Raw genomic sequence first — 72089 nt, 5'->3', positions numbered from 1 at the left:
ATGTTACTGCCATTTGATGAATTTGACGTGATATTGGGTATGGATTGGTTAACCCAGCATGATGCGGTAGTAAATTGTAAACAAAAATATATTGTGCTAAAACGTCAGAATAGTGAGTTGCTCCAGGTTAAATCTGATCAGACAGAGGGGTTATCTGATATGATTTCATTAATGGCAGCACAGAGGTATGTCAAAAAGGGGTATGATGCTTACTTGGCTTATGTACTCGACACCAAGGTATCTGAGTCAAAGATACAGGCAGTTCCAGTGGTATGTGAATTTTTCGATGTGTTTCCAGAGAAATTACCAGGATTGCCACCAGAAAGAGAAGTGGAATTTTCTATAGATTTGATTCCGAGAACTACTCCGATCTCCATAGCTCCGTACCGGATGGCTCCTATAGAATTAAAAGAGTTAAAGACACAGTTGCAAGAACTTGTTGACAGGGGTTTTGTCCGACTGAGTCATTCACCTTGGGGTGCTCTGGTTCTGTTTGTGAAAAAGAAAGATGGGTCTTTGAGATTGTGTATCGACTACCGGCAGCTTAATAAAGTAACCATAAAAAATAAGTACTCGTTACCCCGGATTGATGATTTATTTGATCAGCTGAAAGGTGCTACTATGTTTTCAAAGATTGATCTTCGATCAGGTTATTATCAGTTACGGGTAAAGGAGTCAGATGTGCCAAAAACAACCTTTAAAACCAGGTACAGGCATTATGAGTTTCTAGTTATGCCGTTTAGGCTAACTAATGCACCTGCAGTATTCATGGATTTGATGAACCGGATATTCAGACCGTACTTAGACAGATTTGTAGTAGTATTCATTGATGATATTTTGGTTTATTCTCGGAATGAAGAAGAACATGCAGAACATTTGGGAATTGTGTTGCAAATTCTACGAGAGAAGCAGTTATATGCGAAATTCAGTAAATGTGAATTTTGGCTTCGAGAAATGGGTTTTTTTGGACACATTGTATCTGCCGAAGGCATCAGGGTAGATCCAAGTAAAATCTCAGCTATTGTCAATTAGAGTCCACCGAAGAATGTATCTGAAGTTAGAAGTTTCTTGGGTTTAGCTGGTTATTATCGGAGATTTGTACAGGGATTCTCTATGATAGCTTCTCCAATGACTCGATTATTGCAGAAAGATGTAAAGTTCGAGTGGACTGATGAATGTCAACAAAGTTTCAACCGATTGAAAGACCTATTAACGAAAGCACCTGTATTAGTGCAGCCTGAACCGGATAAGGAATTTGTTATTTACAGTGATGCCTCATTAAATGGTTTAGGTTGTGTTTTGATGCAAGAAGGTAAAGTAATAGCCTATGCTTCAAGACAACTTAAACCACATGAAAGAAATTACACAGTACATGATCTTGAATTAGCTGCTATTGTATTTGCACTGAAGATATGGCGGCATTACTTGTACGGTGAGAAATGTCATATTTATACTGATCATAAAAGCTTGAAATATTTGATGACACAGAAAGATTTGAATTTGAGACAGCGCAGGTGGCTTGAACTGATAAATGACTATGATTTGATTATTGATTACCATCCGGGTAAGGCTAATGTTGTAGCTGATGCTTTGAACCAAAAATATTTGTTTGCTTTACGAGCTATGAATACCCGGTTATCATTGACTGATGATGGTTCAATCCTAGCTGAATTGAGAGCTAAACCGACATTTTTACAGTAAATATGTGAAGCTCAGAAGAATGATGAGAAGTTACAGGTTAAACGGGCACAGTGTGAGTCAGGTAATGATTCTGAATTTCAGATTGGTTCTGATGATTGTTTATTATTCAGAGGTAGGGTATGTGTACCTCAGAATTCAGAGCTCATACAGAAGATTCTACGCGAGGCCCACGGTAGTACTATGTCTATACATCCGGGGAGTAATAAAATGTATAATGATCTGAAAAAGATGTACTGGTGGTCGGGAATGAAACGTGATATCTCTGAGTTTGTATCAAGGTGTTTAATATGTCAACAAGTTAAAGCTGAACATCAGGTACCTTCGGGGTTACTTCAGCCAATTACTATATCGGAATAGAAATGGGAAAGAATCACTATAGATTTTGTATCGGGGCTACCTTTGTCTCCAAGGAAAAAAAGATGCTATTTGGGTGATTGTTGATCGATTAACAAAGTCAGCTCACTTTATTCCGGTACGTATGGATTATTCTTTAGATAAACTAGCTGAACTGTACATATCTGAGATTGTCAGGTTACATGGAGTGCCTGTCTCCATTATATCAGATAGAGATCCCCGATTTACGTCTCGTTTCTGGGACAAATTGTAAGAAGCCTTGGGTACTCAGTTGTATTTCAGCACTGCATTTCATCCTCAGACAGATGGTCAATCTCAGCGTGTAATTCAAGTATTGGAAGATATGCTCCGATGTTGTATACTAGAGTTTGAAGGTAATTGGGAGAGGTATCTACCTTTGATTGAATTTGCTTACAATAACAGTTATCAGTCTAGTATTAAAATGGCTCCGTATGAAGCTTTGTATGGTAGAAAATGTAGAACACCGTTATATTGGACAGAGCTCAGTGAAAGGAAGATACATGGGGTTGATTTGATCCGGGAAACAAAATAAAAAGTAAAGGTTATTCGAGATAGTCTAAAAGTAACTTCCGATCGTCAAAAATCATATACCGACCTTAAGCGAAATGAGATTGAATTTCAAGTCGGTGACAAGGTATTTTTGAAAGTGTCTCCTTGGAAGAAAGTTCTTCGATTCGGTCGAAAGGGTAAATTGAGTCCAAGATTTATCGGGCCCTATGAAATCATAGAAAGAATTGGACCGGTCGTTTATCGATTGGCATTACCACCAGAACTTGATAGAATCCATAATGTTTTTCATGTATCTATGTTACGACGATATCAATCAGATCCTTCACATGTTATTTCTCCGATAGAAGTAGAGATTGAACCGGATATGACTTACAGTGAAGAACCGGTCAAGATATTGGCATGGGAGACAAAAGAGCTTAGAAATAAAAAGATAAATTTGGTGAAAGTATTGTGGCAAAAGCATGGGATTGAGGAAGCAGCATGGGAACCGGAGGAGGCAATGAGGAAACAATACCCAAACCTCTTTACTGGTAAGATTTTCGAGGACGAAAATCCTTAAAAGGGGGGGGAGAGTTGTAATGGCCTAAATTCAAGGTTATCGGAACAATGGTTTCGTAACTATAGATCCGATTTAAAGAGAAATTTATTTCAATATTTTTTCTTGAAATTGATATGATAGGAAAATTGTATGAAAATATTGATAGGAAAATTTTATCGATTTAGTGATTAGTTAGAAAAAGAAATTATTGAAGAAATTGTTGAAGAAATTGGGTAAAATAAGGTATCGGGACCTCTATCTCATAAAACCAAGTCGAAAATAATTTTATAAATATTTATGAAATGTTATTAATGTGGTATTAAAATTTCGTTAGGAAATTTTAATGTTTGGGTAGTCAATTAAATGAAAAGGACTAAATTGTAATAGGTGTAAAAGTTGCTAGAGTGATTAAATAGCTTAAGAGTCTAATGAGAAAGGATTTAAAAGGAAATTAGACCCAAAATTTATTTGGGCTGGACGGCAAGGGTATGAAATCAGCAGAAAAATTGATAAATTAAGGGTAAAATTGGAATATTGCAAAATTAACTAAATAAAACTAGGACTAAATAGGAAATATCTAGATTTCTCTTCATTTCTCTTCAATTCCAGCAGCTAAAAACGCCATAGGAGGGTTCTCTAAGCTGTTATTTCATAATTTTTGCATTAAGTGAGTTAATCCTTGCCTTTTTCTTGTAATTTGTGTGTTTCTAAGACTTTTACAACTAGGTCCTACTATTAAATTCATTAGTTTTTGATTTCATGGATGAAATTGAAAGTCACCATGGTTGAGTGCTGTAAGTTTATGATGAAATAGAATGAAATTAAATCTCTAATTTGTTTATGAGATGATTTTATTAGGCAATTTCAATGGAAATTGATTTTTAGGACCTAATTGTGAAAATGTTTGGAATTAAAGTCTATTGCTGAAATTATGATTCCTAAAGGTTGTAAACTAGTTTAAGGTGATAGAATAAAATGTTAATTGAGAAAAATCAGCTCAATTGAGAGGCTAATTGAGTAGGGACGAAATTATCATTTATTAAAAGCTTAGGGGAAAATGGTAATAAACAGCTTGCACTAAAACAGTTTGGACAGCAGCAGTAGACTAACTTTGAAAAATCACCAAAAATTTTAAGAATCGAATTAGAAGATGAACAAAATATGAAATTAAATCTTATTGAGTCTAGTTTCTCATAGAAGAAATATTGTAAGCAATGGATTTGTAAATTTTGAGATATAATGAATTTTGTGAGACAAGGTCAGAATGAATTTGGGTTCCCCTATTCTTACTTTGAAAAATCATAAAAAATTTAATAAAAACAATTATGGGCCTAAATTTATATGTATAGAATTTTGAATGAGTCTATTTTTAATAGAAACAAACGATAACATCATTTGAATTCTGTATAAAGAGATAATTTATTTTTAGTGAAGAAGGGTCAGAACTGTTAGACAACAGAACAGGGGTGACTTTGAAGAATAAACTGTACTGATTGGCTAAACCAAAAATTCTAAAATTTTATGGTAAAAATATATATGAGTCTAGTTTCGGGGAAAATTAACGAATCTTAATTTGGAGTTCCTTAGCTCAAGTTATAAATAATTTAGTGACTATGACTCAAGTAGACAGCTTTGAATGAACTATAAATAATAGTTGAATTATAGAGAATGTTGCATATGAACATGAAATATATTAAATTAATAATTAAGTTTATTTATTTAGATCCGGAAGATTCAAATACGAAGCTAGATCGAGGAAAGGAAAAAGTTCGGGATTAGTATATTTTCACTGTTTACAAACAAGTATCAAGGTAAGTTCGTGTAACTTGAATTATATTCTGAAATGCTTGAGATTGTATGTTATTGATGTGAATATGATTTGAATGTTCATTATATAGAAATTTATGAAACATTGATATATTTGATAAAATGGGAAGAAATCCCGTTTGAATGAAAGGAAAATTCGATGGATCTCTGAAAAGGAATTGACGGTAAAAAGGATCTAGCCCGGACGGGTGATCCTATCCTGATATAGCCCTCCCGAAGAATATGCATAAAATGGATTTAGCCCGGACGGGTAATCCGAATTAGGGTCTGAATTTAGCCTGGACTGGTAATTCAGATCCAAGCTCATTAGAGTAATTGTCATTGCAGGGGATTTAGCCTGGACTGGTAATCCCGCTGCAAGGTTGAGGTTCGCGGGAGTGTGCTCTCTGAAATGGATATGTGCGCACATGAATATGAATTGACGGACCCGGAATTGTACAATAAATGTGTACCTCTGAAAATCCATCGAAATTTCGATAAATTCAACGGGATAAATATGGAAAAATAGCAAGGAAATGGAAATCATGGTATTGACGAGCTCATCAATCATGGTATATATATTATTGATACATGGAAATTATTGTACTAACTTGAATGTTGAGTTTGTGCATGTTAGGGTAATAATGCATTGAATGGATATATGAATGTTTATTATATTGTATTGAAAATATTAGGTAAGTATAATTCTTGTTACATGAGCTTACTAAGCACAAAGTGCTTACCCCGTTTCCTTTTTCCCTGTTTTGTAGTGTTAAGAGCTCGGAGGTCGGATTTGGTCGGAGACACATCACACTGTCAACCTCAGGATTTCGGTATATAAAGAAACTTTATTTTAGAAATCAATGGCATGTATAAGCTAACAAAGTAAATGTTAACGTGAAATGAATGTAAAGTTAGCCATTAGTATGGTTAACAAACCTGGTTATAGATATGTGATAACGTTATCTTATATAAATGCATGAATCTATCATGAAAATATGTTGAATTGATTTGGTTGATGTGGATTGGTCTCGATTTAATATTACAGGGAAGGTTAGATATTTATAAAAGGGCTATATTGAATATAAAAAAAATTAATTCGTAAACTCCGATAATGCCTCGTACCCTATTCCGGCAATGAATACGGGTAGGGGTATTACACTACATGTCGTCTTTCACACTGTGGACATTTGGGTTTTTCTGGCCGATTGTTGCCAACACTAGCAACCGAAGTAGCTCGAGAGTCCGTTGATGGTCGCTCCTTAATAGAAATTCCTGCAGTCGTCTTTGATCTATTAGTATCGTCTCTGAACTTCTTTGCAGCCGAGAAAGAAGTTTTACCCATCGATCTTTTGCAAAAATCTATAGCTTCAGTTTCAGCTTTCTTTTTCTCCTTTCCAAGCTCTTCAGCCTTGCAAGCTCGTTCAACCAGTGTTACAAATTTTTTTAGTTCTAAAATACCCACCAGTAGCTTTAAATCTTCATTCAATCCCTCTTCAAATCTTTTACACATGGTAACTTCATCAGCTACACACTCCTGAGCATATCAACTGAGCCTTACAAACTCACGTTCATATTCGGATACCGTCAAACGGCCTTGTTTAAGCTCCAAAAATTCTTTGCGCTTTTGATCAATGAATCGTTGACTGATATACTTTTTACGAAACTCCATCTGGAAGAAGTCCCAAGTAACTCGTTCCTTTGGAACAATCGAAATCAAGGTTCTTCACCAATAGTAGGCCGAATCGCGTAATAAGGATATGACACACTTTAGACACTCATCGGGTGTGCAAGATAGCTCATCAAAAACACGGATGGTATTATCAAGCCAAAACTCAGCCCTTTCAGCGTCATCAGTAGCGGTGGCTCGAAATTCCTCGGCCCCGCGCTTTCTAATCAAATCAACAGGAGGTTTACTCAGCCTCATAGGGTCAGTAATTACTGGTATTATAGGCACCGGAGAAGGATTATTCAAATTCGGGAATTGTTGAGCAGCCAGGTTTGTTCGGGCATACTGTGCAACCCACTCATTCATCATGGTAAAGAAGGCTTGTTTAGCCCCATCATCTTGATTACTCGCAGATGGTTGAGGTTCAACAGGCGCTGTCCATTGCGTGGGAGCAGGCGCTACACTCTCAACGTCATCCGTTAAGGCTCTCTCTAGAGTGGATTCCATTTACTAATCAAACAACAATTTCAACCGTCTAAGTCATCACACTATCATATCCTAGCATTATGGCATGTATAGCTAGACTCATACGCGCTACAGTAGTCCTAGAATCGACTAAACTGTGACTCTGATACCAATAAAATGTAACATCCAAATATCCGTGTCGATTACTAGAGTAGGTTCATAAAACATAACATGCTCAACTTTTCAATAGAACACTTGAGATACAAAATAAAATTTAAAAGTGAAATCTTAAAATTTACGAATAACATTACCCGATTAAAACCCTTCTATTCATTTTATGATTTATCCCCTATTGACCGAGTGCACATACATAATATATATAATTCAATCATATCACAAATATGAAGTTCTAAATCAAGATTTATAACCAAAACATTTTCAAATTCATACATAGAACTTTAGCCATATTCGTATGGCTTTATATACAATTATATCAAAATAGCTAACCTCCCAAAATTACTATCCTATACATGCCATAATGTCTACTAAAGTTTCAAACAAAAGTACCAAAAAGGTTGACAAAAGTTGCGATGACTTCGTGATGGTTCCCAAGCTTTCCTCGAATAAAATGATCTATACCAAAGCGAAAAACACACCGAGTGAGTTATTAACTCAGTAAGTCCTAAGAAAATTTCAATACTATAATAATTCAATTATCTACAAACTAAATAATTCACTCAATACTATTCGAACTTAGCCATGATATCACAAGGAAATATATTATGTCACAAACGTACCTTATGCATTTGGTACATACTTACCCGAATACACCATATACTCCTACTCTAAATATTCACAATTAAAATACCATGGCAATGTCATATACAACCATTGACGTATATATATATATGTATATATATAATATACAAAGCCTAAAATTTAAAGCATAAACCAAGCCACTCCATTTATCAATCAAATATCCAATTTAATGTTTAGTTGCATTGTTAATTGCCACAAATAATACTCCATAATCAACATTTCACACTTAGTGCTCGATTTGAAAGTCCGCACACACAGTGCTTTTACTTATTCGCACACATAGTGTAATGTTTTCTTGCACACATAGTGCCACATAGCTTCGCACACATAGTGCTATATTTTCTTATCTTTAATCATCATATTATCATAGATTGATCAATAATTTCACATTCGATTCCCAAGAACATATATATACTATGATATCTTATCTAACTTAATTTGTCTCATCTATGCTCAAAGTTAACTATAACTTGATTACCTAAGGACTTACCTTTTTAATTGGATGACAACTCCGCTCGGCTACTCCATCACTCTTGCTTTCCCTTTTTCCGAACTTGGCTCCCTTTGATCTTGAGCTCCAACTCCAGCTAAGCAAATAAAAAAAATAAATCATCGTAACCCCAATTTATACTTATTCCTCATAGACACACACACACAAAGATTCGGTATTTGCTCATACATAATTTAAAATTTAAATATTTAAACTTAATGTATATCCAACATACTTCTCATATATTCCTATAATTCAATACATCATAAGATCAATTTCGGCAATTCACATTTCCAAATTTTATTAGCTAAGTTCATTTTCGGTTAGTGCTCTTTTAAAATCTATCAAGCTCGTATTCCTCTAATTTCATGAGTTCAACATCTTAGTGCCCATAGTAACTACTCAAATAAATTTCGAATACATAAATTAAGTCACCCCAAACTATCTTGATTTAAAATCGACAAACATACATATGTCAAACTATTTTAACCAAATTTTACTTATCACTTATACTAAAATATGCACTTAAACTTACTATGTTTACATCATGCCTTACACTCCCAAAACATAAGACATCAATCTATTTCCTTATTCCATGTCTCAGTCAACTACTCATTTTACCTCATAATCTTGAATTTTGCATTTTAACGTATCTATCATGACTTATTCGGCTTACATTGAACCATTACTCATACAAGAAAATAGCAAACAAAATGAATATTCCATTCAAATCCTCATATGGCCGAATACACAATGTACTACCCAACTAATAATTCAACAAGTTCAACCTCATTCTCTCATCTACATATTCAAAACAACATGAAAACAACCTCCAATTCTACTACATTGATATACGGCTTAGTGCCCAAACTACCATAGAACTTTGATTTCTTTTCTTTTTTTTTGACATGGCTAAGAGATGCATTTACAATTAGCTTAAACATTTAAAGGAAAAATTCCAAAAATAACTTCAAATCTTACCTCAACTAGCCAAGAAGGTGCTGAATTGCCCTAATGAAATTTCTCTTTTTTTTTTCTTTTGTTTCGGTTTGTAACCAGGAAGAAGATGAACACTTTTCTTTTCTTTTATTCATCTTTTTATTTTTTTATTCATTAAGATTTGAATATTTTATTCCTTTGTCAATTTAATATACAAATTAATTTAAATTAGTGGAAGGGCATCATTACTTGGCTGGCCACTTAGTGCAAAAATGGGCATTTTGACATGCAAATCCATGCTTTTTCACCTTATTGTTATTTAATCCTTACAATTTACCTATCATCTTTTCTAAATTTCTCAACTAAGTCCTTTCAAGAAAATTCACATTCCTAAGGCTAATTTTAAGCATTTAATTTTTTTTCACACATACACTATCACACAATAAATATATACAATTAAAACAAAAATAAATTTTTGTGACTCGGTTTTGTGGTCCCGAAACCACATTCCGACTAGGGTCTAATTAGGGCCGTCACATAAATAATTTGGTGGAATGTCTTCATGCTTGAATTGTGTTAGTTTGGCATGGTAAAGTAGTTTTTATTTGGTGAATGATTGTGTGATAGTATTTAAGGTTGGTTTGAAAGTAATTGACTTGATATCAAATATGCATTTTGTCAAAATAAAGGTAATGTCGTGACTAGGAGATTTCGACATCGCAACCTTGTCTGACAGTGAGTGGGGTCGTGACGTGGAGAGGTTTAACATCACGATGTAACTCATTGACTTGCGATGTGAAAAACATGGTGTCGTCATGTTGGCTCGAGATTTTTCAAACTTCACAATTTAGTCATATTTCATGCTCAGGTTAACAAAAGAGTTTTCGTAAGATTGAGTAGGGCCCAAAAATGATTGTGTATTACTTTATGTACATGAATGATATTTAGTTATGTATTTAAATGTTGATATGTTACATGATGTTTTAAATTTTATGAAATCGATAATCATAACATCTTGAAACTCAGACTCGACGATCAGATCAGATATAGAATGTTACAACCTCCATTCTAGAGTTTGGACTTTAATATTCACCTATTCGATTCTGATTATAAGTGACACTATAATACTTAATCTTTTTATTTATCTGATAACTATATCCAAGCACTGTCAATAGATGGCTAAGTCTGCGGAATGACATAGCTTTTAGCTTGGGTTGATGATCCTAGCCTAATCATGAAAAACTTTTATAATCATTCTACCTTTAGGAGGTTGTTGTTGCTGGTTAAGAGAGAGCACTACTTTGATTTTATACATAGTTTCTTTCCTCCGTAGGCCTTGGATTGACTTCAATCTTATATGGTTTTTTTTTCTCGTGTTGCTGAATTGATCGTTTATAATAAAATGAATTTTTAATGTTATAAAAAATTAGAGGAAGTAGGCTTTGACCTGATTATGGGTTGAGCATGTTTTCTAAACGGACTGGACCTCGAGTTGTTTGTTTAAATTTGTTCAAATTTTTTTCACTATTATTTATTAATGTTTCATTATTATTCTGCTATTGTTTGTTACCATTTTGATGTAATTTTGCTATTATATTGTTATTATTTTGTTATTATTATTTAAATATTATATAATTTTTATTTTATTAATAATTTTACTACTATTTTAGAGGCATTTGCTTGTTAAGTTATAACTATTTTAATTTTATTTAAATATAAAATTTTTTTATAATATATTTTTAATTTGTTAAAAAATATTTATTTTAATATTTTTAGTGTATTTGATATATTATATTTTTTAAATTCTTTTTCAAATAAAAATAGTATAAAATTTTTAATGTGGATAGCCCAAATTGGGGTTTAGCATAAAATTTTATATCCAATTTTCAAACTCAAAACATATTAAACGAGAAACCAATTTGGCCATGATTAAATCTAAGTAGGCCTTATGAGTGACACGTGTTGGGTATGCGATGCGACTCACCGCACAAAAAGAAAGAAGAGGGCAAGGCAAATAATCTATCGTCTCTTAGACGGACGGGCTTTATATATTCCAACATCACACATTTTTTAATTTTACTGAACCCTAAATATTTCTTTTTTTTTTCTTGTTCTCTGTCCCCTAAAACGAACGACACAAACAAAACAAAAAAGCCCTAGATACATCGTTAAAGGATGTACGGTCAAGACGGAGGCGAAGCTGCTCCGCCTTCATATGGTGGTGGTTATGGCGGTTCTGGAGGCTATGGAGGCGGCGGCGGGGGTTATGGTGGAGGCGGACGAGGTGGAAGTGGAGGTCATGGGGGTCGAGGTGGAGGCGGCAGAGGAGGTGGTGGAGGATATGGCGGTGGTTATCAAAATCGAGGTAATTTTGTTTGTTCTTAATATTTTTTGTTAGATTTGTGGGGTAGCGTTGTTGAGTGTTCGTTTTCTCGCAAATTTGATATTGGTTTTTTGGAGATCAATCCGCTTTTAAGGTCTTGTTATGTTCTTAGTTTAATTAATGAGATCTTGATGCTGCAGGAGGCGGTGGAGGCTATCAAGGAGGAGAGCGTGCTGGAAGAGGTGGCGGAGGAAGAGGTGGTGGTCGTGGTGGAAGCGGCCGTGATGGTGATTGGCTTTGCCCTAACCCCAGGTAAACGATCTTCCACTGCTTTTGATTTCCTTATGGGGGGAGGTTTTCCTCTCCGTTGTGGATTTTGCATTGTTAATTAGTCAAATATTCAGGTTTTGGTTTGCTGCTGATATTATGATACTACTGTTAGTTGTTAGATTTGTGTTTATTTGAACTGGCATATGTTTATGTAGCTGTGGGAACTTGAACTTTGCAAGAAGAGTTGAATGTAACAAATGCGGTGCACCATCTCCTGCGGGTGCTGGTGGTGATCGTGGTAGTGGTAGTACTGGTGGTGGTTATAGCAGAGGTGGTGGTGGGGGATATGGCGGTAATCGCGGAGGTAGAGATGGGGGTAGAGGTGGTTATGATAGTGGGAGGAATAACAACTATGATGGAGGCAGAGGTGGAAACAATGATAATAGAAGCAGTGGTAGTAGAGGTGGTTCTTATGGAAGTAGTCAAGGGGGAGAAGATAGTGGGTACGGTCAAGTTCCTCCTCCAGCACCCAATTCTTATGGTGGGAATTATCCACCTGCTCCTAATGCATATGGTGGGAATGCAAATTATGGAATGGACTCAGTCCCTCCACCTACAAGCTATACTGGTGGACCTACATCATACCCTCCATCTTATGGTGGCCCTGCAGGTGGCTATGCTGGTGAGGGTTTGAGTGATGCACGGACTGGTGGTCGCGGTGGACCTCCTGGTGGATATGACGGTGGGTATGGTTCTGGTGGTCCTCGAAATCAGGGAGGTGGTTATGGTGGTCCTCCTGTTGAAGCACCAGCTAAGATCAAGCAGTGTGACGGCAACTGTGGGGATTCTTGCGACAACTCAAGAATATACATAACAAATTTGCCACCAGATGTTACTATTGAAGAAATAAGAGACCTTTTTGGCGGCATTGGACAAGTAATGGCCAAATCTTATACTTTAAATCCATGTGCTGTCTAATGGGGATTATGTCGTCTACTTCATACTGGTGTTTCTGTTTTCTTTTCAGAGATGGTATTTATGGTTTATGATAATTATTCTTTGAAACTTATTTTGTTCTCTAGTTCGATGTTTTCATGGAGTTAAGGGTGTTTTTATGTACGGGGTTCTATTGACAATTTCCTTTTTAATTTTGCATGAAAATTTTGTATCCTCACTAGTGTTTCTAACAATTCATGTCTTATTTAGGTTGGAAGAATTAAGCAGAAGCGTGGCTATAAAGATCAATGGCCATGGAATATTAAAATATACACAGATGAGAAAGGAAACCAGAAAGGCGATGCAGTTTTGTCTTATGAAGATCCTCAGGCTGCCCACTCTGCTGGCAGTTTCTTTCACAGTAAGTACCTACAAACTTTAGTTTGTTGCCTTAAACATTTCACCTCATCCTTGTGGAATCTTCTCTCAGATCATGTCATGAGAGGCTATTCGATCGGTGTGGCTATGGCAGAGAAGACTGCGCCCAAAGTATATGATCATGGGTATCATTTTAACCTTTTCCTACCTAACTATAACCTTTTCATTTAGATGCCTTTTCCTGTCTCGAAGTGATTGAGATGTCTCATTGGGGTTTTCTTTGGATTGAGTTCATCTATATTGCAATTAGATGCTTTGCTTGACCATGTTATTTATGAATATACGATGCCGATAGAGCATTTTTTTCTGTCTATATTTTATATTGCCCTGTAGGATTCCTGCTTTTAAGGTTTTTTTTGCTTTCATTTCCTTTGAAACCAAATATTCAAATGACCACCTTTGGTTATCGTTAACAGCCTATGTTTTACTTCTCTTATCTTGAAAATCTGTGTATGGTTTGCATGTGGCAATATTTGATTGCCCCTTGTGTTTTTCACTTTGGAAGTGAACAGAAAAAATGATTGCATAAAAGCTCTCACTTGTGTTTATACCAAGTAAACTTGTTCTTTTCCTAAATAAATTCTGTTTTTTTTTTTTTAATTTGACAGAGGTGGTAAAGGTGGCTATGGAGGTGGTGGTGACAGGCGCAGGGATAGTTACAGAGATGGTGGTTCTGGGCCAGATAGGCATTACCATGGCGGAAATCGTTCGCGCCCATACTGAGAGGCTCTCAGCTTCAAGTATTTTATGCACTAAGAATGTGGTCTAAGGGTTCTAGTTGTGTTGTATTGACGGGATTGTTCTTGAACAGGAGACTAAGAGGTAGGTTGTTCACTTGTCTGGGCAATACCCCTTTTTTCTCCTTTTCCTCCTTTGTCTAGTGTTAGCTGGGGGTTCTTTCTTTCTAGTTGTCGCATTGATTGAATTTGTCTCAATGTTTTATAGAGGCAAGTGGATTAACTCCAAATTGCTTGCTGCTAAGGTAGGTTGATAATTTCAGGTGAGTGCGGCTCTTTCAAATCACACATTTACCCTTTTTATTTGGTAGTTAACTCTTAGTGGTGGACTTGATTTTGTTTCCTGTCTGCTGATCATGTTGGAACAAGCTTGTTATTTATATGCATGCATGGGTATCTTTTATATCGAAAACGTGCTTGATTTAAAAGATGATGGGACATAGTATCCCATGCTGGAAACTAGGTGTTATTAGTGACAATCTCAAGCTCATTAATCTACTGGACATAATGTGACCTAAACTATGTCAATATATTAAGTCTCTATGCCATAATGTTGGCGAATTAGCTTGGTTCGGGCTTTAATTTTGTCATGTTGCCAGTGTCGTCAAGGCGTGCGCCTTAGAATTTTTCAACAAAAAACGCCTTTGACACCTCCAGGCAAGGTCGATTTGATCAGGTGCACGCCTGATGCTCCTAGACATGCCTTCTTGTAAGGCCATAGGCATAATTTTCTCATTTTATATACCTGTAATGGTAAGAAATGGATCATCTCAAACTCCTCAATATTTGAGCATTCAACATCATGGACCATAAAGAAATAATGCATATTTTCTTATAAGGAAATTGCATGTTTCATGGATAAACTAGACCGCACTTTAGAAACTGTAGATCTAAGCTTTATTATACACACACACGACTTCCAAAAACTCGTACACATACATGACGGTTGTGCTTTGTGCCAAAGATGCTTCTTTGGCCCTAATTAAAAACTAGTTAATAGCTTGTACATAGTTGATTTGCTAAATAAGAAGTTGGGAATGATGAGTGGTTGAAATGGCATCGGATGATTGAATACACGCTTGGTGGTGGCAGCTGTGTTATTGGTGAAGTATTTGAAATGCAGAACAATGGCTGAAGGGTTGTGACATTCCTTCATGATCTGGTTTCGTTGTAGCTTCGAGCTTAGGATATGCGAGCAACTTGTGATGCTGCATGATGTTATTTGATAGTTTTAGTACCGATGGTGGTCGTCATGGATATCCGTAAGTGTTCTGTCTAGAATAATGTCTTAAATCTTTATGCATTTAGCTCCACTGTTTATTTTGTGAATGTTATCAATGGGATTTCTTCTGCTTTTTAAATAATGGAGACACATGTATTTCAAATGCATTAATTAAATAATTCACTGATTTGGTATTTCTTTGTTTAAATTAAAAACTTAAATATGAAGGTTGTGGATTTAATTTTGTACTCTACTTAGGGTTTTTTAGTTGTATTTATCAATTTTTAAAAAAAATTGTTCTGATAAATTTATGAAATATTTTCAAAATTTTTTGCAGTAAAATTATTATTATGTGTTATTATTCACCAAATTTGTGAAATGACTAAAACTTTAAAATTTAAAAAGTATTGAGATTTACTATGATTTAATTGGTGAATTAAATTCACAATTTAAGATTACTGATTGGATTATTGATTGAATAAAGGATAGGATTACATGTTAAATTTTTATTTATAAAGTAGTTGGATATTAATATAATATTAAAGTACAAAGATTAAGTTTATAATTTTTGCAAATTAATAGTAGGATTTAACCTAAATTAAATTGATATATTTGTGAATGCTTAAAGTATGTGTTAAGGAATACGTAATTGTACGTTTTCATAAATAATGAAGAATTCATTACAAATAATAATTATAATTAAAAATGGAATAAAATAAAAATATAGAAAACGTATATGATTGGTGTACATTATATGTCTTCTTAGTGTTTATCTTTTATATTTATTTTATAATTGACGGTTTTAGCTTCTCTTTTTAATGATGTCCTCAAAATTTCGTGATTAATTAGTATTATAAAGAATTTATAAAGATAAAAATCAATTTCTTTATTGGAATAAAATAATTTAACATGTTTGTTAGGTTCAAGTTATAGGATATCATATTTATTGTTAAAGTAATTACGATAATTTATTTTCAATTTATATTATCATACATTTAATTCTCGAGCAATATATAATATAATATGTTATATAATTATTTTCGAGTCTTATATAAACTTATGAAAACTCTATTGTTAACCTGAAGTTCAATTATGACTAATTTATAATATTTTTAAAGTTCAAGTTAACGTTACGACTTCTGGGGTTTCTTATCGCATTTTTTATAGAGGAAGGTAAGGTAAAAAGATTATTGCCAGTTCTTGTACATCAAATTTAGCTAAACAGTCACCCATGTTTACTTATGTTCTTATTTTGATTGTTCATTTAAAAAATTTGTTCTTTTACTCGTTTTTATTAGATAAGTTGTTAATTTTAGTCATTCTATGGATAAATATCTTTGGTCAAAATTTGTTAAATATTACTCATTTAATATTAATTACTTAAAAATATTCAAAATTTGTATTTTATGTATCAAAATATTAATAATGAATTAAAAAAAGTATTTTTTGTATTTCATTGATATCATAATATAACAAATTTAAATAATATTTAAATGTTTTTTTTAATTTAGTATATCATGTCTAAAAATGATAATTTTTTTTTCAAATTTTTTTTTGACAGCAGTGTTAAATACTTAATTTTAAACTAAACTTTTTAAAAGTAATGCTAAACTAACCGTTAGAATTTCAGATTTTTTTTTTTGGGTTTCCATTTTTATATTTATTATCATATAAAATTATATGAAAAATTATTTGATACACTACCAGTAGTATAGAGGTTGATAAATGTCCTATAAATCCATTGTAAAACATAATATATATATTAAAAAAAGAGACATGATAATTTTTTAAGTCTGCTTGTGGATAAAAAAATATACTGTCAATAAATCAAATATTAACCTAAATTATATTTGTTATTTATTACCGAATTGTTTATTTAACTAAGTATTTTAATAAAAATTTCATTTATAAATTAGATATTTTTATATTTAGTATCAAATTAATTTATTTAATAAGGTATTTTAATAAAGACTGTATTTTTATATGTTTTTTAATTTAAATATTATGTATTTTTATAATACTTTTTATTTTTTTAAGTTTTGATGTTATATATATATAAATATATTTAGAACTAGTATCAAATTTATAAAATATGCAAATGTTGTGGGTAAAATTTGTTATTATACCAATCAAAAGGCTGCCATGTAAGTATTCCATCTGGTGACCATATGTGTTTAATAGTAAAGTGACTAAAGTTGACAACTTTTCTAATGAGAGTGACTAAAATAATAAATTTTTGAAATGAGTGACCAAAATAAGAATACAAGTAAACTCGAGTGGCTATCTAAGTAATTTACCGAAAGAAAGGTGAATTTAATAAAGGGCAAACAATACCACAAGTTACTTAACTATGAGCCATTCTTATGTGGTCATCAAATTATGAAAATTTTTAATTTGATCACTGAATTATGGATTTGTTTCTTTTTTGGTCGCCCAACTAATCAAGATTGTTTTTTATTTTGTCCATTTCTGTTAATTGCACTAATGAGAGAGTGATGTGACCATTAAAAAATCAGTATAATAACAAATTTAACTATCAATTTTTACACATTATATCGATTTAGTCTTAATTTTTAAAAATTAACCCTCAAAATTTACTACCTCTTTCGCTTCCTCCATTGCCACTACCATTGTGGCACGATTTCGCTACAATTTTGCCGCAAATATAGTTGTTCCTTATAAAATTGCCATTAAGTGAATAGACTTAAGGTGGTTATGCCAAGATTGATAGTTAGCTTTGTTTTAGGAGAAACATCACTGATAATATCATTTTTGTCCCAGAAGTGATCTACTTGATGAGAAACCATGAAGGTAATTAGTGTTGGATGACTATTAAAATTGGCTTGAAGAAAGCCTATGACAGACTTAGATGGAATTTTCTGAAAGATTCTCTCTTTGATGCTGGTATTCCAGTTGATATGGTGCAAACTATTATGCCCTGTGTCTCTACTGTCAATATGCAAATCTTGTGAGATGGGTGTTTAATTAATGAATTTACTTCGTCGTGTGGCATTCAATAAAGGGGCCCCATCTCACCGTATCTCTTTGTTATCGGTATGGAATGATTAGGCCAAAACATTTATAACTCAGTGGAATGTAATTAATTGTATCCGATTAAACTTGTAAGGAATAATCCCTCATTTTCTCATCTCTTTTTTGTTAATGATCTTTTTTTTTTTGTAAAGCAGATTTAGACCAAGCTTATGTGGTGAAGAATATTATGGAACAATATTGCCAGACTTCAGGTTATAAAGTGAGTTGTTTTAAAACAAAGACATATTCCTCAACTATTGTGAAGGAGGACAAAGTTAACACTATTTGTAGTATCCTTAATTGCAATCGAGTTGATGACCTAGACATGCATTTAGGGGTTACTTTATTCCATAAAAGTTAAGAAAAGCACTTTTCAATTTATTATTGAAAAGGTCTGCAATTAGTTGAGTGATTGGAATGTGAACTTAATTTCAATGGCGGAAAGAGTGCACATTACTAAATCTATCCTCTTAGCAAGCCCTAACTATTTTAAGCAAAACTGTTGGGATTCCCTTACGGGTTTGCAATGAAACTGAAAAGATTGTTAGGGATTTATTTGGGGTTCTAGCATTAATAAGAAGAAAACCACGCTTGTCAATTGGACTTCTTGTTGCCAGTCACTTGCTAGTGGAGGCATTGAGATACGTAAACTTGAAGAACATAATAAGTCCTTCCTTCTTAAATTTGGTTTTAATTTATTGACTAATTTTGATGCTTTATGGGTGCAGGTCTTGCGTACTAAATATTAAATTACAAATGTTTGTCCCCACACTATCCAGAGGAGCTCAGCTTCTTATGTTTGGAAATCTCTAACTCATGTTTGGAGCTTCCTTTAACAAAATGTCTATTGGTCTATTGGTGATGGTAGAGACACTCGTTTTGGGGAGGATGTTTAGGTCCCAGATGTTGGCCCTTTGTGCAATTATTGCAGGGACCCTAAAAAGATTTCGAAAGATACTTGAGCAAGTGATTTGGACAGTGAGGAGGTTATTGGATATGGAAATTATTTGCAGATCAGTTGGACCATTCTACCATATTAAAAGTTGGGGCTATTAGACCTCCTAATAAGGTTGCCGGGAGGGATATTTGTATTTGGCTTTGGGCGAAGAATGGAGAATTCTCTGTGGCTGAATCTTATAAACCAATTATGAAAGATAGTTGGTCAGCATCTGATGATTTATGGTAGAAAATCTGGAAGCTTAAATGCCCACAAAGAATCAAACACTTCTTGTGGCTGGTTATGAAAGATAAGACTTCTTGCTTACTTTGCGGACACTAGAATGAGACTATCATCTATATTATTAGAGACTGTCGCTTTGCTCGAGTTATTTGACAAGACTGTTCAAAGGTGGCAACTACAGCAGCAACATGCATGCTACCATGCAATCATGTACAAGCATACAAGTGACCAAGCAGTCCAGCTGAGGTATTGAAATGTCCATGGTGTAATTCGGTTGAAGAACCATTTTTGTAATAATTGACTTTTATTAGTTTGTTTGTTATCCTTTTATGTAATGTTCAGCTAAGATTAATCATATTCTTAGCTGATTTAGTAGTCATTTTAGGTTGTCATCATGCTGATTTTACAGCTTAGCTACTTGCAAAAGCAAGCCTTGTTTTCTTTCAATGTAATCCATCTACTTATGTATCATGTAACTTTACTTTTCAAGTAACAAGTATAGCCAACTTGTTCTCTCATTTTGTTCATCCGATTTTGCTTCTGTTTTGAGCTTTCAAACACAAAATTTCTTTGCTTTGTTTCATCGAACGTTTGATTGAAACTTAACACATACTTTATCCGGGTTTGTTACTCTGTTGCTCCAAATTCAACAAGAGGTTCATATTTTATTCGGGTAAATTAGATCTGTTTCTCTTCTTGTGTGAAAAAACTCAACAAATGGTATCAATAGCCTGTTGTCTTTGAGGGCCTTAGTTGTGCACAGTTTGTGGCTGACTCGTGTTTGAAAGAAAGAAGCATGAGCTGTTGTTGTTGGCCTGTTTTTAAGTTGCTGCAAGTATGAGCTTCTCACCACCACCATCACCACCTGTTTTTGCTGGTGAAAATTACAACATCTGGGCTGTGAAAATAAGGACATACCTGCAGGCACATGACCTGTGGAATGTGGTCCAAAATGACACTGAGCCACCTCCCCTAAGAGCAAACCCAACCATTGCTCAGATCAGGCAGTATAATAAAGACTGTGCAAAGAAGTACAAGGCAATGTCATGCCTTCAAAGTGGAGTTTCAGATGTAATCTTCACAAGGATAATGGCCTGTGACAGTCCAAAGCAGGCATGGGACAAACTCAAGGAGGAGTTTCAAGGATTTAAAAGACTAGGCAACAACAACTAATAAACTTGAGAAGGGATTTTGAGAATTTGAGGATGAAGGAGTCAGAGACTGTCAAGCAGTATGCTGACAGGATAATGGCCACTGTCAACAACATAAGATTGCTTGGGGATGATTTTAGTGACCAAAGGGTAGTTGAAAAAGTCATAACAACCCTGCCAAAGAAGTATGAATCAAAGATCTCTTCCTTGGAGGACTTGAGGGACCTATCAACTATTCCATTGACAGATTTGATAAATGCTCTCTATGCACAAGAGAAAAGAAGAGCAAACAGAATGGAGGAGTATTCTGAAGGAGCCTTTCAGGCCAGAGGCAAAGAAGGCTCAAACTCGAGCTCCAACTTCAAAGGCAAGAAGCCTTGGACAGAAAAGAAGGACAAAGGCAAGAAAGAAGTCACCAAAAGAAAGTTTCCACCTTGTACTCATTGCAAGAAGACCAATCACCTTGAAAAATACTGCCGGTACAAGCCTGACATTCAGTGTAGAGGGTGCAAACAGCTTGGACACATTGAAAAGGTGTGTAAAAACAAACCAAAACCACAACTACACCATCAGAATCAAGCTCAGACTACTGAAGATGTTGAAGCACAGGAAGAGCATGTCTTCACAGCTTTTTGTTTTGCAAGCACGAGCAAGGTTAGCAAAATGTGGTTGATTGATAGTGGGTGTGCTCATCACATGGCTTCAAACAGAAGCATGTTCAAGGAGCTAGACACCACATTTGTGACCAAAGTCAGAATAGGGAATGGTGAGCTCATAGAAGCCAAAGGCAAAGGCAAGGCAGTGATTGGCACAAAGTCAGGAAACAAAACTATCTCTGAGGTTCTCTATATACCTGACATTGACCAAAATCTGCTAAGTGTTGGTCAGTTACTAGAAAAGGGCTACTCTCTCATTTTTGAAGGCAAGGTGTGTGTGATCAAAGATGCTGTTGACCAAGTGTTAGCAACAGTAGCCATGAGTGATCGAAGTTTCACTTTGGATGTAAATCAGCTAAAGCTAAAGACACATGTGGCTCAGGCTGATGAGTCAAGTTTGTGGCATAGGAGGCTAGGCCATGTGAACTACAAGTCACTTGGCCTACTGCACAAAATGAGCCTGGTTGAAGACATGTCCTGCATTGAGCCAAAAAAGGATGTGTGTGAAGTCTGTCAGCTTGGCAAGCAGACCAGACTGCCCTTTCCAGCCAACAAAGCATGGAGAGCTCAAGGGAGGCTCCAGTTGGTTCATACAGACATCTGTGGACCTATGAAGATCACTTCCCCAAATGGGAACAGGTACTTTGCACTCTTTATTGATGATTGCACTAGGTTTTGTTGGGTAACTTTTTTGAAGCAAAAGTCAGATGTTGCTGACTTTTTTTGCAAATTCAAGGCTTTGGCCGAAAACCAAGCCAACTGTAAGCTGAAATGCTTAAGGTCAGATAATGGGACTGAGTATGTATCTCAAAGGTTCCAAAAGATATGTGATGATGCTAGAATTCTTTATCAGCTAACAACCATCTACACACCACAGCAAAATGGTGTCTGTGAGAGGAAGAACAGAACAGTTCTTGATATGGCCAGGTGCCTTTTGTTTGAGGCTAAAATGCCAACAATTTTTGGGCTGAGGCAGTAAACACTTCAGTTTACTTGCTGAACAGACTTCCAACTAATGCAGTGAAAGAAAAAACACCCTTTGAAGCTTGGTTTGGATAAAAACCAACAGTTTCACACTTGAAGGTATTTGGTTGTTTGTGCTATGCACTGGTTCCAGTAGAGAAAATGACTAAGCTTGAAAAAAGGTCCATGCCAGGGGTGTTTGTAGGCTACAGCAGTGTGAAGAAAGGTTATAGGATCTTTGATCCATTGACCAAGAAGATCATTGTGAGCAGAGATGTAAAGTTTAATGAAGAAGGGTATTGGAAATGGGATGGAACTAATGCAAGCCTACTTGAGGAAGATCAAAATAGTCCTGACCTGCAGCCTACTGAAATTGAAGCTCAAGCTGAAGCTGGAGATGACTATGATGATGCACCTATTCGAGACACTAGAACTCTGGCAGATATCTATGAAAGGTGTGCCATGACCATAGTTGAGCCATCCTGCTATGCTGAAGCTGTAAAAGAGAAATGCTGGCAAGAGGCTATGGAGGCTGAACTGAAGATGATTCAAAAGAATGACACTTGGAAGCTGGTCAATAGGCCAGAAAATAGAAAAGTCATTGGTGTTAAATGGGTGTTCAGGACCAAGACAAATTCAGATGGGTCTCTGAACAAACACAAGGCCAGGTTGGTTGTGAAGGGTTACAGTCAGCAGCAAGGGGTCGATTTCTTTGAAACCTTTGCACTTGTTGTAAGGTTGGATACCATAATGCTGCTATTTGCCTTAGTAGCTCAGAAACAGTGGAAAGTGCACCAATAGATGTGAAATCAACATTTCTAAATGGACTTCTCAAAGAAGAAATCTTCATTGAGCAACCTGAAGGATTTGAGGTCCTAGGTGAAGAACACAAGGTCTTCAAGCTCAAAAAGGCCCTGTATGGCCTGAAACAGGCTCCAAGAGCCTGGTATGATAGAATTGATGCCTACTTGTCAAAGCTCGGGTTCACAAAAGGTATAAGTGAGCCCACTCTTTATGTCAAGAAGGATGAAGATGAGACCCTGCTGATTGTGTCATTGTATGTTGATGACCTGTTAGCCACTGGCAGCAAAGATGAACTGATTGAAAACTTTAAAAAGCAAATGCAAGACATTTTTGAGATGACTGATCTTGGTTTGATGACATACTTCCTTGGTATGGAGGTAAATCAGGAAGAACAAAGGATTTTTATAAGCCAGCAAGCCTTTGCACTAAAAGTTCTAAGCAAATTCTGCATGTCAAAGTGCAAACCTGCTAGCACACCAGTTGCACTAGGAGAGAAGCTGTCAAGCACAAGTGAGCACGATCGAGTTGATGAAAGGGGGTACAGAAGTTTGGTTGGTTGCTTGCTCTACCTAACAGCAACAAGGCCAGACATCCTATATACTGTCGGCTTACTCTCAAGGTTCATGCACTACTGCAATGTAGCATATTTTAAAGCAGCAAAGAGGGTCCTAAGATATGTTAAAGGGACTTTAAATTTTGGTGTGAAGTTTGGAAGGTCAAAGGAGTTGAAACTTGTTGGTTATTCAGATAGTGACTGGGCTGGTTCAGTTGATGACATGAAGAGCACATTATGCTACTTCTTTAATCTAGGTTCAAGTGTTTTCAGTTGGAGTTCAAAGAAGCAACAAACAGTAGCTCAATCCACTGCAGAAGCTGAGTATATTGCAGCTGCTACTGCTGTTAACCAAGCCATCTGGCTTAGAAAGTTATTGGATGACTTAAATGCTAGACAAATAGAAGCAATTAAAATTAAGGTTGACAACCAGTCTCTGTTGCCATTACCAAGAACCCTGTGTTCCATGGCAAAACAAAACATTTCAAGATCAGGTATCACTTTGTGAGAGAAGCTGAACTTGATAAGGAAATCTGCTTGGTACATTGTTGTTCGAGGGATCAGCTTGCTGATGTTCTGACCAAGCCATTGGCTGCTGGAAGGTTCGAATGTTTAAGGAAAGAGATTGGAGTTTGCTACCTTGTAGCCAAGGAGAAGTGTTCAAAGGTGGCAACTACAGCAGCAACATGCATGCTACCATGCAATCATGCACGAGCATACAAGTGACCAAGTAGTCCAGTTGAGGCATTGAAATGTCCATGGTGTAATTCGGTTGAAGAACCATTTTTGTAATAATTGACTTTTATTAGTTTGTTTGTTATCCTTTTATGTAATGTTCAGCTAAGATTAATCATATTCTTAGCTGATTTAGTAGTCATTTTAGGTTGTCATTATGCTGATTTTACAGCTTAGCTACTTGCACAAGCAAGCCTTGTTTTCTTTCAATGTAATCCATCTACTTATGTATCATGTAACTTTACTTTTCAAGTAATAAGTATAGCCAACTTGTTCTCTCATTTTGTTCATCCGATTTTGCTTCTGTTTTGAGCTTTCAAACACAAAATTTCTTTGCTTTGTTTCATCGAACATTTGATTGAAACTTAACACATACTTTATCCGGATTTGTTACTTTGTTGCTCCAAATTCAACAAGAGGTTCATATTTTATCCGGGTAAATTAGATCTGTTTCTCTTCCTGTGTGAAAAAACTCAACAAAGACTTATTCCTAATGACATCTTAAACAGATTCTTTCAGGTATCTTTATCAGTTTGGATTAATGATAATACATAAAGCTCTCTTAATTTGCTTTTTGATGATTTTGAATGACCTGTTTTTAGACTCCTCTACTGGTTCATTTGGAAACAACGTAAGAACTTTGTCTTTGCAAATGAGAATTGTAATGCAGATAATATCATCCTACAAAGTAGGATTAGAGCCATGATCGGCATTCGATGGGTGCCGCCAGAGGATGATTGGGTGCTGTTAAAGGAGTTGAACAAATTATGATGGTCTTAATTCGGCCTGAAAAAGGGGTTTCAAGAAGATACTTGTAGAAAGTGATAACATGCATGTAGTGCAACTTCTAAGTATAAAAGAGGTGAGCTCCAATGTTGGGCTGGTGCATGATGGATAGACATTGGACTGTCAAGTTTTCTCATGTTTATAGAAAGTCTGATTTTATGGCTAACTTTGCTGCATCTTCGACTCCAAGACTTCATTTGTTTGACCGGCCTCCTATGGGATTTCTCATGAAAGGGATTGCGTAATTTGAACATTTTAGTTGAATAATATCCTTCTCTTCCCCCCCCCCAAAAAAAAAGGAGACTTTCAAATTTATATGAGTACCGACAGTCGGACTGCAGAGTTTCCAAAAAAAAAATCAAACAAATCCCCTGCCCGCCAATTCCCATTCCATTCTCCAAGCCAAATATGTCAGATACGGACTCTATGTTAGCTCAGCAAATCGCTCTTTTCCACTCCCAAATCAACAAGAAAAGGTTTATTCAATGTCGCAGCGAAATCTTCATTTTTCCATCATCTTGCTTTGATTACGTTTAATGCTTTTTTCCTTTCGATCTTCGCAGATTCAACGACGAACCTCTTCGCATTCTGGAATCAGTTCTCGCCTCCAATGACGTTAAATCGCTTTTTCAGCTACGATCCACCTTGAAAGAGTTCATCAGATCTGAATCTCTCTCCGCTATTCGCCATATTGCAGCCAAAACTGTGGACCAGCAGCTCTCAACTCTCGAATTCTTCGTCGGAGCCTTCGCTATCATCGGCGATATAGAGGTTACAAAATATCCTTAATTTCCTCTGATCGTTGCTATTACCGGTATTTAATTCACTCGGTGTTGTCACGGTGATTGGCATAAAAACATCCGATTGAATTTTTCATCATCATCATCATCAAATGAATCCAACTCTATACTTTTTAATATTTGAGTATTCAACTATCGACTAGAACCATAAGAAAATCATGCATTGATCAATAAAAAAATAACACGTTTGGTAGTTAAATTGGACGAAGAAAGTCATGCATAATAGAGTTCTTTTTTAGTCTATCTAAAATAACATAGATCATATGGAAATGTAAACGTACAAACCCACACACATATGTATAGCGTTGTACTTCAAGCCGGCAATATAAGGATTTTACTATTTTCCCTGTCCTTGATTTTTTCTTTCTTATGGTTCAGAGTTGTTTGGCTTTGAGGTACGAGGCTCTGGTTCTTCGCGAACACAAGTCTCAAATCCATCAATGGTTGCAAGTTTCACCTGTGGAATGGCTTAATTTTGCGGAGCAATCATTAGATAACTGTTTCTATGCTATTGCTGCAAAGGTATTTTTAAAAAATGAATGTTTTTCACCATCTATTTCAATTATAAAAATAAAGGTAAACTACAAAAACAGTCACTTTTATTTGTTTAAAATTACATTTTAGTCACTTATGTTTGAAATATTACATTTTAGTCACTTACGCTATTATTATGTTATGAAGTGGTCACTTTACCGTTAAACCCCGTTACCTCCCTAACAGTGGTCCTACGTAGTAGTCCAAATGGGTTTTAAATTCTAACCTAGATATCTTATGTGGCAGTTTAAATTAAATTTATTTAATTAAAAACCTATTTTTATCCCAGCAATTGAATATCTAAGTTGGCATTTAAAAGCTATGTGAATTGCCACATAAGACTACTGTTAAGGAGGTATCGAAGTTTAACAATAGAGTAACTACTTCGTAACAAAACGATAACATAAATAATTAAAACGTAACATTTCAAATATAAATAACTAAATTGTAATTGTAAAAAAATTGACTATTTTTATTGTTTACCTTAAAAATAATTTATGCCTTTGGGATTTATTCTTCAAGTTAAATGAATAGTGTGGGTTTCTCGATTAATTTGATTATGGCTTCTACAGGCTTGTGATTATGCATTATCATGCTTTCACAGGAACGAAATTGTACGGTCCAAAACAGATGAATCGTGTGAAAATTTGCAACTTACTGAAAAAATAACCAAACTCAAGAACTGTGCTCTAACACTGGCAGCTTCCCGCTCTGGTATGTTCCTCGGTACATATTTTATTAGTTAAAATTAGGACGTGCAATTTTCAGTTGAATTGAATTACTTCGATTAGTTGGCCATCAAATTTAATTTGATCAAAGATAAGTTAAATTTTTTAATTTTAATTATTGATTAATTTTATTTAAAATTGAATTAATTTTATTTAAAATTGAATAATATCAATCAATTAGCAAAATTTAATAATATATGTTGTACATCTATGAAACGATAGCCATATGCCTAATATATTATAGATAAATTGGATATATAGTATAAAAGCCCACCATATAAAAACTAAGGAATTGTAATTATTGCATTTTTTTAACTTTTATAAATTAATAAAATAAAGAAAAATATTCTCATTGTGTTTTTATCATATTTTTAACTTGTTTGAAGAAAAAAACTACAAATTTCAGTTAATTTCATTAAACGACTGAATTAATCAAAATTAATTTGGTTTAGTTAATAAGTTTCAAAAAAAACTTTCGGTCTAATTAAAAGTTAAAAGTTTCAAAATTTTGATTAATTCAATTAATGGTAGCTTAATTTAGATATTAACTAAACTGACTATTTGAACATCCTTAATTAAAATATGCTTCAAGTTCTTATACTTTTTGTATATTTATTTAGTCCTGCTTTTATTTCTAATCTATCTCTCAACTTTTCATATTTCAAAATTCATGTCCAATTGTTAATACCATTAAAATTCCTGTGTTAAATTCACTAGTGTGACACTTTAAATAAAAACACACTCAGTTGATAGTCATGTAATAAAAAAAACTTAACGTTGCAATGAATCTAAATTTAATAGAAGAATTTTAACAACTGAACTTGCATTTTAGATCCTAACTTGCTATGTTATTTGTAAATTTGAAATTTAGTCCCTCTACTTTTATTTTTAGGAATTTAGTTCTAGTTTGCAAAATTTCAAAATTCAGGTTTAATTATTAACATCGTTAAAATTCTTTTGTTAAATTTGTCACTGCGACATTTTGAAATAAAAAATACTCAAAACTTTTTCATTTTTATTTCTAATACTAACATTAGAAAGTGAAGAAAGTGAGGTTTTTATAGTTGAAATAAAATGAGCTGTATTTTTAGTTGTTTTATTAATTCTCTCTTGATTTGCTTCATTAATAAATTTCTTAATATTTTTTTTACTAATTCAAGAAAAAGTTGGGTATTAGTTTTTAGAATATTAATGATATATATAAGAATATCTATGTATATATTTTAAATGGAAAATTTTATTAAAGGAAAAAAAATTCCGGATTAATTGAATATATATATTTACTATTTGTCAATTTTTTTTGATGATTCTAATATTACATTTTTTAAATTAAAAAATAGAGGATTGAAATCGTAGAATGATTAAAATTGAAAGGTGAACTTTGAACCATATTTGAACTTTTATTCTACTATTACATGTTTTCAATCCATTTCGTATGCATATCATTGGTATCGAATTGATGTTTTCCATCTATATGCTAATGAAAAGCATGCAATCGCTTTATTCCTGCATGTGCATGATTTCATGCCCTGAAAAGTGATTTAAAGCACATTTCACAGTTAAGGCACAGGCAGCAGAATACTTGAGAAAGAGAGCGAGTGAGGAATGCAACTCACAGCCTCCAATTTGTAAGCCAGCACCTTGTGCTGCCAGCACTCTGTACAGAGATGGCATTAAAAAGCGCAATGACTGGAAACTGAATGCAAGTCGAAGGGTGGTATCGAGTTCAAGTCAACCGTGAATTAAAGGCATCTATACCCGATTTCCCTGCACCAGGCACAATGAGTTAGCATTGAAGGTCCCTTTCTTTTTTATGCTGTGTAATTTTACTCTTTCACATTCACATGATAGGAGTTTTATGAAAAATAATATGATAACTAGCATACCTCCTAAAACGCAGTTTTGAGAATGTCTTTCACACACTCATTCTCTCCAGCTGAAAACCAGTCTCTTGCCTTTCAATTTTAAGCCCTGCTGGCTCTGCTATGGGCTAGAAATTATAGATTTTATACATTTAAGCTAGCAAGGTTCAGAAACAATATCCATAAAGGTCCTTGCCCTGGGCAACCAAAAGGTAGCCCCAAGTTTGCTTATCTATCATTGCACTTAAAAAAAAAAGAAAAAAATGGAGTTTGGACTTTAGCTAACCCATTTTGCCATTGCATTACATATTGGTTGCTAATTATACTCCTAGTTGTTATATATTTTTTACATTTAAAATTTAGTTTCTCTATTTTTTCAGATTTAGAAATATTAATTTAATTGTTAACATCATTAAAATTTTCATAATAAATTTAAGTTTATTACATAATTATCAAGTGATACTTTTTATTTTAAAATATTTGTTAACATCATTAAAATTTTCATAGTAAATTTAAATTTATTACATAATTATCAAATGATACTTTTTATTTTAAAAAATTATATAATTGAATTTAACTGAAAATTTTTAATAGTGTTAGGATCTAAACTTTTAAATTTTAAATTTTCAAATCGTTTTCTTACTGAAAAAAACACTGTTATTTCCTGAGAATGCGTAATTGTATAGAGTTGCTTAAGGATACTTATTTTAATTCGTTGGTTGGACTTTGGACAATTTAACTTTTGTAGGCATAAATATTCAATAGTCAACGCTACTACCAAGGTTAGAACGGAACATGTTTCATCATGTTTGAGGAATTATTTACATTAGTTTTCCTTTTTTAAGTTTTCTTATGAAGTAGGTTAAAAGAAATGGGTGGTATTTTTGTTGGTTTTGACTTTTGACCTTTAATTTGGAATAAAACGCCAACTGATTCTGCAATATTTTAAAAGTCATTATTGCTAAAGAAATTAAGGGATGGCTAGGCTAATTAGCAGCTTAGAAAACAAAGTTAAAAATGTTGAAAACATGTTATAACTTAAAGGCTAAAAGCTATTATACTTTTTTACTGTTAAATAAGTCATATTAACCTAATTTTAACATGTATCCTCAGCCTTAATGTTTGAACTTCTTCTGAAATAAGCTCCTAACTTTTAATTTTATACTAATTTGATTATAATTACATTTCTTATTTAGGATTACATCTGTACATGTAGTCCTAAACTCTACCACTTTAAAGGTAAAGATAAGACTTAGCACTGCAGCAAAGAATCGAAATTGCGTGTTTATTCATGTTGTGTTGATCATGTGCGTAATTACTGCTTTCTCCTTCCGTTGTTATTTTATTTATTCCATGGCATCGAGTTTGATTATTAGACTCTTATTAATTAATATATACATTTCAGTTTGAATGGATCAGATGTATATATCTGTTCTCGCGTTGGAAATCCAACACCACACACTGTTCAAGCAATTGAAAAATTTTCAGGTCAGTTGCGCTTTGAGATGTTCCCATTCTTAAAAAGATTGCTTCTAATCCCCACCGTTTTCTAGAATATTGAAAAAATTATGCATAATACAAGAACCGAATCTTCCAAATCACCATCTTCATTTAATGTCCTGCATCGGAGCTTGCATGTTTTATAGGCCTCTAAAATTGTGAAAAAAGATGTCTGTTTTTCTTTTTCCTTTTTCCTTCATAAAATATTACAGTAAAAGATGTTTTACGAGTTTTTTTATATTGACCCTCTTGACTTGGGATGTCAAATTTTTTTTTTTATCTCTTCTAAAGTTTAATCTATTTATTTTAATTTGATATAATTTAAGATTTTATTTTTATAATATTGTTAGTTAATTCAATTTGTTAGAGTTAATTTATCATTAAGGTTAAAAATTATTTTTGAAAAATATTGTAAAAATAAACTTTTTTAAAGTTTAATAGTTTCTACTATTACTGTTAAAAATGTTGTAATGAGAAGATAAAAATGTAACTTCATTGCAAAACACTTTTCCAAAAATTAATGATTTTAATTTTTTAATTTAAGTTAAAATTCCAATATAAAAATCAAATTTTGGTTTAAAAATTTATTTTAAAATTTCTTATTTAAAATCAAAGTTTAAGTTGAAAATTGCTTTTTGCATATGATTTTTTAAAAAAATTAATTCATTGTGCTGACGTAATATTTATTTTTGGAAATGATGAATTTAAAACTAAAATAGCTAGTATTAACATTTATAAAAGTAGTAGGATTAGACAATGCTTAGGGGTTTGGAACTTGGAAGGAAGCCAGCCAAGAGCCCAATGCAGTGAATACGCGCTTTGAGGTAATGCAAATAAAAAGGAATTTGTTTAAACTTGTGATAAGAATCATAAATAAATTAAAAAACAAAAGACATAGACTTAGTTTATAAGAAAAGGTTCATATGGCATGACAACTAGGGAAGTAGGAGAACATTAAAAAGGAACTTGGTATCATGTGGAAGACATTTAATGCAACATTAATCCTAGATAGGTTTTAGGGTTTCTCCTACAAAACTCTTTTCAGTTTTAATTGTTCTTCAATGTTAGCTTCATGTCAGATCTCATTAATTGCTTCTAAGTGTTGTGGCTGCTATTCATAATATATTCTTCCCTTTCTGTAAAAGCTTAGGCGAGGAAACTTAAATTTTCATTAGGAAAATAATGCATCAATCATCACAAACACACATTCATATATAAATATATATATAACATGTTAAGTAGTGTAAAGCAAGACAAGTTATAATTTCCTACAACAAGAAAAAAAAAACCTAAAAGATAAGGTACTATTCCATATTACATAATAATATAAGTAATAACTATATGGTCTCATTAACATCAATTGTTTCTTTTTTTATATAAATCTTATTAGTCATCAATCTTTATACTTTCTAAATTTTGAATGAAAAATTAACTGTATTATAGAAATCACGATATTAGAAGTTATATTATATTTTATTCTTTCTATTTAAAAAATGTGTAAATTAATTTTTATACATTAGATCGAATAACAAATTGGTCATTTCTGTAAAAATTTCATCCATTTGTATTGTTAAAAATTGACTTGATTGACAGAATAATAAAATAGTGACACATGACGTTCTATATGTACTTCATGCTGACATACTTTTGTTTCTGTTATTTTTTTATAATAAATATATTTTTCTGTCTTAATTTTAGATGTCACAATGAAGTAGTTATTATATGCTTATAACAACCTTTATATTTAAATCTTTTAAAATTTCAAATTAAAAAAGCTATAATATTAAGGGAAAATATTTGACTCTACAAGTAGAGTTAAGGGGTTGATAAGTGTCTTATAGATGTATTGTAAAACATTAAAATTAAATATTAAAAAGAAGAGAGATGCATGACAATTTTTTAATGATGCTTGTGGAATTAAAAAAGTACACTGCAAGTGTACCAAATACTAACCTTAATATTAATGATATTATCAATTAGTGAGACTTAAATTATATCTTTAATAAAATCTATGAAAATAATTTTATTGATTAAAAATTATCTTTATTTAATAAAAAGTTGTTATAAAATATAAAAAAAAATTAATTTTACAAGAAAAATGATTGATATAATGAAATATTGTTATAGAAGGTAAGTATTATAGAGGGGGTTAATTGTATAATCTTTGGAGTTGTTTTACGAATACAATATCAACAATTATGAACTCGACATAATTTATTTATAATTTTTTGTTTTAAATATAAAAAATAATGTATAAACAATAGTTATAATGAAGTGAAGTCAAAAACTTTGAAGTATTGTCTGTTAAGAGTCGATGAGTCTTTCAATAAATTGATTTTTTTTTCAAGATTTTATCTCCTACCTCTATATAGAGCTTGAATACTAGAGGCTACTTGAAGAAGTGAATGAGATTTCCACAAAATAAAAAAAATAATACCTCAACCTAAGACAACACTGATCCATTAAAAATTATGTCAACTCCTAATAATTAACACTTCAAATACTTCTTAAAAAAATTAATCTCTCCTCACCAAATTCGAATTAGATAGTAAACTCACCTAAACTCTAAAACTCTTAATTCAAATAAGATAAATAATCTAAGACAGGTGAATTTTATATAAACTCAAAATAAGAAATATATAAATGGTGGTATTGAATATTAAGTATACGGGTGAGGTGCTAAACGTTCATTATTAATGGCAGCCAACATCGAGATTCGCAGGGTTAATGAAACGATGAGGGTGTGCGTATGAAAGAGAACGAGAAATGCTATGTATGTTTCCATGCATGTGAATGTACGCCAACAAACATTCATATGTAGCTCATTTCTCATAGTCTCGATCCGGTTTAAGATTTATATATTATTTTTAAGTTTAGAATTAAAAGTGTTAATTTCAAATTCTTCTTCATGCTTTTTTAAAAGATAATTTTTTAAATATTTTTTTTCTCAATTTATAAAATTAGAATTCAATTTTTTTTACTATTTAATTAAATAATGTTACATATTTTTCAATTCCCACTCTATACTAATATTGCCCAAAACCAGGCAATCTTAAGAATTATTCTCTTCAACTCTATCATTATAATTAATTAATTTGTTCACACGTTATGTACGTAAATTTATAATTATATTTCCATATCTGTTAATAAATATTTCTTCTTGGGTATAATTCTTTAAAAATACACATAATTTATTTCTATTAATTTATCTGTCTTACTGGTTCGAGTATAAAATTATAGAAGAGTCAAACATCAAGAACGTGGGAACTACACAACTGCACCTGCATGGATGACAACCTATCACGCGCCAAGGCGGTGGTCAACTCACACCAGTTTGTTTCCCCCATAAGACCTCACTACCCTTGTTAATATCATGAATATTTGTGTTATACAGGGACATAAGTGTAAATAAAACACAGATATCTAGTGTTTTTTTTCCTTCAATTATATTAAAATTAGCCTCCCTTTCATCAAATTCGATCCCAATACTTAAAAAATATTTTTAAAACCATTAAACATGTGGATTCATATTCCACATTAGGTGTGCAGTGATGGTGAAAGCACCCCCCATTCAACCATTATAAATAACCCCCCATTTTATTCTCCTGTCTCTTCAAAACTAAGCTTTTGAAGTTTCAAGTTTCTTCCTTCTACATCAAAGAAACCTTTTTTTTTGGGGGGGGGGGATTTTGGTTTTTGGTTTTGGAGTATAAGAAAATAAAAAGGGAAAATGGGGAGTGGTTCATCACCATGTGCGTCCTGCAAACTGCTAAGGCGGCGATGCGCAAAGGACTGCATCTTTGCGCCTTACTTCCCTGCGGATGATCCTCACAAGTTCTCCATTGTTCACAAAGTCTTCGGTGCCAGCAATGTTAGCAAAATGTTGCAGGTTTCTTTAACCTTCTCTTCCTCTCTCTCTTTCTTATGCATGCATGTTGTTGGAACTTTTGCTCGCTCTTTATTTCAAATGTTTTAGGTCGTATTGCTCATGAAAACCTGATTTGATTAACCTAATTTAAATCTAATCAATCACAAAATTAGATAGTTTTATCTCTTTTAATTCAAGATTTCAACTCAAAATAATTCAAACCTAAATTGAAAAACAGTACAATGAAATCAAGGGTAAGGAGAGATCTTGACCTCAAAAATTAAAAAAAAAATCCCTCTAGAAAATTAAAAAAATTCAATCAATACAATGATTTTAGGTTCTTAAAAAATTATAATTCAATTTTTTGGAAATTAATTTTAAGTTAATATAATTTTAGAAAACTTAAAAATTTTATTACTTAAATTTGATCCCAAAGAGTTGAACAAAAATAACCTAATCTCGAAATAACCCATAGTCAAATTGACCTGAAGTTGATTAGCAGATGGAAAAGGTTTTTTTTTTTTTTTCTTTTTAAGTTAATGTGTATCTTCATTGTAAATCTGATATAGGAGCTGCCGGTTCAGCAGAGAGCAGATGCGGTAAGTAGTTTAGTATACGAAGCAAATGCAAGAGTGAGGGACCCTGTATACGGATGCGTTGGGGCCATATCCTACCTTCAAAACCAAGTGTCGCAATTGCAGATGCAGCTGGCGGTGGCTCAGACCGAGATACTTTGCATTCAAATGCAGCACCACCAGGATGACTCGGCCTTGGCCTTGCCTACTCAAATGCAACACCATGATGATGATGATTACAAGCCTTTCCTTTTACCCACTACTCATAACTTAGATAACATCTCCCAATACATCAATTTCGCTTCTTCTAGCAATGTAATCAAAGACCCTGCTGCAACTGTCAAGAGAGAGTCCCTTTGGACTTAAATAAATAAAGTTAGCTCCTTTTGCCTTTCTAAAATGAAACCTTAATCCATATTTTCTTTAATTTCTCTCCCATTTTTCTTTTTTGGTGGGAATATGTATGGTAATTTGTTTTTGGGGCTTGCCCAAAATCACACTCCAATCCATGCTTAATTAAAAGCCAAATATATACCCTGCTCATTGAGTTGGTATTATCATTAAATTAGATACTAATTTAAATAGAAAATTATTAAAAATTCAATTCTCTTTACATATTATTTTGATTTTTAGAGTTTTTTTATATAAAAATAAATTTAAAATCTATTAATAAATATATGTTTTACATCAACAAAAGTTTGGTCTAACAATAACAATAAAGTATATTATACTTTACTAAGAAGAGAATATAAGTTTAAAGAAAATAACTTTAAAATAAACAGTTATAAATCTCGAAACTATTAATTATAAAATTACAAAACCCCACTATATACATAATTTTCACCAATGATGTGGCATAACATAGATATATAATGTTGTTGGGATGTGGAAAGGGAAGATTACTTATGATGGAAGGAGTCAAACTTGCATGTGAGGCAACGAGAATATTAGGGTTTTAATTAGACTTTAGAAAGCTTCTCTTTCTTCACAAACACGCCGTAACTTATAATGAATGGTTTGTAATTTTGTTTGGTCTAAACCAATCGTTAATCCTTTTTTTACTTTGAAATTCATCGAAAATTATTGTGAATAGTTGATTCAATTGAAGTTTCACTAAAATGTAAGACTACAACTACTTGTTACTAATATATTTTTGTCATTCTTATATCGAGCCGTATAATTGATTTAACGAGTCTTCTATATTAAATGAGAAATTCATCAATCAAAAAAACAATATATAAAACTAAAAATAAAATACATCCGTAGATTTAAAAAGTTTAACCAATTCAAACATTTCACATCACTCACATTGTGCACCCCTAACCCAACAAGTATAGGGAGATTTACAACCTCATTTGCGCACAAGAGAGAATATTAATTTAGCCATTCAATAACTATAAAGTTCGTTCACATATATAAATATATTCTACTTTTGATATCTAACCAATGTGAGACTAAACTTTCCATTTTTCTCAACATAATTCATAAATGGCTTACTTTGAGTATCAATTTCTCATTCATTACTCAATCATTTTGATCATATGATATACCGTTTTAAAGATCTTATGGAGAGGAATATAAAACCATAATTTTATGATTCAAATCTCTACCTTTACTAATCAAGAATATGCCTCAAAGCTTCCAAAATATCTATTTTTTCAGACACTTGTATCAATATTGACAATTAAATACACTTGTTAAGTCCCATAATGATTTACTTTTGAAATGACTAACTTTAATCAAATATTGAGATTTAACTACATGTTTTAACCATCTTCTCTCCTGATGGGTTCTTTAAATAAAACTAACCAAGTTGGGTCAATTATAATTATTGTTTAATAAAATTCAAATTAGATTAAGAGCAGCCTATATTAGAATCAAGAAATGGATTAATATGTTTGGAGGAACACAGCTAGTAGAATCCAAACTCAAGCTAAAATTTTTATATTAGAGTTGAGGAAAAATTTTAATTGTAATTTTTGAGAAAAATTAAATTACTTATTTAAAAAAAATTATTATGATTTTAATAAAATCAATAGTTCCAAGCATTAAACTGGATAATTAATTGAAAAATTAATTTAATTGAAACTGACTAATAATTAGGACAAATATATAGAAGAATTCACATGTTTACACATGTGGTACTCAAAGTTACTGTTTTATGTAATACTTTCACACTGCATATGTATATGTATATACTTTTTTATATACAATATTTAAGGTAAGAGGTGAGGTCACACTGTTTAAATCCATAGTAAACGAGTGTCTAACAAAAATTTTAATCATTACTTCATTCAAGTGCATATGTATATACTTTGGCACCATATATATACACTAAAACTTTCTTTAACCTACTGTTCATGACATGAGGAGATATAATTATGAAGTACTCTCTTTATAAACAAAGCTTATATATATATATATTTAATACTATATGATATATAAATATTATAACAACTACACATTCATTTCAAATTAAGTAAATGTTATATAATTAAAAAAAGTAATTAAGAAACTAATGTATCTAAGTTTCTACACAAGCATATAAATTTTCATTCTTTGTAAATATTTGAGTATATACTTAACTGTTTGTCAATGCATTGGACTATGATTTGCCTGATATCAACTTATCAACTCTACTGCGAAATAGATATTTGGATGTGTGCATAACATAACATACATGAGGCTGTTAGGAAATGTGCTCATATTGCAGTAAACATATAATTGTTTTTTTATGTATTTGAATGATGAACAAATAAATAAAGTTAATTTCACATTTTACTATTATATTTTTTGTGTTTCTATCTTTTATGTTTTGCATACATAGTGAAATTGTGACAAGTAAATATTAGTTCATTGGTTGTCTATGATCAGTGGCATTGTAAGAATGTTTACATTGCGAGAAAGACAACTTACTTCAGTAGATAATCTAAACGAGTCCATAATCCCATAAAAGAATCAAAGTGAGCATTTGATTCAAATACTCGAAAAGATATTTATGTCATCTACAATTCCAATTAAGGAGATGACTAGTCTTAGGTAACATTCCAAAAATTTTTGGAGTCTTGAACAATGATAAATATACAATAAATTTGTCGAAATTTTGAAAAAAGTCAGAAATTGAAAATTTAAAGAGTTATGAGACATAAAAGATAGGTGCATAAGATATTTGGAAAAGTATAAATATTAATATAAATTTATTTAGAAAAACGATTAAATTAATGGAAAGTATTGGGACAAGGTGAGAAAATTGGGTGTTGAAGGATTAAATTAAATTGATGAAAAAGGAGGAGAGACTAGAGGTGAAAATATATCAAAGGAAATAGGACACATGGGTGTTATTATAGAAAAAGTGAAAGGGTAAAATGGTAAATGAATTAAAAAATAATTATGAAAAAGTAATGGCTTAATTGTAATTAAGTGAAAAGGGCAAGATGGTAAATAACATAAAAAATATTTTTGTATAGATAAATTGATGGAAGAAACTAGAGAAACGGAGAAAAGAAAGAATAAAATGGTTATAATTAGCCATGGTACTTCACGTCAGCCATCGTGTAACAGCCCAATTTTCAGTAGTGTCAGAACAGTGATTTGAGATCACTAAATTCGATGAAGAAGTTAGAAATATTTTTGAATTAGTGAATTTTGTGATTTAAAAGAAATTATTAGGTAAATTGGGTCGAAAACGAGGTATCGAGACCTCGATATTATAAACTGAGCCGTAAATATTTTTATAAATATTTACGGAGTGTCAATAGAATAATATTAAAGTTTCGTTAAGAAATTTTAATGTTTCGATAGTTAATTATGAAAAATGATTAAATTGCAATAGGGATAAAAGTTTAATTATAGATTAAAGAAAAGTTAAAAGGACCAAATAGGCAATTATGCCTTTTTCCAAAGTTGAGGCGGCATAAGTATAAAAATCTGAGATTTTTATGTGTTAAAAAAATATTATATTATAGTAATGATTATGTTTTTATATTATATTATCATTAATATATTATATTATATTATATATATACATAAAACAAAAGAAAGAATAGAAAAAAAGAAAGAAAAGAAACAGAATAGAAGAGACGAAACAGAGAAAGAAACAGAGAGCAAAACGGGCAGAGAAGGAAGGAAAGAAAGAAAGAAAGAAAGAAAAAGAAAAAGGGAAATTTAAGGTTTTAAGGTTCCAAGCTCAATTGGTAAGTCAAATTAAGTCTTTTTCTTATAATTTTTGAGTTTTTGGAATCCTAGAGATAAATACTACTTGATTTATGTTGATATTTTGAAAGTTAGTAGATTGTTAGACATGAGTTATGTTGAATTAATTGATGAACTAGAGGTTAAAATGATTGAATTTTAAGTTAGAAGTTAGTAAAAGATTGATTTGTAAAATAAAATATAAGTTTTGAATTGATAGGGATTAAATTGAAAGAATCCCGAAATTAGGGATTTATGGGGAAATTGAAGAATTAAACTGAGTTTATAGTAAGAATTAAGAGAGAATATAGAGTTAGAATGCAAAAATAAAATTAGTATTGATAAGGGATTAAATTAGAATTTGATGTTGCCATAGAAGGAAAAAAAAATGTTCAGAATGTTATAAAACATAAGAATAAGAGATGAAGTTTAATTTCCGAGCCTTGGGGTAAAAATGTAATTATGTAAAAGTTTAGGGGCAAAATTGTAATTTTCAAAAAGTTAGAGTCGAGGGCTATTTTAATAAATTTGAATATTAAATAAGTTAAATTTGCTATTATAGATCAAGAAGAACGAAATTCGGGAGTAGATCGGGGAAAAGAAAAAGTAAAGGACTAAATTGTAAAGTTTAGTCACATTTTGTATCAAGGTAAGTTTACAGTAAATAAATGCAATATTCTTTTATTTTACATTATTATTGTCAATTTCCAGCATTTATATATTTATGTTATGAAAATATTTAAAGTCAAATTTAAGGTGAAGTGACAGAGGAAAAGTGTTAGAAAGCCCCGGTTGAACCCTAGGAATGTTAGGATATTAGGGTTGACAGGACAGAACAGAAATGAGCCATGTAAGTCCATATTAGAAATATGGCTTTGGAGACAGGATTGAGCCATGTAAGTCCATATTATATATGGCATTGGAGACAGGAATAATTCATGTAAGTCCATGTCAAAGACATGGCATTGGCAGGGTATTGATAGACAAGAATGACCCTAGTATCCTTAGTATTCCGAGTGGTTCAACGGGTCAGAATACGAGTTAAATTACAGTGAATTAACAGCAAAGGAAAAGTAGATTATATTTATGAAAACGGAAAGGTCAGGTAAGAAAGAAGGTAAAGGAATAAAGAAGAAGATAGAAATTGAGAAGTAAAGAAATTTATGATGTTAGATGATATTATGCATAATTATCCATTATGTTGAATGTTGTGATTTATTTGCTTGTAAGCTTACTAAGCCTAGTGCTTAATCACTTTATTTTCTTCTTCTTATAGTACTTATCTAGCCACTCGGGGATCGAAGGAAACGTCGGAGGCCGATCACACTATCAAAGAAATAACTCGGTATAATTAGACGTTTTGTTTTGTGTATGGCATGTATAGAAACTTAGCTACTTTTGGTATAATATGAACAATGAGTGATGTGTAAGTAGTTAATGATGTATGGTTATTAAAATGATTAAGGATGAAGGTGTTTGTTGTTATGAAAGATTAGGTGATAAATTATGCATGGAAATCATAAAAGGATAAAATTTTGCAAAGAAACAGAATTCAGGCAGCACAGTGACGTGAATTTGAAAAATCACCCAAGATAGTATAAAATGAATTAGAGGGTGAATGATATATGGAATTAAAGCTTGTTGAGTCTATTTTCATGGAAAAATAACGGTGTAGGAAAAAGAAATTTATATTTTAAGATATGTGAATTTTAGTAAGATAGGGTCAGAACTGTTTTTGGAGTCCCCTAATCTGAGTTTAGAAAATAATTACAAATTGTACAAAAATGGTTATGAGTTGAAATTTACATGCTTAGATTCCTTAATGAGTCTATTTTCTATAGAAACAAGTAAGAACTTCATATGAAAATCCTATATCAAGAAAACTTATTTTTAGTGACTAGAGGTCAGGGCAGTCTGGTGGTGACACAGGGGAGACTTTAACTAATAAACTGTACTAATTTGCTGAATAAAAAATTCTAAAAATTTTATGGTGAGTAGATATATGAGTCTAGTTTCAGGGAAAATTTACGGGATTAAATTTCGAGTTCTTTAGCTCAAGTTATAATTAATTTAGTAACTGCTGCGCGATTAGACAGATTTGCTGCGAATAATGAAATAAATTTTCAAACCTAGTTTTTATGCTCCGAACTGGTAAGATAAGCCAAGTAATGCCTCGTGCTCGACTCCAGAAACGGTCTCGGGTAAGGGGTGTTACACACCGTTTTTCCACCATTTCAACTTTTATTTTTCTTTTAATTTAGTCCCTCTCACCAAATACAAATCAATTAAGCTAGTTTCTTCTAAATTTCTTCAAGATTAGTGAGTAAAATTAGTAGAGAAGTGTAGTAACTACCCAACTATTAAAAGAAATGCATCCATGCTTGTCTCGGAGGAGAGATAAAATAACAATTAGTGTTGAATACAAGTGATTAAGAAAAAGTGAAGGGAAGTGAGGAACAAGTAGAGAAATAAAGTAAAGGAAGAGCTAAAGGAGGAAGAAGAGGAAGAAAGCTTGATTCCATATTTTGAGTTGTAAGTACAACTAGATTCTTACTTGTTTTGATTATGAAGTTAATTGTTAGAATGAATATAATTTTAATATGGCATTTAATTACAAATTTATAAGTTGAATAAGTGAAGAATAAGGCTTGATAATGATTAAATATAATAAACAATGAATTGATTGTATTTAGTAAGTAATATGTGATAAAGAAATTGAAAGAGATGTGAGAAAATATTTAGAGTGCAAAAAAATACTAAATTATAGAGGATGTAAAAGTCGATGGAACTATATATTTATGTAAGTAAATGTGAAGAGAAATATCTGAAATAATGATATGTGAAATAATGTACAGAAGTTTGATAAAAAAATAAAAGACAAGAAAAGAAATAATTAATAAAGATTAGTGATGAATTATGGAAATTATATTAATTGGTGAAACATATTTCATGTATTAAAAGAATTATAAATTCTATTTGTGGATTTGGTGCCTCAAGGACAAAATTTAGAGAAAAAAAAATGAAAATGACATGTGAATGTGATAAGAAATTATGGCGGAATATGGAAGTTAAATAGAAAAATGAAATATGTTATATACGAAATTGAAAGAAAAAGATATTGTTACATGAAATGTCATGATGAGGTATAAATTGTAAAATAAGTAAAAGTGATAGGTGAAATGTATAATAAGAATTATTAGTAGAATTATGGAAGATTATTAAATATTGTGACAATTATACGAAGTATTGTTATAAGGATTAAATGGTAAAAAGTGTAAAAGTGACGTGTGTATATTATGACTTGCCCCAGTAGATGAGATAAGAACTATTGACATATTAGTGGCATGCCATTAAAGAATCTTAGCACGCTCTCTAATTATTAGTACGTTAGTACTCTCTGATTATTAGCACGTCAATGCTCTCTGTTCAACCGTCTCGGCGATGTCCTGTGTGTTCTATTAAGTTTAATGAGCCTCTAAAAAAAGGTACAAAACTATTTTAGTGATTATTGAATTATATAGATTATATGTGTTGAAAAGTTTTGAAATAGAAAAAAAAATATGGTTGAAATAAGTAAAGCAAATTATTAGAAATTTTAGCTTAATGGAGTAAATGAGAATTTAAAAGCAAATCATGTGATTCTAGTATTATATAGATGTTAATTAAATTAATATGTTTAGTTGGTGTTTAATGAGTAAATAATAATAAATGTGGACTTAATTGTAAGAATAAGTGAATTGATTGGTAAATTATGTATGATGAATACAAGCAAGTCAATTAAATGTTTCCATGCAGTAAAAATAAATAAATAATAATTTATAATATAGATTATGATCTAAATATTAGTTGTACTTACTAAGCTAGTAATAGCTTAATGCGTGTTCATACGCATAGGTTAAAAGTAGAGGAAAATTATTTTTGAAGATTAAAGGCACCTCATCTCATCACATCAATGGATCCGAGAAAGGGCTAAGGTATTAATTTCTGTTGTTTCAGTAAATGGCATGTACCTAGGTGTGTGTATTAAGGTTGAATGTGATGGGACTTAAATGCGAGTCTCGATGTTTACTTAATTCATATGAAATAGTTTAAATGTCAATTAAGTGATATAAGAAAATTAGATTTTAGAATGCTTAATTACGATTTATTGAATTAAATTGGCTTAAAATTTGAGATGTGAACAAGGGTTAAACTAGGTAAACTTTAGGAATTAATTTGGCAAATTATCCCTTCAATTTCAAATTTAAACATGATTACTGAAATCCACATAGTCACATTCCCTATTTTTCACAATGACCCTTCTTTCACTTTAGTATATTGTTCTAAATGTAAGAATGCTAAAAAAAATTTTTATTTCGGCTTATCTCTAACATCAATAATTAATATAATAATGAAACTAATATGTACAAATTATACTGTTATTTTTATTTAGAAATTATTATTAGAGTTTCTGAAAACCAATGTATCACTTCTATACTTGATCCAGTAATCAGGTTGAGCATAAGGGTGTTACATCTTGACTATCAGAGCAATTAGCTCCACGAGTAGAGACATAGATGTACTCATTGGAAGAATGATTTATTGGATTGGACCAAAGTTGAATTAATTTTGAATCTGATTGTGAAATGATTCACTTGTGACGTTCATTGTGTGACTTACCTAAATCCTGAGTTAGCCACTAATCATGCGCATGTAACTCATTTGCTTTAATATAAGTGGAGACTTATGCTTTAAAGATGATTGAGTCGATAGTCGGTACGTTAGGTACATGACTTGTGTATGGCATGAACTTATTAGCAAGAATGAAATTCAAACTTCAAAATTGAAAAATTCAAACTTAAAACAATTCAGAATTCAACTTGTGGCTTAATTAAGTCCTAATTTAAGAATACTTTTCAAAAATACTTTTGAAATAAAATCATTTCTAAACAAGCTGTTTTTTAGAGAAAAAGTGACTCAAAAACACTTTTTCAGAAATTAAAAATTTTAATTTCTTCCCCAATTTTTTTTTTAAAAGTATTTTTAAGAAGTATACTTAAACTAGCTAACAACAAAAAGAAACAAAGGGAGCGCCATCCTCAGACCCATGCCCTTTATTATGGATTCAAGTCCAAGCTTGTAGCCCAATGAATTTTCTGGTCAAAGTTGTTACACGATTGATTGTTGTCCAAACTAACTTTTTAGAAGAAAAAGATTTCTTTAAAATTTTTATTATTTAAGGACCTAAAATGTTTTGGTCAAAATTAACTGCTAAATTATCAATTTTATCTTGTTGTACTTTAGAAAACTATGTGGTCCAATAAAAGGGTTTGATGTGTTATGTTTTCATTAGAAACTATCCTGTTTTGAGAAGCAAATGAAAATTTTCCCAATTTTGACTTTTAGCAAAAAGAAAAGAAAAAAGAAGAGGACTAATTGGAAAAAAAGGATGTAATTAGAGGACTAATTTTGGATTTAAGCCAAAACAAAATCAAATCTTTTATTCAAATCGCTCTGCTTTGACAAAAACGTAAAAATTGAAAAGGAACCCCGAATTCTTGGAACCCTAAGGCGACTTGTCCAACAACTTCATCTCTGACTTTTACAGCTTCAAGTTATCCCCCAGTAATAATAAGAACCTTGAAAAACAAAGCCTTTTTTTTTTTTTCTATACCCCCATCTCTTCGAATTATTCCATTAAGTCTTAATCTTTCAATTTGGAATAATATATCTTTGAATGATTCCTTCATTCCAATAAAAAGCCCAAATCTTTGTTTTTGATGTCAACAGAAGCTGCCACAACAAATTTCCAAAGTTCAGATTTCCAGCCGGTGGCGCAGCCGCCGGATTTCCGGCCGGAGGTGACTGTCAGTCCCCATAACGGGCTCCGCTTTTGGCAGTTCATGATTGCGGGCTCCATAGCCGGCTGCGTTGAGCATATGGCTATGTTCCCGGTTGACACCGTTAAGACCCATATGCAAGCTCTCGGGTCTTGCCCCATAAAATCAGTGGGTGTACGTCAGGCGCTCCGTTCCATCCTCAAATCGGAAGGCGTACCGGGGTTATACCGGGGAATAGGGGCAATGGGTCTCGGGGCGGGTCCGGCCCATGCCGTTTATTTCTCCGTGTACGAAGTTTGCAAGAAGTATTTCTCGGGTGGGAACCCGAATAACTCCGCTGCTCATGCGGTTTCCGGCGTTTTCGCGACGGTCACGAGCGACGCCGTTTTCACCCCTATGGATATGGTGAAGCAACGGTTACAGTTGGGCAACAGTGCGACTTACAGAGGGGTGTTGGATTGCGTTAGGAGAGTGTTGAAAGAAGAAGGTTTTGGGGCGTTTTATGCTTCCTACAGGACGACGGTGGTCATGAATGCGCCGTTCACGGCGGTTCATTTCGCCACTTACGAGGCGGCGAAAAGGGGTTTGATTGAGATTTCACCGGAGAGTGCGAATGACGAGCGGGTCATTGTGCATGCTACTGCTGGTGCCCTTGCCGGAGCTTCAGCTGCCGTTGTCACTACGCCGCTTGATGTAGTTAAAACTCAGCTGCAATGTCAGGTAAGTCGAGGGCTTTTTTTCTTGCCTGTTTTTATTTTGCTAATGCTTTAATCTGTCTATGCAATGCTTTTAGGTTTAAAACTTTTTGAGGATTCAATTAGAAGGATTTAAAGTTTGGTATCAATTTAAAGCATCGTTTTTAGTTTGAGGACATTTGCTGTAATTAACCCATGCTGTAATTTACCCATTTGAAGATTGTTAATGCTTTTGTTATCTTGATTTAAACCTTACAAATTCTTCATTTTTAATCCCTCTAATTTTAGAAACATGCATTTCAATCCCGATGCCAACTTTTTTACATTAATTCTGTTGAATAACATGTGATGATGTGGCATATAGACATTTGCATTTTTCTTTTGGAAAAAGAATTGCCTGTGATTGTACTTTGTCCCTATCTCTCTCCAATGCGAGACCTCCTGATTTGCAGCTTTTTTATTCTCAAAAAAAAAAATCTGATTTATCATCCTCATATTAAAAAGGATAAAAATGACCTGAAATTACAGTTTACTTCATATTTTAGAAAGATAGAAAGGTATAACATTTTTCAAAGTATACATTTCGTGATGAAATTATAATATAGGATTCAAATCGGCCTATAGGGACCTTATATGCAATTTTAAGTGTCTAGCGTTGCTTCTATACAATTTACTAAAGCATGCTTTTCCTTGTCTACAATACATGTGCATTTAACTGCTTGCTCGTAAAGTCTTTTCTCTTGCTCCATCTTGTTTCATGTTAACATCCATTGAATGTGTATTTTTTACTTAAATCTGTTGATTCAATTATGCAAAATGTATTACGGCAGGGTGTATGCGGATGCGATCGGTTCAAGAGTAGTTCTATCAGCGACGTGATTAAAACGATAGTGAAAAAGGACGGATACAAAGGCCTCATGAGAGGATGGATTCCTCGAATGTTTTTCCACGCACCTGCCGCCGCGATCTGCTGGTCTACATACGAGGCCGCTAAAACGTTCTTCCAAGAACTCAATGCTAGCACCGAGAGTGGCAGTGTCACCTGAAATACCTTACGATTTTATGGCCAATGTATTATGCAGTTGCGTGACCGACATCGGAAGGTATGGTGGAAAGGTGTCGGGTTCACACAGTGGTGGTGGAGGCCTGGAGAGGTGAGGAGGACTTGCTTACAGGCATTGTTAATGGTGGCACCCAAAGGGTGTATCCTCTGCAATTTATTGTAATCAATTGAATGGTAATAAAGGTTTGGAGTCATTTCCTAGCCAGTTATTTTTGTTAAATCATCATCTGAGATCTTTTGTTTTTGGTTTCATGAAATGCAAGGCTTTGATTTTTATGCCCAAAAGATTAAAAATATTATGATGTTTTTTATTTTAGTTTTACATATGTGGTTTGTTATTTTACCTTTTTTTTTTCAATTTTTGTAAAGTAAAAATAATTTAAATAATTTAATATAATGATAGGTAAATTTTACATCTTAAATATTTAATATAAGTTATTTATAAAATCATGTTATCGTATTTTATAGAATCTAAATTCATATATCAAAAGGGATCTAGTAATCAAATTTAAGGAATAAAAATAACAATCCTATTAACAATAATATAATAATTAGTGCGCAACTAATTTTTAATAACAACATAAGTTACATGTGATTTTACGTGTTTAATTTTTAATTAATTTTAAATAAATATTTTTTTTTATTATAAGAGAGGATTCAAATCCGGCTATATGGACTATCCATGAGAATTGATTTCCTCCATTATTCACCACCAAAACAATCGACTTTTCATCCTGTCTTAAATAGGGTGAATCAAATGTTATCGATAAATATTATTGAAAACTCAAAACATTATTAATCCAACAAAACTTTCTCAAACTATTTTTCCTTATTTACAAATTTCAGGAGGTGTTAAAAAGTGTTACATATACTATTGCTCTACTTTATTTTGGATTAGAACAATTTCAATTAGGTCATTTTGTATTTTAAAATTAATTTCGAGTTTATATCGATTTTTATTTATGAAATTGTCAATTTGGTATAGTTTTGAGTTTTGCACATTCTAGATTCGTATAATTTTGAGTCAATTCTAAATTAAGTACACTATTAGCTAATAAAATTTTTTAAACAAGCAGCACCAGTGGTCTAGTGGTAGAATAGTACCCTGCCACGGTACAGACCCGGGTTCGATTCCCGGCTGGTGCAACTTCTTTTTTGTTTTCTTTTAAATCCAATGTTTTCCGCATTTATTTTGACAAATCCTTTTAATTCAGAGGTTCTGTCTTTCTGGTTCCGGATCTCTCTGTATTTGCTTCACCGCCTACAATGAACGCCATCTCCACCTCTCCTATCGATCTCATTCAAGGTATTATTTATTCTAAGGTTTTTTTTTTTTACATTTTTAAAAAATTGAGTAAATTTCCCCATTTTCAAAACTGTTTCTTCCCTATGCACGCGAAAATTTTTATGCAGAGAATAACAATGGCAGTGGCAGCGACTCCGATACCAGTCACGATGACGCGCCTGAATACTACCAGCCGATCTCAGCCGTGGATGATGATGATGACGACGACGACGATGAGGATCGAGAAAGTTTCGATGATCAAGTCAATTCAGATGAAGAACACCACCATCGTAACCTAACGAGTGGTTACGTCAATCGAGTGGAGAACGGGATCTCGTCTCTTCATGTAGGCAGCGTCGCTACGGAGCAAGAAGAAGAGGAAGAGGAAGAGAGGAGGAGAGAGGCGTCTGATACGGCGATAAGGAGGGCGTTTAGGGAAGAGGAAAGGCGGAGAAACGCGCCGTTAACGGCGGAGAATGCTATGAGAGTGAGGGAAGCGATGCGTGGGGTTGCGTTCGCTGGATTGACTCCTGATTGGGCCAATCAAATTCCCGAGGACCGGTGGATCGATCAGCTTCGGCGGTTGAGGCAACCGCAACGCCCTTCCAGTACGGTTTAAAACCATCTTTCCTAGATTTTGGGTCAATTTCAATGCTTTTTTTTCCTTTTTGAATTTTGGACAAATCTCTGGCAAATTATAGATCTTTATCTGTCCTTTTGGCAAAACATCAGCATTAAAGAACAATTGCTCAGTTGGATCAATTCTGTTCCAAAAGAAGTTTCAAAAATCGATTGCATGATCAGCATGATCAGTCTCAAACTTTAACCTACTAAACCATTAAGTTAGGTCTTAATAATTAAACTGTCCATTAAATATGTTGAATTGAACTTTTTTCCCCTTTTTTTCTCTCTCTTTTTTTTTTCTCTTGTTTATTCGGCTTGTGATTAAAATTTTATATTATATTTTTAAATTATTATGTCTATTATTGTTACAAAATTTTACCATCAAGTATCTTTAAATAAGGATGTAAATGAGATGATGCTTGTAAGCTATTTTAATCAAGTTCATTCAGACGGTAACTTTTTTAAGATCATCTAATTCAATAATTATGAGATGTATTTAATAACTATGGTCTACAATGGTACTATGGGAAATAATATATACCCCTAAAAAAAGAATATAGAAATTAATCGCATTACTAAATTGACTTTTAACAAGGATGTTAATTGTTGATAGTTTAATATAACTATTGTTATTGTTTATCCTTTTTCACTAAAAAAGAATCGAAAAAAATTTATAATTATTGAGTTGAGTTTAAGTATTTTATGCCATCAATTAAGTCATATTCAATTCACACAGTTTACATGTCTAACCAATTGTTTCATTTTAATATATTTTTGTGTTATAAAATTATATTTTTACTATATTATATAAAAAGAGTTCAATTATAAATGACATTAAATACAAATAAGTTTAATTCAAATTTGAGTACAAAAATTAATAAATAAATTTAAGTAGTTTGATTAAGAGTTGAGCAAAGCATAAATTTTGAAATTGTTTCGATCTCGAGTTTTCATTGATGGTGTTACTCATTATGCCTGTCTGTCATAGCATCTTTCATCTATGATTTTACACCTTATACCTTATATCAGACCACCATGACATCTTTCATCCATTGTCTTACGCCACATACAATTTATTAGACTACCATAGCATCTTTCATCTATGGTTTTATGTCATAAACTGTCATCCACTGTCACAGTAAATACCATTCCATGATTCATATTACCTGAATCCACTTCCCATTACCTCTTTTACGCCACTTAACCTTGATGCTCGAACACCGTAGTTTTTCGTCCGCATGGCCTGGAGCTTTGCCCTAGGCGATATATAATAGGGTCACTCCCCATTCCCACCCTAACTTCATTTAACCTGTTTAGGTTTTTTCACACTGTTATCATTCAGAACATGCACATATTTTCATAAACATAATAGCTTGGAGTACAACGAACCTTTAAATCATTCCATGATCCTTCATATTAACATACAACGATGATTACTCATGCTATCCTGCATACATGTCTTTCTATCCCAACAGGAATTAGACTAGTCATATTGGATATTAGAATATCACTTCAGATTTAGCTTTACTCAATTACACACGTATCTTTAAATTAAGTTTAAAAAAAAAAATTAGACTCGTTTGTTTTAGGGCATAACAGATCCAGTTAATCTATTTTAACAGTCATAATTAACCATTCTAACCAACTTAGCCGACAACTATAAGTTAAACCACTTTGTTCACTCCTCGGAAAACATTTTTGGGGATATTAGGAGATGGATTGGGAAATTGAATAGCAGAATGTAGGCACTGCAGTTGAAACGATGAATGACAGAGGAGTGTTGTTACTTGGCCTATTTCTTTCTAATGAAAAAATGCTAACAAAAACACACACATAGACACAACCGACACCATCATTACAAGCTAGATTTGCAATATGTCTGGTCATAAAACCTCAACTTCCAAGTTGCATTAACACCTTATTCAATATGAATGGTGGACTAGCCACAACTAATAAAAAAACCCTCCTCAAGCACCAATGTTCTCAATCTCAGCACTTTTATCCATTCTCTTCACAATGCCAGCTATGACCTGATACATGACCCCAAAACAAAACTCAACCAATGAGAATGAATGCCTCCAGAGAGAGAAGAAGAAGTTTGTACTAAAGCAGTCTATAAGATTTTATTTTTTACCTTTCCAGGCCCCAATTCATAACTCTTTTTCATCCCTTTGGTTAGCAAAGTTTTCACTGTGGTTTCCCACTGAACAGGAGAAGTCGCCTGAAATTCCAACCATAAGCTTAAGTAGCTATTCTTAGCCCCATCTGATGCAGGAACATATTATGGACTGCTAAAATTATAAGATATATTTACGATTTAAATTTAGGGCTAGATTTATCAGTGTTTCTTTTTGCAAGAAAGCCTGGGTTTTTAATAGAGAGAAACTATAGGTCTTGCACAATCCTACGGATTAGTAGAGTTCCAACTTCTTTCTATTCATTTTCAGGCCAACAACATTAGCATTTTCTTTTTCAATTGATAGAGAGAAACTATAGGTTTTTCACAACCCTACAATTTCTAGAGTTCCAACTTCTTTCTACTTATTTTCAGCTTTAATTCTATTGTTTTACGGCTTTTTTTTCTCCCTAAACACACCACCAAGGAGGAGTAGAAAAAAATGGGTATGAAGCAAGCTTACTTGACGTGCTAGTATTTTCTTTATAGTCTCAGGATCTGCATGAGGCTGAGCATCGACATTTGATATGACAGGTATTCTTGGAGTTCTAATCTGGGTTGCTGCCAATGCAGCCTCCAATCTTGAGACTGCTGGGTCCATGAAACTAGTGTGAAAAGCACCAGCAACAGCTAAACGTACCTACAAAAGGGGAGAACTATGTTAACACTAGCAGTCAGATTGTAGCTTAGATGTCCACGTTAGCACAAAAAGGAAATGTATCAATTTACAATCAATCAAGGTAAATGCAGAAGGATCACATTTTTAGATAGAAAATGACAAAGAGAACTACCGTCATCCGAGCCTTGAATGACTTTGCTTTAGCTTCCACTGCTTCCACTCCTTTGAGACCCCCAGATACTGCATAATTTCCCTGCCAAAGAAAACACATTTTCAGTACCAAAGTCAACACATATCTGGTCTCCTAATTAGCATTATACCAAGCACGACACAGTTCATTTGATCAACGAGACATAAATGAATCTTATATCCTTACAGGACACAAGTAATTCGCAATCTGCACTTTATCAGCTACATCAACTTCTTGGTTGGCAGCATCACACAATTGCTGAACCTTCTCTGAATCAAGTCCTATGATACTGACCATAGCACTTTTAGCAGCATCTGCGGCTTCCTAAAAGTAGGAAGAACCATGATAACCAGCAGGAATCACAAAATCATCCACACTACAAAGCACTATTAAACAGAAACAGATCATTACCTGCATCGCTTCTCCTCTTAGTTTGACAAGCTTGAGTCCATCCTCAAAGCTTTATACATGAAATCAAATTCACAGGGAAAAGGGCATCAATCATATGTTTCTTCTAGTTTTACATACTAACTCAAAAATTAGCAGACAGGTGATGGTAACTTCTATATGCTTTAAACATGGAAATACAACTTTGGACATTGACTTAGTCATTACGGTATACATAAACACTCACCTAAAAGCCCCAGCAAAAGCTAGTGCAGTATATTCACCCAAGCTGAGACCACACGTGACATCAACAGAATCAATAATCTGCGGGCCTCCATCACGGGCACGAAGCAGCTCCACGGCAGCTAGACTTGTGACATAAATAGCAGGCTGCAAATATGAAGATAACACTAATTTATTGCTCTCTCTTGACAGAATAAATCGTAGTAATACAACATTGGTAACAGAACATTTGTAGGGGTGGATGGCAACCAAATGAGAATGCAAGGTACCTGGCTTATGACAGTTGAATCTAACTTTTCCTTGGGACCATTGATGCAAAGATCTAGAAGATCAAAACTGCATGCAGATGGAACATGGTTAAACTATAAAGACGATTTTAAATTAAGGGGATAGCAAATTAAGAATTAAATTTTGGTCTTTTCATCCCTATTCTATAAACAATTTTAATATTTACTCTCTGTACTTTTAACTTGGCATAATTTTATCTCCTACTATTATTAATGTTTTGCTTTAGTCCAAATCACTAATTCCCTTAAATATACCATTAGTTGGCTAATATGAAATTTAAAAAAGAATTGAAACTTGAAAATCAAAATTTGTAAAATTATAGTCATCAGAATAGTTATTTTCTACTAATTTATCATTTAAAAAAGAAAAATTAATCTCAACCTCATAATTTGATTCCTTTTTTTCAATTTCACATCAATCAATAGATTTTAGTGATTTGGACTGGAGCATGACATTAGTAATAGTAAGAGAACCAAATTATTCCAAGCTAAAATATAGGGACTAAATCTCCAAAATTGAGTATAGTACAAGGATGAAAACCATAAATTGACCACTAAATTTCTGTGTACCCTAATATATTATTTGCCTTCTTATACAATTCTGCAGCAGCAGGCACAGCCTGAGCTTCTTTTCCCATTCCAACGGCTTGAGCGCCCTGAAATTTTCATGGTGTACATTGGAACTAATAAGAAGGCAACGAAACAGATTTATCCAGGTAAAACCCAAAAAGGAAAATGGAAAGTAAAAGCCTTTAACATGGGAATGAATAAATTTAGCTTAGCAGAGCCTGCACAGTCCAAAATTGATGGAATAAGGAACTAACCTGACCGGGAAAGAGGAAGGCGGATGTGGGCTTGTAATCAGCGAACAAGGCATCATCGACGACAGTTTGGGATCCAACGGAGACACTCATGAAAACCCTAGATCTTGAGGGGTTGTTGAGGCGGAGGAAGCATCTAGAAGGAAGAGGTCCATTGGAGCGAAACGAAGAAAGGGGAGAAGGGAGAGCAAGGGAAGCGGAGGCGGCGGACATTGTGAAGAGAGACTGGGAATGAGCGGAAGAAGCTAGGCGGAGACTGTGCATGCCAATTGTTTGATATTTTTTCTATCTTAAATAAATACGCTTTGTGTTAATGTTGGCGGAGATAACGAAGGTAGACGTTGGAGATTGGCTTGAAAACCAAAGAAACCGCCCATCTGCCACTGCCTACTCGCCAACATAATTACTACCCAAGTTGAAATATCTATTAATAAATTTTAACAAATAACTTCAAAATGGACTCATGTTTTAGATGTCGAGCTTGCTAGACTGATATAAAGGGAATTATTAGGAAGGACCTTGGGCAATCAAGGCAGATTAAGCAAGATAATTGTTGAGTATTTTTTCGTCTGTACTTCAGATGGTGTGATCTGTCTATTTATATGATAGAATATTGTTCATCGATAAGACAAATTAGGAAGAATCCATGTACCTAAACATGTTCCCTACTCTAGTTTAGACACGTGTCTTCATAGTTCCAAGTTCATGCAACATCGCAATACAAAGACCAAGTTTGATTCATCAACTTGCAAACTTACCCCGTGAGCTTAGTACTTAGGTCAAACTTGCGAGCTCATTAGGATCCAGCCAAAGCCCAAACCTACTTGATGAGCTTAGTGCTTGGGTCAAGCCTGTGAGCTCTGATCCAGGCCCAAACTTGATACAGATTTGGGCCAATAATGATAATCATCCTAACAACAATAAATTAGTATAGTCAGTAATCAATAGTCATATACCAAGTTGCCCTTTCAACAATCTAAACATTGAATATAAATACTTAGGTACAATTTCATCCCTAGAAACTAGATTCTTTATCCTCTCACCACTTGAAACTAGTAGATTTAAGCATCGAATCACACCCTATAATATAAACTCTGATACTCTCAAAGCTTGCATCAGTATTGTAAGGATTTCTTGCCCTTCAAATTCGATATGATGTCCTCCACAATAGACTCTCGCCTAATTCATCACACATACAAATAAATAAATCAACGGCCCATTTTATCTTACAAGATTTTAGTTTAATGATGAAGTTGATGTTTTGAAAATTTTGAGATTTTATGTTTGTGTGGTTTCCTTCATATATATTTTAATTACAGTTAGTTAAACTTTAATTTTCGAATTAAATATTTTTAATTATAATTAATTATATTTAACTGTCTAATTAAATATTTAGATAAATGCTTGTAATGATACAATTAATTACAAAATTAATTCAATATTCAATAAGTGGACAAATATTTATTTGCCTTGCTCGGAAAGCTCTCACGGTTAATTATGCCATTATTGGGTTACAATGTAGGCAGCCATGTGGATGTTTTGAAAATTCAACCAACCCAAAATTGCACCCATTGGGCAAGCTTTTTGAGAAGCCCTTCCAAGATTGCGCCCATGGCTGTTCAACTTGCCCATCACTTCATCACCATTCATCAAAATCCATTTTCCACCATGAAAGTTGAAGAGACAGAGAAAAAAATCATTTTGGTTTTTCTTTCCATTTAGATAGAAACCACATGCCTGTGCCTCCCACCCAAATCAATTTCATAATTGGGTCAGTAATTTGTGACTAACCACCAACCTTTTGTTGCTGTATCCAATACGAAAATTTAAAAAAAAAACATATAAAATAATATTATTTAAACAAAAAGTTAAAATATGCTTATAATTCTTATAATTGTATTTTTAGGAATTTAATTTCTTAACTATTCAAATTTTAAAATTTAGGTTTAATTGTTAATATTGTTAAATTTGTTGCTGTGAGATCTTAAAATAATATTGTTTTCGTTGAATTAATTTCACTTTTCGATCGTTATTGTTTTGATCTCTGCAGAACTGATTAAATAAATTAGTTATATTATAAGATGAACAAAATAATAATAATGTTTTTTTCCTAGTTAGAAGCCATGCAAGGGCAATGGTTTATATATCCCGAGTTAGGATTCCGAGATATCATGTGTCGCCATGCTATAGGTGACTAAAAGTGGATAAGTCAATCAATTTTTCCACTGCAAACTTAAGTAGAGTAACCAAGGTGACAATTAGACATACCGTTAACCATTTCAAATGGGATGTGACAATTGGCGTCATAAATAGCGGTTACATAGGACCCTTGTACAATTTGAGATTCAATGATTTCTCTTGGGAAGAGTTTCCTCAAGAAGTTGTGCTAAAAGGTTGACATTGAAGAGTGGTTCTTGGGTTTGGTCACAAGGAATGGAGGCTTGAGGAGTCTTTTCAAGGTGTAGGAGTATAACAAGACAAATTATTTACCAACAGACATCTAATAAAGAGTAATACGAATATTTATTATAAATTAGATGTTTGTTAAAATAAGAAGTTTGATATACTTTTAACACTATATTTTTAGACTTATAAATATGGACTTTAGGGACGTATTGTAAATATCCTATTGACTTTATTTTCTTATTTATTGTTTCTTTTACTTTATTTTTTTTATTTTATAACATGAATTTTATTTTTACTTTTTATAAGCTTATTGAGTGTTTATATGTTAATTTGAGCGAAATTAATTATTGAATTAATTAAATCAACAATTTTCAATTCAATCAACTATTGATTTAATTATAATTAAATAAATTATAAAATTTAAAAATATTATAAAAATCAATTCAACCGTCAATTTTTATCTTCATTTTTTTATTAATTTTGAAAGAGATTGATTCAATTTTTATGTTCAATTTAATATAATAACCGGTTCGGTCTAGTTTAAATAATAATATATTTAAAAATCCAACTTTAACTTAGAAAAGTTGAAAAGTTAGTGTGTGTTTTTTCCTTGAAAGTTACCAAAAAATTAAGTCCTTTTGTATGGACGTTATCTTCAATATGATGCGTTTAACTGTTTTTATTTTACATTACAACATTATAATAATTTATTATTATTAATTATAAATAAATACACCGTCCATCTAAAAGTGATTCGAAAATATGTCACATGTGGATGTAAAGTTCCTCAACATTCCATAAAAGGTGAGGCTGACACTAACCACGACAAGAATCTATCTTGTATTATATGTAGAATAATTTTTATTTAGAAAAAGAAAGGCATAGGTATAGGCTCAATTAACAATGACTTAAAGTTGAAGCGAAAGTGTTGAAAATAGGGTAGAGTAATTGTACTGAAAGCGCTTAACAGAGGCTGCTATCATGTCAAGGCCCAGAAAGAGATGTACTGCAAGTCTTCAATATATTATATTTTTATTTTAAGGGTATAAAAGATTTTCATATATTTTTTTAAAAAATTAATTAAGTTGTTATTTTTTTACTTAATTAGGTATTTAAATTGTTAAAATGTATAAAAAAATATTTTAATTGTTATCTTTAACAGTTGATTATTAAAATTAATCGCTCTTAATTTTTCTGTTAAAATCACCATTTATCATAACTACAGCCTGATATGTGGTAAAAAATAAAAAATAAAAAAAGTTAAATTTTATTAAAAATATAAGAAACTGTAAAATTTTATGTTAAAAATTATAAATATATATAGAAATATAGGAGAAAAATTATAAATTTTTATAAAGTAGTAAGAAAATATAAAGAAATATAAAATTCGTAAAAAGATTATAAAAATGATCATAACAAAAAAAATATTTTATAATTTTTATATAACTTTTATTAATTTGTATTTTTATCATTTTTATCATTTTTCGCCGCATATCACACTGTATTATGACACATAATGACTTTAACTAGAAAAAAAAGGGGACTCATTAACTTTCACGATTAAAGTTAATAGTTAAAGGGTCTTTTTGATGCATTTTACAATTTTTTATATTTTTAAAATTTTTAAAAAATTTTTAAAAAATTTAATAATTTTTATAAATTTTATTTATTTTTATTTATTTATATTTTTTTGCTACATGTCACGTAATTGTTGTGTTACGAGGTGGCTTTAACTGAAAAAATTAGGGCAGTTAACTTTAACGATCAACTGTTGAAGTTAACGATTAAATGACCTTTTTGATACAATTTGACAATTTAATTACCAATTGAGTGAAAAAAAAAAGACAGAGGTTTAATTGTTTTTTTTTTTAATGTTTGAGGACTTTTTTGATATATTTTGAAAGTTTAAGTACTTAATTAAGTAAAAAAAAAAGTAGAAACTAACTTTTTTTACTCCATCAAATTTTATTTCTTTTTGTACGTTTGAAAGGCAAGAGCTTGACATTCAATCTGAGTCCCCTACCAGCTTTTGTATTATCTTTTTTTACATTTGTTAACCCTACCCTAAAACACATTACACCTACATTTGTTTTTGTTATAACACAAAAATAGATAGCTTGAACTGAAGTACTAACCCTCTTCTCTTACTGGTTTTTTCCAAAGTGTAATCATAGGATTGACTTAAGATGTCATTAGTAGTAAATTTAAAGACTAGAGGTAGGTTTGGTTGTGGCGAAATACATTTAGTTTATTGTTTATCTCATATTATAGTATTATTATAGTATTTAATTTTATCGTCATCGTTGTTTTTACACTAATCGCAAGTAAATGTACCGCCCATCTGAACTCATCCTAAATTAAATATGATTGATATGAAAGTTGATGAGTTTGAAAAGTTGAAATCATTTATTCGTGATGTGATGCTGTTATTATGGTGTTACTAGCTAAGTATTTGTAGTGAAACATGAATTTTATCGTTCAAGTATTCGGGGATATTCTCTTGAAAGAGTATAACGGGTTTCTTACCATATACATTTATAAATCTAGACCTAACATATATGTGATTTATTGATAAAATACTCTTATGTTACGTTAAGTTAATAACATGAGAAAAAAAATATTTAACACATATGTCCTAAAATGTGTAGACATAAAATAAAGAATAATTAGTACAAATTTAAACATGCAGTTAGAAATATGAATATAAATTCTTATAAAAAAAATAAATTCTTTTTTAAAATAAGCGAAAAAATTTCTTCTCTTTGCTACAAACAAATCTCGTGTAAGTAACTAAAAATTACCAATACTGTGATCAGTTTAGTTACAACTAAAATATTTGAGAAAAAAATACTCCAACTAGTGATTAGAAATTAAAGGGTTTGTTGCATTGAAAAATAACATTAGAGATATTTTTCGGCTTAATGATAAATTTGGTTATTAACTTTTCATATTTTATCAAAATGGCCCTTAAAGTGTTTTTAAGTCTTTTTTTTGCCATTAACTTTTGATTTTTTTTTTGTTTCAAATGGCTCTTTCTAACAGAATAAATTCAATGTTTAGGTTTTTCTATTGAGTTAAATTTTTTTAGATAATTACATTTATTTTCTTTAAATTAAGAGTTATTTTTTAAAATTCCATGTATTATTTATTTTATTAATTTTCAAATGTAATTATCTTATGGTTATTTAAGTAATAAATTATATCTCATTAAAAATATTCCACATATGAAATTCCACATCATCCCAATTAATTTTTTCAACGATACTTTTATTGAATCTGTTAATAAAAAAAAGTTTGACAAAAAAAAATGATGGTCACCACAAAAATACAAGTAAAGCCTTCTTAACAAAATATGCAAACGTTAGAGACCAAACTTGTCATTAAACTATTTTTTTTGTCAAAGGAATTTTTTAATATTAATGAGATGTAATCTTTTTATCATTGCACATACAAAACAATTTAATTATAGTTATGGATGGTGGGTTTACAATAATATAATATAATATAATTAAAGATGAGTATTTGATTGAGTTGAATCAAATCGAATTAAAAAAATTTGAGTTAGCCGAGTGGATGAATCCCATTTTAGCAACAAAACTCAATTTGAATTTTTTTCGAATCGAGTCAAAAAATTTCAAGTCTAGTAAAGTCGAGTTGAGTTAACGAATCCTATTATTTATACTCAATGTTGCCTTTACATTGACCGATTATTTAACTAGTGAACAAAGTACAAGATTATTTAACTACATAAACAATATAATAGTTTTGCTTTTAACTTAATAGATAAACATTTATCAAAACGACATGGTTTTACTATTTACTTAATGGTTTTAACTTTTAACTTTTAAAAAAGTAAGCATTTATCAAAACGATTCAGTTTTATCTTTTCTTATTCAGATTTTCGGATAACTCGAATGGTGTAATTCATATTCGAGTTAAAAACTTAATTTTTTATTCGAGTTTACCTGAACAACTTGATTGACTAAAATAACTCAAACTACTTAATTCAAAATTAAAAAAAAATTGTTGAGTTTTTAAATTGAATCAAATTTTATTCACCTAAAATATAATATAACATTTAGTATATAAAAAATAATTAAAATTAAATTGTAATGTAAGGAGGGGGTAGGGCCACATTGAGGAGGGAGTGAAACCTGGCCTCCAAGTGTAAATGCGGTTGACCATGAGTTTAACCTGATGATTGTGACACAATTAAATGGCTCCTCCAGTAACCTTCATTCCACTCCGTTGCCGGAAGACTCAACGGTTGGGTTAAGTGGCGGTGAGTATCCCCTCGTGTCCTCAAAAACAACTACACAAACTGAGGTTTGATATTATTAAATTTATACTCGATCGAATATCAATTTTTAAGTTTGAATTCGGATTTGATTAAATTTATTAATTATATTTGTACGTTATTTAAAAAAAATTAATTAATTTTATAAATTATTTAAATCGAGTATTATTATAGAATCAAATTCGAGTTTATTTTAAATTAAACATGAATAAATAGTAAATATCAGTATTCCAAATGCACCAAACCTTGATGGCTTATCACTGGGCCCACTTCTAACTTGCCCATTGGGCTTTGCTCTTCTCCTACCCTGCACCCGTACCTAGCTTCCTAGTTAGTAGTTACCACTCCATTATAAAATATAAAATAATTATTATATTATATTATATTTAAATATTGTACCAAAAATATATGGAATAATATTTTATACATTTTCAGCGTATTTTTTATTCCACAGGTTTAATTAGGGGTTGAAAAATATTTTATCAGAGTAAACTAAAGGATAAACTATACCTATAGTCACTTTTATTTGTCTCAAATTACCTTTTAGTCATTTATATTTGAAATATTACGTTTTAGCTACTTACGTTATCGTGTCATAACATTTTAGTCACTGAGTCTTTAATTACCGTTAACGGTGTAACGATAAGCTGATCTGGCATGTTAAATCATCATTTCAAACAAAAAAATTTAGTTTAAATTATACAATTGGTCCCTATATTTTTTTCGTTTTGAGCAATTTAATTTTTTCTTTTATGTTCTTTAAACTCTTTTTTTTCATTCTCTTCTACTTCCCCCTTTGTTTTCCTACATTCTCCATTTCATTTAACATATCAGAAAGTCGAATTGACAAAGAAGAAAGAAGAAAGAAGAAAGAAGTAGAAAACCATCATTGCCTATAACCAAAACCCATAAACCCATACCACTTGCTAACTATCAAAACCCTCCACCCCTACCCATCATCTTCAGTTCATCCACTAACACATTTACCACCATCGTGACCCCCTTTCGAAAATATCTAAAAAAATCCTCAACTTTTGGACTACCCAAGATGGAATCTCCGTCACGGGCCATTAGGTCAACTCGATTTTTTTATATGTGCTCCTCATTCACCGGTCATTATCTAATCTTTGGCTGTTTTTGATTTTTGGGGGATTAACTTTTAATTGATTTGAACATGGGTTTATTTGGTGAGAGGATGATACTGTTGGGTTTCTTATGAATGAGGTCATGGTAGTGGTGAGGGTGTTAGCGGATGAAACGAAGATGATGGGTGGTGGTGAAGGATTTTCATAGTTAGCAGATAGTATGAGTTTATGGGTTTTGATGGTTTCAACTTACTGCTTCTTTCTTCACTGTCAATTCGACTTCTTGGTACATTAAAAGAAATGGAGAATATAGGAAAACAGAGGGAGAAGCAGAAGAGAATGGAAAATACAAAAAAAGAAGAAGTTAAAATATCATAAAAGAAAAAAAATTAAATTGCTTAAACGAAAAAATATAGGGACCTATTGTATAATTTAAGCTAAATTTTTTATTTGAAATAATGATTTAACGTGCCATGTCAGTTTACCGATACCCGTTAACGACAATTAACGACTTAGTGACTAAAATATTACAACATGATAACTTAAGTGGCTAAAACTTAACATTTTAAACGTAAATGACTAAAATGTAACCTGAGATAAACAAAAGTGACCATAAATGTAGTTTACCCTATACTAAAATATTATAAAAATAAATATTGAAAAAAAACGATACATAGCAATTTTTTGCTACTGCTATGAAGTAAAAAAAAAGATTGCTAGTGTAATCAATATTAACCTAAAATGTATATTTAAATAAATTTAAAAAATATATTAAAGTTGATTCGTTTTGGTATAATGATTTATTTGGCCTTAAACTTTACAAAAAAAGTCATTTTAGCTATCCATTTAAATTTTCACTTATTTTAGCTCTTAAACTTTATTGTTTGTTAACTCGCCTCAAAAAAATAGAAAAGTTAACATATGTTAACATTGCTAATGTGATATCCACATTGTAGTCCACATGTATGTCACGTTAGCAAATTTAACAAATGTTAATTTTTCCATCTATTTTGGGAGATTTGTTAAATAACATAAGTTTAAGAATTAAAAAAGACGAAAATAAATGAAAACTAAAATAATTTTTTTTTAAAGTTGGAAGACTAAATTAAATTTTATGTATTTTTTTATAAAATAAAATTAAGAATAAGAGACTATATCATAAATTATATAATATATTAGTATTTGTCAAAATCCACGACAAAATGACATGTCATCTTTGAAAAAGTTCAAATTTATACTTTTATATACACTTGTTTATTTTTTTGATATGAGAATATTATAAGAAAATTTTAATTTTATTTTCTCTATTTTTAGATTATAAGAATGGTTAAATTTTAAATTGACCTCTATATTTTGCTCAAATTTAATATTTAATTTATATGTTCTAATTTTGACATAATTTGACTCTTTAACTTTTATAATGCCATTGATTAGTCTAAATATTTTATTGTAGTTAAAATGATGACGTGAATTTTTTAAAAATTGTTAGCATCGTTAAAAATTTTTGTTAAATTCAGATCCGTTACAATGTTTTTTGTTACATAAATACATTTTTTTTTCAAAATGCCATACCAACATAAAAGAATCTAATAGTGTTAACAAACTAACCTTAATTTTTATATTCGAAAAATAGAGAAATAAAAATTCTGAAAATAAAAATGTGGATATTAAATTTCAAATATACGAATAATACAAAAACTTTAAAAAAATTGTAACCTTAAAATTTTTACATTATATTTTAATTAAAAAAATTGTTAGAATTGTTTGATCCGGCTCAAAAAGTTTGAGACGTAACTCACTTGTTAAAGAAATAAAATAAGGAGGCAGAATAGGGAATCAGTGGGGGCGAAGGATTGAGGCCATATAAAACTATACTTTTTCTATTAGACATTAATTATAATAAGATTATTTAACCCTTTAAATGTGTGTAGCTGAAAAACTATTATATTGTTGGTTTCAATATTAGTGAATTTTTCTTCATCTGCTCGTGATTTTTCTCGAATAAAAATTTTTCGCATAAAATCTATATATTTTTATTTTTATTTTTATTACTTTACAATCATTCCTACTCACTTATTTTACAACATAAATAATTAACCAAACACCAAAGGTGAATGGGAATTATACTAATAAAGTATAAAAGTAAGCATCAAGTAATGACAGCTATGTCAAATAATATTTTTTTATTAAGAAATGATCAAATGGGTAAAAGTTTTAGCAATTTCTAATTGAAATTATAGGTTTGAATTTTGAGTATTATTAGTGGAGTTAAAATAAAGATTTTAAGTATTTTTAATTATTTTATGGGTAATTATTTGATATTCAAGTGAAATAATTTTTTTTCATGATGCATGTGTTATTCATTTATTTTAAAATTTTGTGTAAACTATATCGTTAATCACTAAATTATAGATAAATTTTTATTTTATTTAGTCACTTAATTAAAAAAAATTACAATTTGGTTATTGAGTTATTCAAAAGTTTTCATTTAAGTCATTGGAATATAAAAATTGATACTATATGATTTTCTCTATACGCACTTCCTGCATCAATCGAACGTTCTCTTTCCTCTTTCCTTCTACAGCTCATTTTTTTTATGAAATAGTTTTGGATGTCGTGAATCTGAAAACCAAAATTCAAACAGTTTTTTTTTCAATCTCCAACACTGGCCGTCAGATCGACTTAGATCTAAGATATGTTCTTCTACTCGTCGTTGGGTACTAATCCACTATATTGGTCGTTGAATTGTCGTTTGGAGCTCGCAGGTGAAATTTAAAAACAAAAGAACTTAACAACTCAATGACTTAAATAAAAAACTTTTAAATAATTTTGTGACTTAAATGAAAACTTTCAAATATTTCAATAATCAATTTGTAACTTTTTTAGTTAAACAACTAAAACAAAAATTTACCCATAATTTAACAACTAATGATATAGTTTACCCTAAATTTCTTTTAAATACACAAAGCAAAGTCTTAACTTACTCGTGAAGTTCAAAATTTTGACTCTCTAGCACCATCTTAAATCCTCTTGCAAAGGGTTTTTTTTATTTATTTATTTCACTGATGTATAAGATAATAATTTTAAAATTTTGTAGAATAAAAAATAATTTAAGCTAAAATTTTAGATTGATCTAAAAAAGATTATTTAATTTGATTTTGAATTTGGCCGAAAATTACTGTAATATGTGATTCGAGATGTTTTTTTTTTAAATAAAAGGGACCCATCTGAAAGGTCGATTTATCCTTTTCGTCAGATTCAGACTGAGGGAGGAAGGAAGAAGTAGAACACAAGTCTAAGCAAAGGAATAAATTAAAAGGAGAAGAAGCTTTGACCAGAAAATGGCCTGAAATTTGAAAAATTACCCTGATTTTTTTTCATTTTTTCTAAAACAAAAAAAACAATAATATACAGTAGATAGTGATGGAGAGAAGTGGAATTAATGAGGTATTAATGGAGTTGTCCACAAAGGCAATGGGGGCAAAGTCCAATGGAACCCTCCCCCCTTTCCTTACCTCGAAATTGCAGAGGGGTGGGAGCTGAACCTGAGGGACCGGAGACTCTGTCACTACATCTGCACACAAAAGAAAAAGAGAAAAATAACAGAGGGGGCATTAAATGAGTAGGGGGTCTACAAATACTGAAACTCTGAGCTATAAGCAAATCTAGTGTTCAAAGAACGAAAGAAGAGAGTGCTGTAGGAGGACTGATTATTTCAAGAGGGTGCAAGTGCCGAGGTATCCCCTTCCTCTCAGTCAGGGTCAGACTCCCCCATGGCCCCATGGCCTCAATTTCCGTTCCTTTACCACTTTCTTTTTTGGATAAATTTTCTTATTAGTCATTCTAAATATAGATCATTCTGATTTTAGTCATCCAAATTTTTTTGGTTTAATTTAGTCACCTCAAAATAAAAATTATCAAATTGGCCACTTCACAGTTATACGGAAACGGAATATTATCAGTGTATTTTTACATTAATCATTTTAAAATTAGGGTAAACTACCATCAACCACTCTAAATAGGGTTCGTTTCTAATTTAATCACTCTCGAAAATTGTAAGAAATATTTTATTAGTATATGACATTATAATTATTATATCAGATAAATCTCAAAACTATATATAAATTTTGATTTTGTGTAATTTTATACATGAAATTTTGAGTTAATTTCATTCTCACAAATTATTAACACAGTTATTGATTCTCATTTTATGTTTATATATTGCATACATAAATAATTATATTTATTCAGTATAAAAATAAATTGATGTATTTATTTCTTTAAACGTATATGATTAAATCAAAATTAAAGTTTCATGTGTACATTTAAACCGTAATCAAAGTTTTATATGTATAATTACAACAAATCAAAATTCATGTATCAAATTACACGTTGAATCAAAATTCATGTATAATTGTAAAATTTATCTCTTTTTACAATAACCAAACTATAATTTTGCCATAATTTATTGTCAATTGAGCATGCTATTCTTTTTATTAAGTAACCATTTACAAATGTGTCAATAATTACAATTAAAAGAAATCACTACAAATATTAAATTGAATAATTAATTCAATAAGTTTATCAATATAAATATAAAAATAAATTTAACTTACATATAGTAAAATTTGAACTTAAAATTTTAAATTTTTCAAAAAAATTTATTGCCTTCGAACAAAAATCGCATCGACAATTTTTTATATATAAAAAAAAATCAATTAGAATCAACCATTTTAAGCACAGAACTGAATAACTAACTTAACAACTAATTTAATTTAATTTAACTAATTATAATTAAACAAATTTAAAAAAGAATCCACATATTTACATATAAAAAAGTTTAAAATCTCAACTTTATCATTAAACCGATGCTTTATTTACACTTAAGTATGCTTGTAATGCTGTAAACAAAGAAGAAACATGCAAATTTGATTTTGCTCGTTTTAAGTCAACAATTATTAAAGTAAAAACTTGTTTAGGATTAAAATATACGACTTAAAGGGTAAGGAAAATGAATATGGAATAAAATTATCAATGCTGTTTGCTGCTTTTTTTAGTGCATCATGTGGTTCATACCAGATCCTTACTTTGTGCACTCTCTAGATTGATTAGCTTAAATTCAAATGCACATTATCATGACCATAAAAAAAAATGTTACATATTTGGGGACATTCTTGACAACTGGTTTAAATATTAATTAAAAAACATATGTTTTTTAATAAATTTTATAAATTACGTGTAGAAATTATATATTTAAAATTTAAATATATTTAAAAATAATATAAATTAAATTAAATTATTTTAAATATGAAAAGACATTAATATAAAAATATATGACAGTAATTTTTTAACCGATTTGGTATCCGATTGACTTATTCCACAAATTTAGTCAGGGGTTTAACTAATAGTGTAAATACGATTGATGGAAGTGGTAAATTTAAGATTTTTATTAATGTAATTAGCATTGGTTCAAATCTCATTAGGACATCATGTGTGTTACTTTTTAGGTTTTTTTTAAAGGAAAATATTTAAAGTATTATCGAATAATATATTTTATTTTAAATACGAAAAATATTGAAATAATTATTTTAATCGAGTTGATATTTAATTAATTCGTCACATCAATTCAGTCAAGAATTAAATAATCATATAAATAATTATAATTATTGGATTAAATTAAAATATAAATTAATCACATAGTCAACATATAATTAAAAGAATTTCAACATAAAATTTGAATTTAAGATGTTAAAATTAATGGTCTTTTGAAAATGAAGGATGGGACGGTGGTTCACATTTGCAGACTGCTATTGGGATTATTTTTGTCGGAAGGACAAAAAGGAACATATAATTCATCATTAATCAAATGGTTAAAAAGGTTTATATTAAATATTTTATTATTTAAATGGGTAAAATTGAAATTGACTCATTTAGGGTCCCTTTCGGATGGGCGGTACATTCAACATTTATCTACAGTTAGTGTAAAAATAGTGGTGGCGGTGAGATTATATATTGTAAGGATATTGTAGCGTTAGACAAAAAGAAAGTTAAACATACCGCACTGAAAGTAAACACCCTCTAAAAGGGCCCTTAGTCAAGAAGTGAAATAATGTTATAAATATCGGACAAGTAATTGAATTGGTCAAGTAATCAATTTTTCGTTAAATTAATGAAATGGATGGTTAAATCGTTGCAAAATAAAATTTTATTAAAATTATAAAATTATAAAAATAAAAAAATAGGATTATATAAAGAAAACACAAGAAATCAATAAATACAAATAAGTAGTAATAAAAATATAATTTTTTTTCTATAAACTATAACAATAAAATTGAAATTTCAATCCATTCAAATAAATTTTTAATCAACTGTTTTACCTGATCTGAATTTAAAAAAAAAAAAAGAGTTACAGTGGACGTTGCTTGATTCTGCTGCAATTTTCTAGATAGGCTAATATATTAAAGAATTCCAAAAATTAGTACATCTTGTTTAAATAAATTCTTATTTTAAATAAAAGTAATAATACTTTCATTTTTTAGACTAATTGATATTTTGTACTAAATTAACAAATAACATAGTTACTGGTTGATAAATTGAAAAATTGAAAAATGTGTTAAAATTTAAATATTAAAAAGTTGGGTAAACTACATTACTAGTCACTAAATTATGGTAAGTTTTCATGTTGGTCAGTTAACTAAAAATGTTACAGTTTGGTCATTGAACTATTTGAAAGTTTTTATTTAATTAAGTCATTAGGTAGTTAAGTTTTTTTTTAATAAAAAAGTTCTGTTAAGATCCAAGCGACGATTCGACGATTGATATGGTGAATCAATACCCATCTCCGAGTAGAAAAACGTTTCTTAGATCCAAGTTGATTTGACAGTCAGTGTCAGAGATTAAATAAAAAAAGTTGTTTGAATTTTGGCTCACAATGCTTGATGTATAAAGCCGTTTAATGAAAAAAAATTGAATTATAAAAGAGAAGGGAAAGAAAGCTTTCGATTGGTCTATATAGTCGAATAGAGAAAGCAATGTATTATCGATTTTAACAGTCCAATGACTTAAATGAAAACTTTTGAATAATTCAGTGACCAAAATAAAAACTTACCCATATTTTAGTGACTAACGGTGTAGTTTACCCTAAAAATTTAAGTATTGAATTTAAGTTATAAAATTATTTGATATATGTTATTTAAAATTAAGTACAAAATTTAATTAAATTGTCTGATAAGTACAAATTTTAAATTATAAAAAATTCTATATTTTATTCTTAATTTTTAAATATTTCACATTATTCTAAATAAGATATTGTTTTAAACATAAAGGTTTTGTAGGAAAATATAATGTTAAAATAAATCTGAATTAATTGAAAATACCTCCATTAAGTAATAAATAACTATTATTTTCTTATCATTTTCACTCTGTAAAAATAAATCAAAACTTAACACTTAAATAAAATGTACTAATTTAAGAAAATTTCTATTTTTCTTTTAAAATTTACATCTTATAATTATATATCAATCTTTACCATCGAAATAAATCATTACAAGTATAAAATTGAATAACTAATTCAACTCAACTAAAACACCCTTTAAACATGTTGATTGAGTCTTAACTCGATCGGTTTGAATATTATTATTAATGCAGGAGTATGTGAGTTCAAATACGTTTATTTATAAGTTGAGAGGAACTATAAACATTAATGCTCGGGATCCTCTGATGAATGTATCTTTTACCCCATTTAATCTTTTTTATTATTGAAAAATCAACTTATGTATTCATATTTTTACTATTACTACGTTTGCATTCAAAAACATATAATTTATTATAAATTTTAATTTTACTTTTATATTAATTAATTTTTTTTCCTTTTTAATCTTAACATCCATCTAAATAAACCCTATAATTTACTTACACATAAACATAAATTATCTTGTGTTAACTTGATAATCAAGATATTTATCGCCTCAAATATAGTCTGGATTCGAGTCATGCTAACGTTGCTATTAAGACTTTACCTTTCTCTTGTAATTTACTAAAAATAAAATATAAAATTTCTAAATTTTCAAAGTTTGAACGCTTCATCATATAATATGGTTTTGATATTTTGATAAATTCAAATTCCAATAAAAAGTTGGAAGAGTCCGTGGGGTAATGGCGTGAGGGTTTCCCTATGGTAACTTTCCTCCATAAAAAAATAGAGAAATTAGGGTTTGCCCCCTACTGAAGGTGCAATAGTGGTAGAAAATCGTGTTTAATTTAATTTAATTAGTCATTGGTCCATCTAGTCGACAACCTGATGGATAATGCTGTAATGCATACGCATAACGTAGTCGGCAAGCGTATAAGCTAAGTAAAAATATTAATTAAATTATATTCATGCACTTATCAAATGGCAGCTAATTATTAAGTGTTTAAAGAAAATATGTGTAAAAACCGTCCCTCCACCACCACACACACGACCCCCCTTCATTTTTACTTAGTCTTAATTAAAGATTATTAAATTTCATGCTCCAATAGAATGTGAGTGATGCCCCACGTCCCTCACCCTCTTATAAATACTGCCAAACCCACTTCTTTTCTTCTTCACACCATGCGAGCTGTGAGACATGTTTGCAGGTTTTTTTCATGGAGGTTGCAGGGGATTTTCCTTTTCCTTTGTAATAAAACCTCAAGTATGGGATAACCTGTAAAGCTCAGGAGGGATAGCGCCATCTCAAAAAAAAAAAAACCCTATATATGGCGCTATCTATCCTGAGTTTCATGGGTTCTTCCTGCTATATACTTCAAGAATGAGGCAACTTTGGTTCACCCCATCTGCTAATTTTGGTGAGTTTCTTTAATTAAGCTTTTCCCTTTTAAGTTGATTTTGGTTCTTTTTTTTTGTTTTTTAATGTAAGCTGCAGGTTTTTGCTTGGAATCTTCTGGAAGCTGATGATGATGAATATACACCAAAAAGAAAGAGAAAAAAGAAAGGGTTGATCTTGGATTTTTTTATTGTAATATATATTTTCTCATCTCACTTAAAAAAAATCTCAGATGGGGTTTAATTTGGCATATTTTTCTGCAAATTCTTCTATCATATAGCTATATGTGTTGTCTTTCTAGGTTACAGCCATGTCTATGGAGTCTTTTTAAAGACAAAAATCAAGTATTTTTCCCAATGGTCCGGTTGCCTTATTTGTCAATATGTTAGTGTAATTAATGCATTATATGATCCAAGTACTTGATAATGTTTAAAGGGTTCTTGACAAGAAAACAAACAAACCCAGATTAGGTAATTACTAGAGTTAATCTCTTTTAATGAAGAGAATGGGGTAGAGATTGTTGAATGATGGAATAAGAAACTGCTGTAATTTCACCTGTGATCCATATGGTTTTACAATTACTGCTGCTGCAATTCATCTTCATCCTCCTTCAAAGCTTAAACCAGTACTGTGAGGTAAGCTAGGGTTTTTATATTTTGACTTGAAAAACAAAAGGTTTGCAGGCTTTTTGGACTCCTTTACGACGTCGTTTCAAGTCACATCGTTACCAACTTTTCAATTATTTCTTCATCATAATCATTATCTGTCTAACAAAAGCAAAAAAATGTGATTCAAATAATTAAACCAAATTCTAATTGTTTTCCATGCAAATGAAACATAATTAATTAAGCAATTAATCTTTTTTTTGGCAATTCAGGTAGATGATGATGCTGAGGTTGACTAAAAAAAATGTAAATGTAGCTATCTCTTTGGGTTCCCTGTTGAGAAGCTATAAAAATCATGTGGTTGGCCATTAATGAGCAAGTGTAGGGTTGGGATGGATTAAATTTGGGGTTGAGTGGGTGTGTTAAAAGAAAATTGATCCAACTTTAGGGTACAAGATATGAGAAACCAAAGGGAGCAAATCATATGTTATGATCCTCAACTATGTATATATTATTGACCTATCTTATTATATATAAATAAATAATGATCATCTTCGTGGAGAATGTGCTTCAACAGAAACCCCCACCTCTTCTACAGTTTATGGGGTTTAATCACTCGTTTCCTTTCATCATTTTGTGTGTATATATATATTATACCCAATCATCATTACAATACTTATAATTCTATGTTCCTCCTCCACTATTTTCTTTGAAAATCTACAAAATTCGATTCGGTTGGGATATTTTGAAGGTTTAATTCCACATGTCTTTAAATGTTTGTTGATATTTTTAAATTAATTTGATATCTTTTTGGGATTTTATAATTACAAAGTGATATACGATATTAACAAAAATAGAGAAAGAGAGAGATGAAAAGAAGTAAGGAAGAAGAAGAAAATCTAATGACTTGTCTGGAATCTCCTTAGTGGAGTGTCTGAGATTACTTGAAGGGTTACTTGAGTAGTGAGTATGATTCAAGTAACCTGAGACATTCCACTTGAGGGACTCCAGACATATAGTTAGATTATCTTCTTCTTCACTATCCTCTGCCTTCTCCACTTCCGTTGATACCGTGTATGATAAGACTTAAACTTAGTATGTTACCAACAATGTTGAAGTCTCATTGGCAAATTTTAAAATATTAGTACCAACAATGTTGAAGTCCCATTGGCAAATTTTAAAATATTAGTATCAATCAAGCCATTTTGTAAATTATGAATTTTAGATATCACGTTTTAAAATTTTTTTAACTTTTAAAGATACTATCTATTAACAAATAAGATTCAAGTTGTTTCTAAACTAAGGTTTTATTTAATAATCTATTGAAAAAATTATATCAACTGAAAATTAATATCTTCAGTGATTTAATTTTTAAAAATCAAATCCTACAACTTTCAAACAAATAAACATTTATCAGTCTGATTATATTTTACATTTAATTTTATAAATTAAGTACTTAATTTTTTTAATTCACCAAATACCACCTACCATTTACTGATTAAATTGATCGAAACTAATAAAGG

At 31.4% G+C, this 72089-nt stretch overlaps 6 protein-coding genes and 1 non-coding gene across 8 annotated transcripts; 6 read left to right on the top strand and 1 right to left on the bottom strand.

Annotated features, from left to right (window-relative positions):
• The first annotated feature begins 11353 nt into the window (after positions 1–11353).
• On the top strand, positions 11354–14428 carry LOC107963856 (transcription initiation factor TFIID subunit 15b). 2 transcript variants are annotated; one of them, XR_005921294.1, is made up of 7 exons: positions 11354–11677; positions 11836–11947; positions 12121–12841; positions 13112–13262; positions 13332–13404; positions 13888–14101; positions 14225–14428. XR_005921294.1 is itself a non-coding variant. In XM_016900357.2 (6 exons), exons 1-6 carry the CDS (start codon positions 11488–11490, stop codon positions 14000–14002), a joined length of 1362 nt encoding a protein of 453 aa, XP_016755846.1. In that variant the 5' UTR covers positions 11354–11487; the 3' UTR covers positions 14003–14428. The 2 variants fall into 2 exon arrangements, 1 of the variants encoding a protein (XP_016755846.1); XM_016900357.2 differs by having other exon boundaries at positions 13888–14428.
• Positions 14429–25400: 10972 nt separating this feature from the next.
• On the top strand, positions 25401–28902 carry LOC121223128 (protein DOUBLE-STRAND BREAK FORMATION). The gene is made up of 5 exons (XM_041104188.1): positions 25401–25575; positions 25663–25870; positions 26278–26421; positions 27006–27147; positions 28721–28902. Exons 1-5 carry the CDS (start codon positions 25508–25510, stop codon positions 28900–28902), a joined length of 744 nt encoding a protein of 247 aa, XP_040960122.1. The 5' UTR covers positions 25401–25507.
• Positions 28903–34238: 5336 nt separating this feature from the next.
• LOC107887519 (LOB domain-containing protein 12) lies at positions 34239–35483 on the top strand. Its single transcript, XM_041106520.1, has 2 exons — positions 34239–34412; positions 34961–35483. Exons 1-2 carry the CDS (start codon positions 34254–34256, stop codon positions 35330–35332), a joined length of 531 nt encoding a protein of 176 aa, XP_040962454.1. The 5' UTR covers positions 34239–34253; the 3' UTR covers positions 35333–35483.
• A 9134-nt stretch (positions 35484–44617) lies between these two features.
• LOC107963859 (mitoferrin) lies at positions 44618–47050 on the top strand. The gene is made up of 2 exons (XM_016900359.2): positions 44618–45696; positions 46502–47050. Exons 1-2 carry the CDS (start codon positions 44917–44919, stop codon positions 46715–46717), a joined length of 996 nt encoding a protein of 331 aa, XP_016755848.1. The 5' UTR covers positions 44618–44916; the 3' UTR covers positions 46718–47050.
• Positions 47051–47809: 759 nt separating this feature from the next.
• Positions 47810–47880, top strand: TRNAG-GCC (transfer RNA glycine (anticodon GCC)). The gene has a single exon. It is a non-coding gene; the product is annotated as a tRNA-Gly (tRNA).
• Positions 47824–48781, top strand: LOC107963861 (serine/threonine-protein kinase rio2). Its single transcript, XM_016900361.2, has 2 exons — positions 47824–48040; positions 48148–48781. The coding sequence occupies exons 1-2, from the start codon at positions 48001–48003 to the stop codon at positions 48636–48638; spliced, it is 531 nt and encodes a 176-aa protein (XP_016755850.2). The 5' UTR covers positions 47824–48000; the 3' UTR covers positions 48639–48781.
• Positions 48782–50375: 1594 nt separating this feature from the next.
• On the bottom strand, positions 50376–53925 carry LOC107963860 (malonyl CoA-acyl carrier protein transacylase). The gene is made up of 10 exons (XM_016900360.2): positions 53370–53925; positions 53116–53201; positions 52528–52594; positions 52263–52405; positions 52040–52088; positions 51815–51952; positions 51611–51691; positions 51283–51459; positions 50778–50864; positions 50376–50673 (listed from the first exon to the last, which is right to left on the bottom strand). Exons 1-10 carry the CDS (start codon positions 53628–53630, stop codon positions 50611–50613), a joined length of 1152 nt encoding a protein of 383 aa, XP_016755849.2. The 5' UTR covers positions 53631–53925; the 3' UTR covers positions 50376–50610.
• Between the last annotated feature and the right edge of the window lie 18164 nt (positions 53926–72089).

Source organism: Gossypium hirsutum, chromosome A03, assembly GCF_007990345.1.
Source record: "Gossypium hirsutum isolate 1008001.06 chromosome A03, Gossypium_hirsutum_v2.1, whole genome shotgun sequence".
Taxonomy (NCBI): Eukaryota; Viridiplantae; Streptophyta; class Magnoliopsida; order Malvales; family Malvaceae; genus Gossypium; species Gossypium hirsutum.
Note: the sequence above shows the minus strand (reverse complement) of the source record. Positions and strands in the feature narration are given on the sequence as shown.

What these genes read in the sequence shown, in the direction of transcription:
- LOC107963860 (XM_016900360.2), bottom strand. Translation starts at nt 53,630, where the DNA reads ATGCACAGTCTCCGCCTAGCTTCTTCCGCTCATTCCCAGTCTCTCTTC. An exon ending in AAGGCAAATAATATATTAGG is followed by an intron (nt 52,595 to 53,115) that starts GTACACAGAAAT and finishes ATCTGCATGCAG; the next exon opens with TTTTGATCTTCTAGATCTTT. An exon ending in ATTCAACTGTCATAAGCCAG is followed by an intron (nt 52,406 to 52,527) that starts GTACCTTGCATT and finishes TCATATTTGCAG; the next exon opens with CCTGCTATTTATGTCACAAG.
- LOC107963861 (XM_016900361.2), top strand. Translation starts at nt 48,001, where the DNA reads ATGAACGCCATCTCCACCTCTCCTATCGATCTCATTCAAG. An exon ending in TCCTATCGATCTCATTCAAG is followed by an intron (nt 48,041 to 48,147) that starts GTATTATTTATT and finishes ATTTTTATGCAG; the next exon opens with AGAATAACAATGGCAGTGGC.
- LOC107963859 (XM_016900359.2), top strand. Translation starts at nt 44,917, where the DNA reads ATGTCAACAGAAGCTGCCACAACAAATTTCCAAAGTTCAGATTTCCAG. An exon ending in AAACTCAGCTGCAATGTCAG is followed by an intron (nt 45,697 to 46,501) that starts GTAAGTCGAGGG and finishes GTATTACGGCAG; the next exon opens with GGTGTATGCGGATGCGATCG.
- LOC107963856 (XM_016900357.2), top strand. Translation starts at nt 11,488, where the DNA reads ATGTACGGTCAAGACGGAGGCGAAGCTGCTCCGCCTTCATATGGTGGT. An exon ending in CGGTGGTTATCAAAATCGAG is followed by an intron (nt 11,678 to 11,835) that starts GTAATTTTGTTT and finishes TTGATGCTGCAG; the next exon opens with GAGGCGGTGGAGGCTATCAA. An exon ending in TTTTTGGCGGCATTGGACAA is followed by an intron (nt 12,842 to 13,111) that starts GTAATGGCCAAA and finishes TGTCTTATTTAG; the next exon opens with GTTGGAAGAATTAAGCAGAA.
- LOC121223128 (XM_041104188.1), top strand. Translation starts at nt 25,508, where the DNA reads ATGTCAGATACGGACTCTATGTTAGCTCAGCAAATCGCTCTTTTCCAC. An exon ending in TCCCAAATCAACAAGAAAAG is followed by an intron (nt 25,576 to 25,662) that starts GTTTATTCAATG and finishes CGATCTTCGCAG; the next exon opens with ATTCAACGACGAACCTCTTC. An exon ending in CTATCATCGGCGATATAGAG is followed by an intron (nt 25,871 to 26,277) that starts GTTACAAAATAT and finishes CTTATGGTTCAG; the next exon opens with AGTTGTTTGGCTTTGAGGTA.
- LOC107887519 (XM_041106520.1), top strand. Translation starts at nt 34,254, where the DNA reads ATGGGGAGTGGTTCATCACCATGTGCGTCCTGCAAACTGCTAAGGCGG. An exon ending in ATGTTAGCAAAATGTTGCAG is followed by an intron (nt 34,413 to 34,960) that starts GTTTCTTTAACC and finishes AATCTGATATAG; the next exon opens with GAGCTGCCGGTTCAGCAGAG.